This window comes from Brachycentrus maculatus, unplaced genomic scaffold (assembly GCF_059751285.1).
Source record: "Brachycentrus maculatus isolate JH-2025_06_01 unplaced genomic scaffold, ASM5975128v1 h1tg000119l, whole genome shotgun sequence".
Lineage (NCBI taxonomy): Eukaryota > Metazoa > Arthropoda > Insecta > Trichoptera > Brachycentridae > Brachycentrus > Brachycentrus maculatus.
This window is the reverse complement of record NW_028280872.1, coordinates 207,716-279,804: the sequence shown is the minus strand read 5'-3', so window position 1 is coordinate 279,804 and position 72,089 is coordinate 207,716. Positions and strand designations below refer to the sequence as shown.

General features: G+C 33.4%; 2 protein-coding genes across 2 annotated transcripts; one reads left to right on the top strand and one right to left on the bottom strand.

Annotated features, from left to right (window-relative positions):
* The first annotated feature begins 19,347 nt into the window (after positions 1-19,347).
* On the top strand, positions 19,348-44,938 carry Cog1 (conserved oligomeric Golgi complex subunit 1). The gene is made up of 13 exons (XM_088259695.1): positions 19,348-19,599; positions 19,680-19,847; positions 19,931-20,076; positions 21,386-21,540; positions 22,481-22,715; positions 23,920-24,052; positions 25,819-25,991; positions 26,270-26,575; positions 27,734-27,995; positions 30,734-31,082; positions 31,720-32,160; positions 33,576-33,773; positions 44,636-44,938. Exons 1-13 carry the CDS (start codon positions 19,463-19,465, stop codon positions 44,813-44,815), a joined length of 2,883 nt encoding a protein of 960 aa, XP_088115821.1. The 5' UTR covers positions 19,348-19,462; the 3' UTR covers positions 44,816-44,938.
* A 2,426-nt stretch (positions 44,939-47,364) lies between these two features.
* On the bottom strand, positions 47,365-67,555 carry LOC148309610 (uncharacterized). The gene is made up of 4 exons (XM_088259738.1): positions 67,491-67,555; positions 62,580-62,853; positions 48,714-48,767; positions 47,365-47,849 (listed from the first exon to the last, which is right to left on the bottom strand). The coding sequence occupies exons 1-4, from the start codon at positions 67,500-67,502 to the stop codon at positions 47,509-47,511; spliced, it is 681 nt and encodes a 226-aa protein (XP_088115864.1). The 5' UTR covers positions 67,503-67,555; the 3' UTR covers positions 47,365-47,508.
* Between the last annotated feature and the right edge of the window lie 4,534 nt (positions 67,556-72,089).

Genomic DNA, 72,089 nt, shown 5'->3' with positions numbered 1-72,089 from the left:
AATATTACCCTGGACTGGTACCTGAAGCGGAAGGCTGATCACCTTTCCTTCATGTGTAAACGATCAAGATAACACTGCGTTTATATGACGCGGTGCCCTATGCACCATCGGGTGCGGATAAGGGTTTAAAAAAAAAGAAGCACTCAAAAAAATTATCACAAATATGAAAATACAAACTGAACCGACACATGTACATATGTATGTCCATGTTCTTGGTTTGTAAATGTAACATATGAAATATTTTTTCAATGTATTTGAATTTCGCACAGTAAATATTGGTACATTGTCAGTTGCACGTGTTACTAGTTGAATTGAATATAAAATACAAAGAAATATATTGTTTTCGGTATGTCTCTGATGCTTATATTGGAGAAGGTTGTCTTAAAACACGAATGGAACATTGCGAACGTGACTTTCGCTAGATTCACAAACGGGAAAATTGAGTATGAACCATGCATATCATGTAAATCTATGTATGTATGTATTATGTTGATACTTTTGTTTTAGGTATGTTTTGAGAATTGAATACTTATATGTATATAATTTAAAGATCTTTTGAAATATAAATTATAATCGCGTTTACAATGTTTTGCAAACCATTAATTTATTAACAACATTTTGGGTGTGAAATACTTTTGAGTTAAAAACTTAGGATTATATCCAATTATAGGAGTTATTTCATATTATTTTTTGACATCTCAACATAGATGAAGAAGAATATGGAAATCTAAAATATAAGCGTTTCTGCTCAGTAAAAAAGCTTTTTCATTTCACTAATAGATGTATCTTGTGAACATTCTAGTGATTCTTGTACAATGTTTCGAAAACATCCAAGAATATGAGAAATGTGGTTGTAATCATGGGTAGAATTGGTGAATGTTACACAAGTGTAAAGTGAGCACTTGCACCAAACTATGGCGGTCGTAAGCCCTGTAAATGCCCAGACTTCAATATTCTTCTTCATCTAAGTTTGATATAGTATGAAGATAATAGAGCGGCTGTCTGATGCGGTGATCTATGAACCATTGTATGGGGATAGGAAGTAATAATATTCTTAGATTTAAAAAAAAATTACCCTTAAAATATTTTTTCTCCCGAGTCTCTCCATGTCAGAAAATAAGAAATGTCACCGTTGACGCTTATACTACTCACTTTAGGGAATAAAAAGTCACGACTGTCCACCGAAGCTTTTTCGTATAATTATGGGGTAGCGCTGGCGCTGTGAGGAGGGGAGAATAAAACAAACTTCAATCTACGACAAATAGACCAGATTTATATAGATTGAAGAACACTTTATAGAATGAAGAACAAACGACAGCTCATCATGTATAAAGATGTGTTTCTATATAAATTATACTGAAAGCGTCGGTTCTTAATTAAAGTAATATTTGTAATGTACGTAGTTGTGAAATGACACTCAAAAATAGGTTATTTGAACTCCATTATTCTCGTAAATACGCCCACATGTTCTTTTCCAGTCGGCAACTTTGGATTTATTTTTATATATATTTTTTATATCGATAACTATTGAACTATTTATATTCCTAACTATTTTTTATATATGAAACATTGGTTTGTTAACTATATATATATATATATATATATATATATATATATATATATATATATATATATATATATATATATATATATATATATATATATATATATATATATATATATATATGTATATATATATATATATATATATATACATATATATATATATATATATATATATTATATATATATATATATATATATATATATATATATATATTTATATATATATATATATATATATATATATATAAATATATATATTTATATATATATATATATATATATATATATATATATATATATATATATATATATATATACATATAAACACATAAATAAAATGTCCATTAATTTAAAAAAAAAATTGTATATTTATTCATTTTATAGATACGTAGATTTTTTTTACTACATATATGTAATACGGCTTTTTAGGCATGCCCTGTGTTGAGTATTTAAAATCATATTTTTTAAAGAACGCAGAGACCCATCAAGCCAAGCCACCTTAAGCGTCTTGTCGGTGGAGTTCTTTTAACATACGTTTTTTTATTGTTTTTATATATTTTAACATAATATGCACACAAAAAAGAAAGAAAAATTAAAAAGTTAAGTGAAAAAACTATTTTACAATTTTCACAGTATTAACTCTTGATCATTTACCCGTTCCTTTATTTTGCCTTTGTTCCATACTTTATTTTGCCCTCATACCTCCAGATATATTCAGCACGTTTTTTTTCCAGGATTAATAATTAGACTTTAGTTTTTTTTGTTGTTTTAGCTGTTTTTGACGATTAGACTACGTGGTATTGACGGCTTTGTAAATGTTTTTGCCGACTATACAAAAAAATCATTTAAATTGTAGACGACTAACTTTATAAAGTTTTACGGAAAGAAAAAAAAAACATTTATCAATCAGTTTTATTTCTGAAATGTATTTTTTCTACTTTTGGGAAATCCGCAATCGAAAAAGTAGAAGTAGGAAGGGGGTGGAAATGGTGAGAGGAAAGGACACTTCTTAAGGGAAATAAAAAGCAGTCTCCAGTCACTACACTTGGAGCTTCGGATACTCCTTGAGGGAGGTTTTTTAAGTAGTTCCAGTACCTACTTGAGGGTTGGTCTTTCTATGATTGTTGGTTGATACAGCCACCACAAAATAATATATTATTTGAGAACTGTTTTCCATATCAGTAGTTACACTTTAAAGCAATATTTTTTTTACATTTTAATAAAAAAAAATTTATAACTGGAACTTTGATTTTGTATTTTTTTAAATAATAATTTTACAAAACGATATTTTTTATTTTATATTGAAAGTTTTCATAACTTCGTAGTTTGAAAACGATTTCATGCATCTAGTAGTTTACTACATACAAAAATAATCAATTCTAAAACCAGTGGTTAAAAAACTTCATCTACTTGTTCAACAACAAAAATATTAAAAATTGAATTTACAGAAAATGTTTTGACTATTATTATTTTATCTTGTAATAAATAAACTAACTAAAACCTTAATAAAGGTATATTTGTTTAAAATATTTTAATCCAGCGGATCTACCCACTCATGTACATTTTTTTTATACACAATCTGTGAATAAAATGGAAACAATTTTTACTATTGATTTATTTAAAATTTTCATAACTTACTTGTGATTGTTATTTTATTCATAAATTTAAAAAAGAGCTTTTGATTTCTTGATATAATTTGAATGATATTGAAATAAAGAGTAAGAAGTTGTTTAGTCAATTGTTTAAAAGTTATAATACATATGTTTTAAATTATATTTTTGATAATTAAATGTGATTTTTGAAAGCAATATCCATTGTTTTTTTTTTCAAATATAGTTCATAAATGATAGCCTTCTTTTGCGAATAACATATGTGCTCCCCAGTCAACCGACATCAATAACCTAAGTGGGCAGATATCGTGTGGTCACACTCGAAATTCTACTTATGCGTCAGTAGCAAGTACCTACCCTATTGGTTGAAATTGTTGGTAGTGAGAGTAAGGAGTCGGTAGTGTACAAGGGACAGTTGACATAAAGCGTATAAAACTACCCTAAAAGACGGTGCCGGAATGTATTTACAATAAAACACTTCCTTTTAGTATTTGTTACCTCTCAAGAAGTCCACATTACTTCGAGTGTAAGAAAAGGGACATTTGGAAGAGAATAATTTGTGTCAATTTTTATGTTGTTGGTCAAAATGGAATTGCTGACCAGCAATATTTTTTTCTTTAATATTTTTCGCAGATACTTTGTGGCACATTTCAAAAACTTTATAAAAATAAAACAACTTTGTTTTTAACCACTTATTTATTGGTACATTTTTTTCTCCAACCGGTTTCGAGAAGATCCTTGTCATCATCAAGGTTAAACATGTACAAGTTTATTATTTATAGAGCAGTAAGTTTGGCAATGTACTCTTATGGTATCTTCTTCTTCCTGGCTCCATCTCAACTTATCTTCTTTGTAGACTGTAGGGGTCAGCTCTTTTCGACCTCAGGTTGTAGATCCTTCTATCATGAACAATATCACCTAAGCCTTGCTTTTGAATCATGTTATCTTTCTGCAGCACCCATGAATTTTTTGATCTTTCTCTAGATGCCTTTCGAAGAAGATCCATGGCAATTACCCGTTTCTCAATATATATAGGCTTTCTGCGTCCTATGTGCCTATACTATCTCCATTTCATTTCCTCTACCTTACTATTGATGTCGTTTCGCATAATTTTCGATATATTCCGCATCATTCATACAGTGTGTGTATGATTATGATGATATAATGATAATGGTACGTATATTTCGAACACTATAAATACAATGGTGCGGAATACATTAAAAATGATGTGCAATGCATTTAAAAAAATAGTTGTTTCACCAAGTGAAATTAAAATTGAAATCACAGATTTATTTTTAAATCTAGAAAACATATAATAAGTAAGTATAAATGAATTTAAGTTGAACAAATGGTTATCAAACAGTAGATTTTAATTTGATTGGTAATAAAAAAGACACATAAAGGGGTTCATATACGAGTACAATGGAATTTAACTGGAGCCAGTATAACCCGCAGCTTGTCTTATTAATGTCAATATTTGATTTGACATGATTATAATAAATTAACAGTATCAAATAGCAATGTGTATATATATATATATATATATATATATATATATATATATATATATATATATATATATATATATATATATATATATATATATATATATATATATATATATATATATACATATCGCTCACTCTTTTCAAGAACGTCATAAATCAAAAATCGTCGATTTTCAGTTGCGCATGTTTTCGGAATGGCCAGAAAATGTGCTATATCCCAGCAAAAGTGGCATATTTTTAGCATGATATTTACCCGCTACAGGGCAGAAAGTGTTGTTTTTGCATTTTGAAGAAAAGGTATTTTTTAAATTATTTTTTTAAATATACTAAATATTTTTCAAATGGAGAAAAAACCTTCAGGTTTTACCTAAAAATATGTGTTGTACAGTAACAAGTTCAATAAGTGGCTTGATATTTATTTTTAATACATTGTGTTATATTTTTTAACTTTAAAAACGTTCTCCTGAAAAATCAAGTATTTTGATTTATGACGTTCTTGAAAGGAGTGAGCGATATGCCCAAAGACCTCTAGATTTATTTTCTTTACAGTTTCTTCTTAGCCTTGCATTCATACCTTATATCACCAATGGAAAATCTATCATATATAGTTTTGCCGCACGTACATATGTATGATACGCTTACATATTGTTTTGTTATACTAGTCCCTATTTTCCCAGCATAAATCTTTCTCACTTACTCAAAGTGTTATACATATATATATATATATATATATATATATATATATATATATATATATATATATATATATATATATATATATATATATATATATATTTGTCCCCTTAGTCTATGCCTTCTCTATAAATCTTGATATCTTCGCATATCTGACGTCATTGACGTTGTCCAGGGTATAGCTCGAGATGGTAAATCAACTCAGCTGTATCTGAAATAACATATAAAAAACTACATAACTTATATGCAAATATTAAGTATCACACCATTTCCCCGTATGGATATGCAAAGGAGATAGATCATCTAAGACATTCGTCTTTGCAGAGATCCTTTTCTTCTTCTACATCCATTAATTTCCTAATACATGCATCCTGATTGAGTTGACTTATGACTTATCCACTGTCTTCTTCGACCTTCCTCAGTTTCTACTTCCAGTACTAAATTATTATCAACACTAAAAAAAGAGATTTTCTTTCGTATTAATTATTATTAATACGAAATCTTTCATATTAATTATTATAATCGTGGTATTTTACTGTTTAAAATTCCTTATTGTATTTTAATAAAGGTGTAATGATTTTAAAAGTACCCATCTAGGCGAAAAATTGATAAATAGTTAGAGGAAATATTTTATTTTTCAATGAATATAAAAAGGCATTTTTTAGTAATTACTCGTAAAAACTCTATTTTAGAGATTTGTCTCCAAGTAGAGTAGCAAGAAGATAATGTAGGTATGAAAATATATCACAAATACCCAGAACAATTAAAAATAAATATTTTTTGAATTCACGACATTAGTTTCTCAGTCGAGTTCTACCCAACTACAGTGAGCCTGTTAAAGTTTATAACAAAACAAGTATATTATAAAATTATTTCATGCAAAACGTATTATAATTCAAATGTTATATGTGTACCATAAAATGTATTTCCTTGTAATTTGTCATATTTAGTTTTTTTTTTAAATTGCTTACTTTAGTATTTTAATATTTAAAAAAAATAACTATATCAATCTTCTTTTGAACGTTAGGGGTTGAACGAAATCGAATTTAATACTGTGGTGATTTTATTTTCCTGTTAGGGTGTTCCGATATTATTTATTGGTTTCGAATGGGGAAATTTAGTAGAAAAATAACGAAATAAAAGTGAAGTTATTGCCGCATTAGTGTTCTTTTCTGGGGGGTTAAAGTTTTTTTAATCAGTGGGAACCTTTACAAGGAAGTTGTTTTAATATTTTGAACAATTTTGAATGAATATTGTTTGAAAATACGTTACAAATCCACACAGTAGTGAAATATTAAGATTTATTTATTGTACGTACCAGCTGTATGTTATTTGCTTAGATACCTGTTAATCGACGATAATACCAAGTTGTATTGGATCCAGAAGTCAAACAATACTAATGTTATCCTCCACTTTTTTCTATCAAAATTACAAATTGAATATAAAATAATTAAAAACGAAAAAAATGGGGAAAGAACAGTAAAAAATAAACACAATTTTGTTTGCTGATGGCAGAAGCTAACGTTCAGCGTTGGTGTTGCAAATCCTTTTTTTTAATTTTTTTTGTAGTGTTTTGTAATAATTACACACAAAACTTTAGCTCTGAGTCTGCAGCGCTAACCAAATGACCACATCTGGACTTAGTTCATTCTATTAGTCATATTATTTTTTGATATCTCATTAAAGATGAAGAAGAATATGGAAGTCTGGGCATTTACGGGGCTGACGACCGTCATAGGCTGGTTTAAGTGATCACTTTACACACGTGTAACATTCACTAATTCTACCCATTATTGACAACCACACTACCCAACTTCTTGCAAGTTCTATATAAATGAACCAATTTTGAAACATTATTCTTGAATCACTAGAACTTCTCTAGAGACATATATTGGTGAAATGAAAAGAAGCTTTTTATTTAGCGAAACTCTTATATTAGTATGTGAGGTCCGAATCCTGGATTATAATTACAAACATGAGAAACGCCAGAAAATATCATTTTCATTTTATTATTTAAGATAATTTATTTACAACATTTTGAATGTGTCAAAATACTTGTTCACAAAATCTGGATTATATCCAATTACAGGAGTTATTTTCATATTATTGTTTGTCGAAAAATGACATTAAAATAACTCCTGTAATTGCAGATAATCCAGATTTTGTGAACAAGTATTTGGACATATTATTTTTTGACATTTCATCAGAGATGAAGAATATTGAAGTCTGGGCATTTACGGGGCTGACGACCGTCATAGGCTGGTTTAAGTGATCACTTTACACACGTGTAACATTCACCAATTTTACCCATTATTGACAACCACACTACTCAAATTCGGTCGTCAGCCCCGTAAATGCCCAGACTTCCATATTCTTCATCTCTGATGAGATGTCAAAAAATAATATGAAAATAACTCCTGTATTTGGAGATAATCCAGATTTTGTGAACAAGTATTTGGACACACTCAAAATGTTGTAAGTATTTGGATACACTCAAAATGTTGCATTCTATTAGTATTCATACTCCCACCAATAATCCACAAAATATCGAACGTTTTTATATTTACATAGTTAGCCAATTTATATATTCTGTAAATTTTAATGCTGATTTTTTAAAATAATATTACTAAAAATATTTACTAAAATATAAGTAAAATTCGTGACATAACTGATTGAAGCAACACCTAAATCTGATAATAATACAATACACCCCCCATTTACGTAATAAAATGCGAAGGGGTTTCTTTAGAATTGAGTTGGGGTGGTTTGAAACGCATTATGAGTCCTTTATGGAGTTTATGATCCATTTCACATGGAATATTTTACTTTTGTACCATTCAGAATACATTCGGTAGACTTATGGTCGTAGTTAAGATGATTTCTGTATATTTTGGATATGATAAAGTCTTCATGACCGTAAAAATACTAAATAGGTAAAGAGAGGAAGTACAAAAATAAACCGGCTAATGATAATGAGGTACCTGTATTATATGGCATACATTTTCGGCATAAAGTTGGCAAAAGTTCATATGTTAACAATCAAGATAACTCTGCGTTCATATGAAACAGTGCCCTATGCACCATTAGGGTGCGGATTAGGGTTTGAAGAAGAAGAAGAAACTGGTTGGGTCAGGTGTCGAAATAACGGGATAAGTATGAGGAGATGTACGAATGCGGAAGAGGAGACGATTGTTTGCAAAGACAGAGTGACATGGCGTTCTATTCTCTCTGCCTATCCGGCGCGATGGTTAGTAAGTAGGTTATAAACATTGGTAAAACACTACATTGACTTTATGGAGCGTTATATTTACCTCAAGGGATTCGTACACATTAGCAGTACCTAGCTTAAACGAGTACGGGTATGAGCGCCCTAACCATAGTTGATGTTCTTTGCATATTTAATTTTTCTTTTCAAATTCCTTTTGTCGATTCAATTATTTGTCCTGTGTATTATTAAGTGTAAATAAAAATAGATACAGACGGCTTTTTTGACAACAATATGTGAAAATAAAATTCAAGAAGGTAGATCGATATTCGCGTTTTAAAACCTATTTTGAAAGTAAATATCTGGAGATAAAATTTTATGGAGCAATTGAGAAAATCCTTAGAAGTACTTTTCATGACTTAGGAATTGATTTTTCCACATTGGTGGGGTTCAAAATGTACTCACGATAAATAATGGAAATATATTTGCTAAGACCAAAGACTATATACCAACATACACATTAACAATATCATTTGGACCATCTCTATGGTGAAATTCTTATGATGCTCAGATCTTAGTTTTACGTTCTTCCTTGATTCACCATTCGAACCTCTATCATACATCGTTTTGCCGCACATTCGTTTGAGGGATCGCATTTCAACTGCATTCAGTCTACAGTGGTACCTCTCATAACGAGCATAATTCGTTCCAGAATCTTACTCGTTAAGGCAAACATTTTTTTTTGTTTTGACGGCGCGGGAAGTCCCGGCTTACAAGTGAATGTAGTGAAAAAGGGAGTTGCCCTTTCTCATGCGAAATGTCGCTTGTTAAATGAGCAATAAATTCACACATTTTTTAATCGTTATGCGAATTACTCGTTATGAAAGGTGCTCGTTATCAGAGGTTCCACTGTACTTCCATCCTTCTTTTGCCAACTCCATGCTTCACTTCCTTACATTAGGGCTGGAACCAGGACTCCATTGTGTACTACTAGTTTAGCTTTCTATAATGGGTTTTTATTTGATATAACTTATTTCAGTACACCGTTCACTCTGTTCCCAGCATTTATTCTGTTTATAAATATATATCAATGTTTCCATCCCTTGCAAACGTACTTCCCAAATAAGTTTTGACAGTGAATAATTTTTCCGAAATTTCGCATTACTTTAAGAAGTATGTGTGTATGGTAAAATTATAATGCCATTTCCGTATTCCACATATCATCTCTCTTGACCCCTGGCGTGGTATAATTCGTCTACAATAACATGACCGGCACTGTAACTAGGAAAATGCGAATACTTACCTACTCGTGTTAACTTTAAAAGGTCACCCTAACTTAAAAATACAACAAAAAATGTACGAAATACTTTTTGCAACCCTCTTTTTTATGTCGTAAATTTGATGTTGTTTCTTTAGGACAGAGGTAGTCTAAAAATCAAAGAGTCCTTGGTCGAAGAGTAATGACGAAAAATTTCGAATTTTCTCAAAAGTTTCTCAAAGTAAGGATATATCTAGTCATATAAAAGTATGAATACTTAATAAAAAAATTAAACCTCTCCATATTTTTAAAGTTTTGTTTTGATTCACTTTTTTCGGACCCATTTTGAAGGAATAAACATATCGCTCACTCCATTCAACGACGTCATTTATCAAAAATCGTCAATTTTCAGTTGTGCATGTTTTCGGAATGCCCAGAAAATGTACTATATCCCAGCACAAGCGGCATATTTTTAACTCAATATTTACCCGCTACACGGCAGAAAGTGTTGTTTTTCCATTTTGAAGAAAAGGCATTGCTTAATTATTTTTTTAATTTACTAAATATTTTTCAAATGGAGAAAAAACATTCAGGTTTTATCTAAAAAAAATATGTTGCACAGTAAAAAGTTCAACGAGTGGCTTGATATTTATTTTTAATACATTGTTTTATATTTTTAAACATTAAAAACGATCTCCTGAAAAATCAAGTTTTTTTGAAATATGACGTTGTTGAAGGGAGTGAGCGATATGCGAACAATGGTAACATGTAGAGCGACATATTTTTATTTATTCGTACGATATGGTGCATCAGGCACTGTATCACATCGACGCAATGTCATCTTGATCACAATATCTTGAGTGTGTTAAAATCTTAATTGATAAATTCTGAGTTTGTTTTTACTTACGAGTTATTTATAATGATGAAATATGGATCATAAATTTGGGTATCTCCAATGAGGAGTTATTTTATAACATCTCAACAAGGAACACGAAGAAAAATAAGTATATCTAAGTATTTTACAAGCCTTATGATCTGCATAGGCTGGTTAACTGATCACTTCACTCACGTATAACATTCACTAAATAAAATGGTCTCTACTAAACAAAAGTTTTATCAAACTAACCATAGATGAACCCAAACATGAAAATTATGATATTTGTACGAGTTACAAAAATGTGTAGTGTGGTTGTCAATCATGGATGAATGTTACACTTGTGTAAAGTGATCACTTCACCACCCTATGACAGGGCATAAGCCCTGTAAAACTCCCTGACTTCCATATTCTTCTTCTTCATCTATTTTAAGATGTCAAAATGATAATGAATATAAAGTGTATCGTGTTACAGTATCAAGTCAAATACATATTTTTTTATTCACGAGTTCCACAATTTTCAGTAATTTTATCGTGAATAATGGGTGAATGTTACACTTGTGTAAAGTGATCTCTTAACCAGCCTACGATAGGTCATACTACCTGTAAAATACCCATACTTCCACATTCTTCTGCATCTATGCTGAGAAGTCAAAATGTAAATGAATAAAAAATTACCGAGTGATATTGCCATGTCACAAAAAATTTAAAAAATCGAACCCCGCGTTTTGGTAAGCCTTCGAGCGAATCTCCGCGAAATAAACGGCCGTAATTTAAAATAAAAGATTTCAAATTCTTCCCGCGTTTTTTTACGTTACAATGACGTTTAAAAATTGAATTTGGTACCCCCACTTTTCCGCTGGCAACACAGCGGCAACTTCCGGAGCGGTATTTTTAAATGGCGCGTGTAAGAACAGAAATGCGATATTATTGCATTTCCTGTGAAAAAAAGTTTTAAGTCGATTTGTGTAACTTCAGGCGATTCCCGCCCTTATTACCTTTCCGCACAAGGCACAAAGGGATGCGTTCGGCATTGCCCACATTATTTTAATAATTGAAATTCATGAGGGCGATCGCGACGTACTATTTTTAACATAAAGGGAGATCCGTGATATATTATTTATTTATTTTACCCTCATAAAGAACGATTGGTTTTAATAATGACATGAAGTTTTTATTAAGCGTAAAAAATGGATATTTATTGTAGCCAACTGATGCAATCAGTATTCCTACTCGAATTACATTAATATGACAGTATTATTATACAAAGAAATGACAAAATAGTAATGATGAAGTTATACCTTTTGCCATTTCAAGAAAGATGAAGAAGAATATGAAAGTCTGGGCATTTTTTAAATTTAATTTTATTAACATAAATTGTATACATTTAAATTAATCACAATTTTATATATTCAGAGCATTTTTTTGGCGGAGTCCCACCAAGCCACCTTGTGTGTCTTGTCGGTGGAGTTCTTTTTAATACATTTTTATTGTTTTTTTTGTTTGTTTTAATATACACACAAAAAAGAGAGAAAAATTAAGAATATAAACATTTTACAATTTTCATAAAATTAACTCTTGATCATTTACCTATTCCTTTATTTTGTCTTTGTTCCATACAGGGCTTTGTTTACAGGGCTAACGACTATTATAGGCTTGGTTAAGTGATAACTTTACACACGTGTAACATTCACCAATTATACCTTTGATTGACAACCACAAACCTCCATTTTTTTAAAACTTCTAGATATATTGATCAAACTCGCAACACATTATGCGCGTTCACAATATCCATCTATGGTGGGATGATGAAAGCTTTTATTTAGCAGAGACTCTTTCCATTCGTAAGGTCCGAATCCTGGATTATATTCATTTAGTTGAGGAACGCTGAAAAACATGATTTTCAATTTGTGCTTTTCAAACATGATTTCCACAGTGCGTGATGTGATCACTTAACCCTAAGCCTTCCATGTTCTTCCTCATCTATGTTGAGATGTCAAAAAATAATGTAAAAAAAATGACTCCTAATTGGAGATAATCCAGATTCGTAAATGAGTATTTGGACATATTACAAAATGTTGTAAATTAAGTTGCCTCTTTATAGTGTGTCCTCGGCACGGGAAAACTCAATGAGGGCACATTATTGTAGTATGAATTATGTGTATCATGAAATATAAAAAAATATAAAAATTTTAACTTCACACATAGCAGATTTTTTAACTTATCACTTTATTTATTTTCGTAACAAATTTTTTACAAATAAAATGACCTTTAATTTTACATTTTAGTTGGTAACCATCGCTATTTCTTTAAATCGACTGTGAAACGTGTTTCGATGTATTCAGCATCATTATCGAACACTGCAATTATAATAATGTTGAATGCATGAAAACACATGGCACAATACGTTTTAAGGAATAGTGGTATTTACTAAGAAAATTTTAAAATAAAGGGATAGGTATTATCACAATGTTACTGCCGAATCAATAAAACAAAATAATAATCTCTTGGCTCCGAAATATACATAAATATTGGACCTGATATCGCTCACTCCTTTCAAGAACGTCATAAATAAAAAATCCTCAATTTTCAGGTGTGCATGTTTTCGGAATGCCCAAAAAATGTACTTTATCCTAGCAAAAGAGGCATATTTTTAACTTTATATTTACCCCCTACAGGGCAGAGAGTGTTGTTTTTGTATTTCGAAGAAAAGGTATTGTTTAATTATTTTTTTTTAATATGCTAAATATTTTTCAAATGAAAAAAAAACCTTCAGGTTTTAACTAAAAGATCTGTTGCACGTTAAAAAGTTCACTAAGTGGCTTGATATTTATTTTTAATACATTGTATTATATTTTCAAACTTTAAAAACGTTCTCTTGAAAAATCAAGTTTTTTGATTTATGACGTTTTGAAAGGAGTGAGCGATATGATACGTACATAAGAATATTCTTTTCAGAACTTCCAAGACAGTTCTTTGAATCTTTCCTGAGTTTTCTCACTAGCGGAATGGCATTAAAAAAATATTTTTGAAACGGAATCATAGAAAAGAATCGATACGTTCATAGTATCGTTAGTCGTTAGGTAGCTGCCCCGTACGGAAGATGGAAGGGGTCGCGGGGTCACGACGCCAAACGCACTGAGTGTCGGCGTCGCGACGTTCGATTGGTCACCCCTCACCTTGGCCACGCCCACTTTAACCTCTGACGACCTTGCGCATTACATTGGAAATTAATTTCAGAAGTAAATACCTAATACAACAAGGTATCTATATACTAAAGAGTATATCGACGGCGATGTGTAAATACATCCTATCTGACAATTAGCGTATACTACAGGCGTCTAATTTTTTCATTGCGTTGATAATTGAATTACAAGGGTATTTTTTTCGTTTTTATGGTAAATAAGAAAAGTTTAACATTACTTACATATATTATTTTATTAAAATTAAACACTTGAATATACCACTTCATCGAGTTTTATTTTTAGACTAGTTTCGAAAACGACAGATGTTTTCATGTTCTGCTAAAAATTAAAACTAAGTTTTAATTTGTACCAGAAGATGAAAACATCTGTCGTTTTCGAAACTAGTCTAAAAATAAAACTCGATAAAGTGGTATATTCAAGTCTTTAATTCTAATAAAATAATCATGTCATTCCACAAAGATAATGCCGAATCAATAAATTATCTTAGCATATTTTTGTTTATCTGTTGTTCGCATACGATGTGGAATAATGCTCAATATTTTGAGTGGGTCTGAATTTTTGTTTAAAATTCTGGATTTTCTTGCTTATTAGTTATTTATATCATGTTTTTTTTTATTCGTTTCTCAACATCAATACTACTACTATGATCACGCCGTTTTCCTGTAGAGGTAGGCAAATTGGATGGAACGCCACAATTTTCTGTTCTGACATTCCATTGGTGAAAAATATACATGTGGACATGTGGAACGAATGATTACAAAAGAACAGTAAAACAAATGTATGAGGCTAATGTATGTAGTTAGAAATTGGAGCAGAGGTTAATTGAGGAAAATTTGGTATGATCAAGTATTTCATATACTTGAAAGTGGTCAGTGGTCAAGTAAAGAGTCGAAATGATCGGTTGGTATGTATGAGGAGATGCGTTAATGTGGTAGAGGCGAAGATTGTTTGAAAATACAGAGCGGTATGGCGATGGTTAGTTAGTTATTTAGTTTATAACAGTTCATAAAATTACAATAGTTAAAGAGCGACGATTGAGTCTATGTAACAGTAATACTTGAGCAAAGAGAGATTTTTGTTTGGAATCTGGCAGTATTTGGGTATTGTTATGCGCTGATATTCATGGCTGCCACCTTTCCCCCTGTTGGTAATTGCTATGTGCATCTCAGGGGGAAGCAAATGGATGCTTGATGACACTATATGACATCTGTGATCTTCCACTCAACTGGGCGACCGAAGGTGTTCTTCACCATTCTTCCACCGAGCGCGAAAGTGCGAAATACAGGGTTGGCACTTTGTATATAAATCAAATCAATAAGTATAATAATAATAAATAATAAAACCCTTATCCGCACCCCAATGGTGCATAGGGCACTGCGTCATATAAACGCAGTGTTATCTTGATCGTTTACACATGAAGGAAAGGTGATCAGCCCTCCGCTTCAGGTACCAGTCCAGGGTAATATTGAATAAATATGACAGTGAAAAAATCAATAAGTATAGTATAATAAAATCATAACTTTATATTTTTCCATTTTTATTTTATTTTACCAGTGAAAAAAACTTGGCCACTGGTTAAATAAAATTAAGTTGTAATTTTTTTTTTATAAAATACAGTCTCAACAAGAAATTTCCGTACTAAGCTTAAATTTAACAAATCATTTTACTGTACGCATAAAGTATTGTGAATTATTAAGTTCAATCATTATTATTTTTATAGTTCTCTAGGAATTATAAGGTTTTGTCATTTTTTATGTATGACAACTTATTATATCTTGATTATATCCTACCCAAGAAATACATTTACGTTTCTCACAAAATTATTTAAAATTTAATATTAAAATTGGTTTTATTTTTCGTTGGTAACCACTATACTATTTAGAGCTGCCCAAGACAGGGACACATACTCGACATGGCACATAAAGAAGAATAAATGACGTCTCCGGGTTTGAATCCCGGGGAGGGGGGAAGAAAAAAATATAAGTGAGTTTTTTTCTCTGAAATATTTTCTTAATATTACTCAGGATTTGTACCGAAGCGTTGGATTGATCACCTTGTCTTTGTATAATTAGCGATTAAGATACTTAACTAAATTAATAAGATAAAATAATATTAAATGTAATATTAACTAACTAAAAAAAACAATATAAGATATTTACGAATATTTATAATAAGAGGCTGAACCTTTCTTCACAATCGATTTGAATTTTCAATTTTTTTTCCGTTCATAAATTGATAGATACCGTTGGGACAGCCCTGTCCACCATTCAGGGGAATGATACGAGAGTGACAAGTGGTGTGAGACATCCATTTAACTCTTCATATCTAGTGCTGCCGCCATTACCGCTCAAGAGGAAGCATCATCATTATCGTCCTAACCTGACACTGCCTGCTCACAACTCAGAATTCTCACTTCTAGACTTACAAGTGAAATAAATATCACTCACCTTCCAACATCACATTTGATCGCTTTGGTGAAAAAAAGTACTTAGTCCATTTTTAAGAGGGAAACTCAGTGTGAGTGCGTGAGTTGGGTTGTGGTCCAGTGGTTAGTGTCGCAGACAAATTCAGAGTTTTTGGGTTCGTTGTCCACTCTATTACACATTGGTTTATATTCTTTAATAGCCGAGCATCGAGAAATGTAAAATTGATAAAAATAGGTGCCATATTAACAACGATCACTCCGCTTCCCTGGTGGGGTAGGCTAAATAGAACGCCACACCAATCTGTCTTTGCAAACAGTATTCGCCTCTTCTACATTCGTGCGTCTCCTCATACATACTGCCAATTATTCCAACTCCTGACCTGACTACTTTCAAGACTTTAAAAACATTGATCTCAATTTATTTTCGGTCTTTTTGTGCTTCTATAACTAACTACATTCATCTCACAAATTATGTTAATTTTCCTTATTACCCTGTACTAGTATCTAAAGCAAAAGGCTGATCACTTTTCCTTCATATGTTGCAAAAGGCTGATCTAGATAACACTGCGTTTAACTAATGCAGTGCTCTATGCACCATCGAGTGCGGGTGAGGGTTTGAAGAAGATATAAAAACATCATAATTATGTATGTAGGAAGTTAATCTGTAATACATATTCCAAAATATCCATAAAATAACTCACAGCACAGAATTTCAGAAAAATCATTTATTATTTATGAAATGTGGTGGACGTTTTGGTATTTTTGATCAAACAAAAACAATCCATTGTAATATTTTTTATATTGATGGAAACGTATACCTTCCTGCATTGAGATCAAAAGACGTCCGTAATATTATTTGAATAGACGTACAAAAAATGCCCTATCCATAAATCGCTTCAACCCGTCAAAAATCAAATCAATATCGATATGCAAATACAGCGAGCCCCCAAATTAAAACAGCCTCGGTTACGAATACCCGTCACGCGGCACCCCGCTGCGACAATAAGAGAGCTAATTCTCAATTCGGGATGACTTCATTTCCAAAAGTGCCCATCAAACCACATGTTCGTAAAACGCCAGATTTCCGAACGAATACTAATAATTGACCTTTCCCTTCCATTAATCATTTATCTTCCAGGCCGCAGGCATTTTGTGAGGGCTTATTCATATTTTATTTGGAAAAAATCAATACAACTGACTAAATTAATTATTGTTATTTTTCTACAATATTTTATTTATTTATTTGACATTAACTATGTTAAATATCATGATGATTTAAATATAAATATCGCCCATTCCTTTCAACAACGTCATATATAAAAAAAAAATTGTTTTTTCAGGAGATCGATTTTAATGTTTAAAAATATAATATACCTAATGTATTAAAAATAAATATCAAGCCACTTATTGAACTTTTTACTGTGCAACAGATCATTTTAGGTAAAACATGATTTTTTTCTCCATTTGAAAAATATTTTAATATATTTAAAAAAAATAATTATACAATACCTTTTCTTCAAAATGCAAAAACAAAACTTTCTGCCCTGTAGCAGGTAAATATAAAGTTAAATATATGCTGCTTTTGCTGTGATATAGTACATTTTCTGGGCATTCCGAAAACATGCACAACAGAAAATTTACGATTTTTGATATATCCCGTTGTTTAATATATTTAAAAAAAAAACAAGTACCTAGACCACTTTTTGCAAACGCAATTACCTAAAATTATTCTGTAATCCTATATGGTAAGTACTTGCCTACCTAATGTGTGAAGGTATTTAGATTTCGAGTTTCCTAAACATTAGGGTGTTAGGTAAAAAAAAATTACAAATAGATAAAAAAAATATATGAAAACATAGCCAGGCGCTTGTTTGTAAATATATTTTTTTAAACAAAGATTTTTTACGATTTTTTATCCTTTTTTTTGCCCATAACATACATGAATATTATTCTTATGATTAATTAAAGATTACGAAATCGAGATTATTTTTGCCAAAACAGTTGAAAATGATGCGGGGTGCATCGAAACACGCGTCACAATAGATTTTAAGAAGTAGTGGTACATATTAACTAAGTAAAACTTGAATGAAAAAATCTCTTTTATTACCTTTATTTTATTTCGAAAAAGAATTGTTTAACGTGTTTAAGTGTGGTCTTTCGATAAAAAAAAAAACAAAAGAATCCATTATTTCTTACGAGTGATAATAACCCTTTTCCAATTTCGGAATTAAAAAGTCCAAAAACGGAAAATGCTAACTCAATAAGTCCGTGTATTGAATTTTTCGTAGGTAAGATTATTATCTATATCAATTAAAAAAATTAATAATCCTAATCTATTTTTTTTTTGTCAATTTTGTTAATAAATTCTGTTCTCTAATTATTTGTGATAGCTTATGTTACCTAATTTTTAATATATGTAAAAAAATGTGTTTTTATAGGTTGATTAAACCTATAGTCTCCGTGGTGTAGCGGTTAGAGCGATTGGCTACGGGGAATGTCCCGGGTTTGATTAAGGATCGAAGTACAGATTACTTATTGTTTACTCTAATATATATTTAATATCATCCTGGGCTGGTACCCGAAGCGGAAGACTTATCACCCTGTAATTAGATCAAGACAACTCAGCATCGATACAATGCAGTGCCCTATGCACTAGCAGCATAGGGTGCGGGTAAGAGTTGGAAGAAGGCTTTAGAACGCTAAACGTTAGGTATTATATTCCAAACTTTTTTTTCGTAAGCCATAAAAAATTAAGTTATACATCAAAAGATCATTTTATATAGAATATATTATGTATGTATTAAAAAAAATCGCATCTCTTTATGTTTATATGTTGACTGCCATCTATTGATATTAATTATTAGCTCAAACTACTTATTTATTTGAAACATTCACTACCTTAGAAAAAAGTAAAATCATTTTCCCAAAATGCCGATAGATGACTCTATTCAATCTGGTAGTACTTAATAAATTTAGACTCGTAACAACCATAAAATTTTTAAGAAGAAGAAAAATGTTCAGCCGACACATCGTTGACTGTCAAAATAGTTGAAATTGAAACGTCAGAAGAAATCTCGGGTGTTGTTGATAAATGTGTATAATATATACGTTAACAAAATGCCGGCTAAAGATTTATTAAGCATCGATCCAAATGTTCTTTTTGAAGAACACACCATCAGTGAGATAGACGACACCCAGAAAAAACTTCTCCATGAAATCGAAAGGAAAAGGGAAGAGTTAAGAGTTATGGTCGGGTTAGTAATTTTCGTATTGTCTCTTTATATTTAATATATTTTGAATTATTGACTAGTTATTTGTTGTTAACGATTTACAGGGAAAGATACAGGGATCTAATAGAAGCCGCAGACACGATCGGTGACATGAAGTCCACTGCCCAAAATTGCATAAAACACATCGAAAACATGACGTTGACATGCCGGAACTTACACGACACCCATTTAATCGGATTTAAGACACATTTCACACCGGCAAATCTAGAAAAGTAATATTATATTTAATTTACTGAATCTTTGTAATTATTTATCTTTTTTTTCGGGGGGATATTCACATTATTGTATTTTTCAGGCCTATTGTAAGCCGACAAGTTTATGGAATAGCGATTCAAATGAAAATTCTTATGGCAATTCCTGAACAGATTTGGAGTAATATTGATGTTGAAGATTTTCTCACTGCCACTCAATTATATCTGTTTGCGAGACACATTTACACAGGTAAGTTATAGGTAGCTCTAGGTAGGTAGGCAAGTAGGACCATTTGTACGAGGTCAACTGCGATGCTATGGTTAAGAATGCGTGTTTACAACTAGCCAATAGACAAGCCAATTTGTAGCGTGAATAATAAGGGGAACATATCGCTCACTCCTTTCAAGAACGTCATAAATCAAAAATCGTCAATTTTCAGTTATGCATGTTTTCGGAATGCCCAAAAAATGTACTGTATCCCAGCAAAAGAGGCATATTTTTAACTTAATATTTACCCGCTACAGGGCAGAAAGTGTTGTTTTTGCATTTTGAAGAAAAGGTATTGATTAATTATTTTTTTTAAATAAACTAATCCTTTTTCAAATGGAGAAAAAACCTTCAGGTTTAACCTAAAAAAACCTGTAGCACAGTAAAAAGTTCAATAAGTGGCTTGATATTTATTTTTAATAAATCGTAATATATTTTTATACTTTAAAAACGTTCTCCTGAAAAATCAGGTTTTTTGATTTATGACGTTCTTGAAAGGAGTGAGCGATATATGTATGGAATGTTGGAAAGCATTATAATTCAATTGATTGGTATGAAAACATTGTGCTGTCTCGAAATGTCTTATTGTGAGGATAACATCGGCTTGGTTGAAAATACCATTGTGTAAATTCCGCATTTACTTATGATTTACGATGTTAACCACACTATGGACAGGTGTTTTTTACGCCTGTGGACCGCTGGCGACGGGAATTGATAATTAAGTATGGACATATAGTTAAGACCTTAACAAAGAGATTGGTACATAATATTCATAAAAAAACATTAAATATGTAATTTCTTCATTTCTGACTTTGAAATGAGGCTGGTGCAAAAGGTAAAAATACCGTTCCCATCCTTAACCCTTTCCGGTGCCCCAAAATTCAAAAAAAAATCTAGGTAGACAGTTACATTCCAATTGGAAAAAATATTTTGTCCTCTCTGCTCCACATACTGTTGTAATAGATACGAGTGACAAAAATGTAAGCTTGGAATTCAAATACATAATACTAATGATGAAAAAAATGTCGAATAACATCCGACATGGGACCTAAGAGCAAAAAATCGATGTCTAATGAGATTCGACATTGGACCAGTAAGGGCTAAGCATCAGTCGACCGTACGGGTAGAAATACCTTTCCCGTCCTTAGTGTGCTAATTTTTTTTACTAAAACGGCTTTAGTCTGCCTATTGGTACTATGCAACAGTTCATCTATAATCATGCTTATTCCAGACTTGGTAAGCTTACATTTTTGGCCACTTTAAATTCTTATAAAATATTAAATATTTTTAGGATTACAGTTAGAAATTGGTGGATTGAGCAACAATAAAAATATAGCATCTCTTTTACCTGTCGTCCACCGACAGTGGAACTCGTTGAGCAATTTCAACAACTTCCTGGTGGATACTTGTCAAAAACAACTAGGAAAATTTGATTTAAAGGCTGAGGTAGGTACTAAAATCTCATATTCTGAAACTAATTTGATACGTCGTTTACGGGAAACGCCTAAAAGCTTCTTTTGCATACTGTTTGTAGAGAGCGGGAGACGCTTATAAGCATTCATTCTTTTTTTTAATCAATGTTTTACTTAGTAAATACCACTATTTCTTAAAATCTACTGTGACACGCATATACGGTGTTTGAAAATGATGTGAAATGCACCGAAACACGTGTCACAGTAGATTTTAAGAAATAGTGGTATTTACTAAATAAAACATTAATTAAAAATGGATAGATTTTACCACAAAGTGACTGCCAAATCAATTAATTAAAGCATTCATTCTATTTGCTTAATTTTGGTAGAGCACGATAGATACCAAAAAACATTGTATGTACATTTCGGAATTGGGTTTGCAGTTACTTGTGATTAGTATACTGAGGGTCGGGCGGCAGACTGTCCTTCAAAAAACTTCCTGGAAAAAACGCCTGACAACAATGTGATATTACCAGCTCTTCAAGTGGTTTTATACAAGTTTTTATTCTTTTAAAAATAATCAACATGTCCACAAAGTTAATGCCGAATCAATAAATAATATGCATATTTAATTTCTGTATTATATTCATCATTTGACTGCATTATTTGTAACATGCATATTGATGAAAATGATTTTATTCTCAATATTATTAATATTTAAAGCGTTTACTTCATGGTTAGTCATTTTTACTTTTATGTTATTTTACAAAAATGTTAGTAATATTAGTATATAACCACTCACAGAGATTTTTATGTATACTGGTTTCGAGAAGTACCCATCTCTTCGTCAGGACAATCACTACCACACCATGGCACTATTCACATGCTTACAGCTACACAGAATTGCAAAATCACATGCGATTTTGGTCAACTTAAGGACTAATTTATTTTCATCATGTCTTTCTACTTTTCAGGTGGCTGCCTCTTGCTTGGCCAGTCTGTTGCTGCTTGACAATAAGAAGAATCTGATTGATTTGATGAACACGTTTATTACTTTATATAGCACCAACGGTCTCGCTACAATCCTTACTTCGGACGTTGAGAGTAACCTGGGCCAGGGAAATGTAAAGAACGATATTAAGAATCGAATCACCACAAGTATCAAGATTATCCTCAGGACTGTTGTATTAATTCACAACTGCTTTGTAGGTATGTCAAACAAATATTACTATTATTTAGAACATATTGTACAGGGTGACACAAGATTAATCATTTTATTGGAAGATATTTTATTTATTGTTTCGGCATTAACTTGTGGTAATACATGTTACAATGATTAAGAAAACACTTGTTTTTATACAACTTGAGTTTTATTAAAGACTACTTGTTTCGGACTAAACTTATTATTCAGACCTGACGATGGAAGTTTAGCTTCCGAAACTAGGAGTCTTTAATAAAACTCAAGTGGTATAAAAACAAGTGTTTTCTTTATCATAATCAGCATTCTATCGGAAGATGTTACAATTTTGGCAAATGGCGTCATACGTCAATCATATTAGACATTTGTGAACTAGACAGCTGCAGTGTACAAACAGATTGATCACAACGGATTAAACGGGCACAAATGTGTATCAACACTGGCAGTAGCCACTTGACGGATATCATCCAACTTAACAGGAAAAAATGTAAAGGTCCAAATAAAGATTTTCATTACTAAAAATATATTATTTTTATTTAGTTAAAAAGTTGTTTAAAAACAAAATTGGATGATTAATTATGCGCCACCCTAAATCTGTTTGTATATGGCAGCTGTCTAGTTCACAAACATCAAACATCATTGATATATCGCTCACTCCTTTCAACAACGTCATATATCAAAAAACTTGATTTTTGTGGTTTTTAATGTTTGAGAATATAACGAAATGTTTTAAAAATAAATATCAAGCCACTTATTGAACTTTTTACTGTGCAACAGATCTTTTTAGGTAAAACCTGAAGGTTTTTTCTCCATTTGAAAAATATTTAATATATTTTAAAAAAAATTAAACATTACCTTTTCTTCAAAATCCAAAAACAACATTTTCTGCCCTGTAGCGGGTAAATATTTAGTTGAAAATATGCCGCTTTTGCTGGGATATAGTACAGTTTCTGGGCATTCTGAAAACATGCTCAACTGAAAATTGACGATTTTTGATATATGACGTTGTTGAAAGAAGTGAGCGATATGTCGCCATTTGCAAAAATGATTAATCTTCCCATAGGGTGATTAATTTGGTGCCACCCTGTATAAGTATTATTTAAAGCAATGGAGAGAAGGATGCTAAACAAGGATGAAAAACAGGGATTAAATTTTATTCTAGTAGACCAAATCTGTTTATACATGTGTTTAATTTATATTTTATTATGCTTGCAGAAAATGGAAATGGACTCATTTTACAAAAGTTGACTTCTCTATTTGATAAAAACTCTCCGCCCCTCATTAATTTAGTGAAGTTTCACGATCCACTCGGATTAAAACTTCTCCCACCCATTGTGGCTGAATTTAGGTAAGTTTTTTTACCTGATCAAAACAAGAAATACTTCAATTTCATACTATTTCTGTGAGCCTAAGCGGCTTATTATTAAAAATGGGTGTCAAATTGTAGTAGAGTGGGTCCGAACCAAGAAACTCTGGCTCGAGAGTCCGTGACACTAACCACGGGACCACTACTGGATAGTTAATACTTACCATAGTGCTGAGATTTTTTCTTATACATATCGTAGTCATACAGGAAAAAGTGACAAAGGCATTTTTTACAAAAACGTGATCATTGACTATTTGATATCTTACTAGCTTAATATTGCCCTTGAAAAAATCCCAAAGCATTTTAAACTTGGAAGTATAATATATTGACTTGTTAAAAATGACTAACTGCATTAACATTTATTTTCTTGCCAAGCAAAAGTGACTTAAATGGCCCTCCTGAACATTTAACATTTTGTTAGTTGGTCACTTTCTCTTGTACGGCTACGATATGTTAAAATTGCTGAAGTTTATTTTTTGCAAAAAAGGTCAATTTCAGCAACAAATGACACCTCCTTCGCCATTCCGGTCTATTTTACGAAACCCTATTCAGCTCCTCATATGTTGATCAGCCAATGTACTCGTATAAGTCGCAAAGATATTCGCGGCGTGGCCGTCCTCTGGCATTTGTTCCCTCTATAGTTAGGTGCAGGAAACCCTCCTGTCTCAACATGTGACCGATCCATGTGTCACGTCTCTTGGAGATAGTCGCGAGTAGGTGGCTTCTTTCTTTGATTATTCGTAGTACCTCATTGTTCGAAATGTGGTCTCTCCAGGATATCCCTAGCACTCTTCTATAGGTCCACATCTCCAACGCATTCAGCCTATTCTTATTTCTTTCAGATAAGAATATGCGTTTCGCTTTCTCTCGCTGCTCGCTGATAGTGATGGTTTTATTAGTGTATTATTTATTCCAATTGACTCCTTACTAATGTTTAATACAGGAGTTTAAGTGTATTTATACTATCGAAGTCTTTAATAGTCCTTTTTACGAAACCAAGCATTCTCATACATTTGTTGGTTATTTTGTTTAAGTGCGATAGATAGCTGAGTTTGGCGTCGAAGGTTATATGTACTTAGATCTTTTATTTCTAATACCGATTCTTGTTTTACTTTGTATATAGAGTAATCAAAAAGTAGTGGTTTTGTATTTTTATAATGTTTCATAATTTGGCATTTTTGCGAGTTTAGATAGAGTTCATTTTTATAACACTAATCTGGAAATCTTTTAAGTAAATGTAAATGTCGTTTATGTGACGAATTGTTTTGAAAATCTATTTTATTGTATTTAATCTATTGTATGATTTTATAAGTGTATTATTAATTGTTATAGTATTTATTTTTGTTAATATTGTTAAAGGCATTAGCCGTAAATAAAATAAAATAACACCATGTCTCGCAGACATTAAGTAACACACTCCATACATACATTTTGACATCAAAACGTATGTATGGATACCTGATAGTTATCGGATATCTGTTTCATCTCTAATTATAAGAAAAGCTTCTTTTCATCTCACCAATAGATGTCTGTAGTGAAGTTCTAGTGATTCAAGAACAATGTTACTGAATTGGTTCATATATATATAGAACTTCCAAGAATTTGAGTATGTATTGTGGTTGTCGATAATGGGTAAAATTTGTGAATGTTACACGTGTGTAAAGTGATCATCCTATGACGGTCGTCAGCCCCGTAAATGCCCAGACTTATAATTATAAGACTTTGATATTTTTTATATTTGATCTCAGGTTGTCAGCTCCGCCTCAACTTCACCAAGTCAATCAGAAAGATGTATCTAACTGCGTCTACAAGTGGTTGGAGTGGGTTAAGACCTTTACAGCACAGAAAGTGGAGTCCTTATTGAAGTATGTCAATACCGCTAAGACATTTCACACAATTCGTCAGGAATCTATGAATATTGGTAAATAAAAACTTTGTGATAAATCTATACACCCATCTCGATGTTATGTCGCTAAGGTCTGGGCACTGTTCACTGCCTGTGCATTTCTATAAGCCATCTCGACACGGTTTTCTTAATTTCATCGATAATGCTTATCTACGCCTTGCATTCCTTCCTTATTTCACCATTCCACAAATATCTCTTTAAAAAAAAAAAAATATGAAGAGATGTTACTGTTTCATGTTTAAATGGTTTTGTTGAATGTTTTAATTGATTTGTCTCTGTTCTGATGTTTTCAGAAGTGCCAGCCCATTGGCCGTCGATTTGCAGTTCACTTTCCATATTCAACCTGAGCTCAGACATCTGGTCTTCGTATTTCCAACCCCTGGTCGATAAGAGGTTGAAAGAAATAATCAAGAGCAAATGGAACGAAATCTCCGAAGAGCTCACACAGAGTTTCCTCCAGCTGTTGGATACTGTTTGCAAACCGGGGTGCAGGGAGAAAGAGTCCAACCTAAACTGGTTTGCGTGGAGCGATTTGATCGGGCAAACCTCCATCAATTCCGGAGATGATATTATAAATTCTATCAGTACCCTCATGAAAGGTTTGTCTCCTCGATCTTATATATATATATATATATATATATATATTTTGTTTGATATCTCAACCCAGATGAAAAAGAATATGGAAACACTCTCCTTATCATTCATCATTTTACTTTTTGTAATACCACTTTTATAAGAGTATTATATTACCATACCATAAAGTTGTCAATGATTTTAATATACAAAATATAAAGGTGGAGACTGACCGGAGCAATTCGTCGTAACATAACGTTGTAACATCGCTCGCGGCGAGCATCACCGAGCATCCGAAACTATGAATGGAGCGCTCTACTGACTGCCTGAATGCTCGCATCGTAATGTGTTACGTTACGACGAAATGCTTCAGTCAGTCTCCACCTTAAGAATATGGAAGTCTGGGTATTTACTGGGCTTACGACCATCATAGGCTCTTTTATGTGATACTTTACCAAGTGACATTCACCAATTCTACCCATGATTAACAGCTGCACTTTTCAATTTTCGGAGCCCCTAGATATATTGATCAAACTTGTGACACAATTCATGTGAGTTCACTACCGACATCTATGTTTGAATAGGGAAAGCTTTTATTAAGCAAAGACTTCTTTTATTGTCGCAAGCGGTCTGCAGGTGTATGAAACATTATTTATTGATTTGGCGTTAATTTGTAGAACTCCATTTTAATTTATGTATTAATTTAAAATAAACGCTTGCATGATGCGTTATTGATAAACTAATCATTTTTAATTACAATTATAAATATAAATTCTTAAAAATAATATTACCAACAATTGTATTTAGCTTTAAAACATTAATTCTCTAAAAAATTGCCATGCCAATAAATTCTTCCTTTCCCAGAAAATAAATACAAGGGTACGTACCTACATCCCCCATTATCTACTGTTGTCTCCCATAAATTATTGCTGCACATGTTAAAACTGTCCCTTAGAATTGTATAGCTACATAAAGACCGTCAGTCCATTTGATCTTCACATTTGTTTGATAATGCCATAACTAGGCGAAACAATTGTCGCAATATTATTTTTTTATGTGTTTTTGTTAATAAAATACAACTAAGTGGACGCAAAAAATCTGTGTTTGATTTAAAATTAATACAAAAAAATAAAAATAAAACATTTGCCGAAATTTATTAATAGTTCAATTGTACATTTTTTCAGGTATGAATCTGCAAGATCAAGGACTCACTCCTAATCTAGAGAAACTCTGCGATGACTTCAACAAGAATCTGGGCACAATGTTGGACGATTTTGAAGTTTATCTCTACCCCCCACTGGAGGAATCAAAACCCCATTCTATGCTCGATAGTGAAGGCTTTTCGCGGAATCGTTCTGAAATTAAAAATGAAACAGATCTTCAGTATTCAAATAGACAGGAGATTGAAGATTTTTTGGCGCAATATTCTATGAACAACATTGTCATGTGTGTATTATTATTATTATTACAACCATATCCGCTCCCTATGTATAGTATCTATGTCCACCTCCATAGTGTAATGGTCAGCGCGCTCGGCTACCGTTCTAGAGGTCCCGGGTTCGATTCCCAGAGGGGGGTCTAATAAATAAAAGTGATTATTTCACTGTAATATTTATTTAATATTACTCTGGACTGGTACCTGAAGCGAAAGGCTAATCACCTTTCCTTCGTGTGTTAACGATCAAGATAACATTGCGTTTATATAATACAGTGCCCTATGCACCATTAGGGTGCAGATAAGGGTTCAAATGAAAATGAATGTGTAGTATATGGAGTTCACAAACTGTCCGCCAGCTCCCTTGCTTCCTCCTAAGTCAGGTCCGCGTACCGAAGTTCAGACGAGAACTGCCGACGAATCGTAAGCGGCGGTCGTCCTGGGCGGCGCGAACCTGATACCTTGTAAAAGAGGCAAGCTTGATGGCGGCTCTCGGGAGGCATGCGTAGTACATAGCTAAGCCAACTAAATGGAAGAGTGTATTGTAGTTATCGATTAAAAGTACAGCTTGTTGCATAGCAATCTATGTAAATAAAAATGTGAATGTGTTAACTAACTAAGTAACTATTACGCCGCTCCCCCACAGGGGTAGACAGAGAGAATAGAACGCCACACAAATCTGTCTTTGCAAAAAATCTTGCACATTTTCATGCATCTGGTCATACAAACTCGCCGATTATTCCGATTTCTGACCTGATCACTTTCAAGTATTTGAAATAGTTGATCATGCCAATTTTTCCTCGGTCTTCTTCTGCTTCTATTACTAACCACATTTGCCTCATAAGTTTGTATCACTATTCTTTCTTCACTCTTAATAATTCTCGAATCATTTGAGTAATGTTGCTAAAAATTATCAGATTTAATGTAATTTATTTGATAGAAAAGTAATTTTTTGACATACCATTTTATTTTAGAAAAAATACTCATTAAAAAAAACTCTTATTTGTATAGTGGGTTTATAAAAAAAAACATTTACCATACTACGCAGTTAACATGTTAAACACCATGGGGGGCACCAATGACCTCAAGCAGGAGCTGTATTCTAAATGCTTAATCTATGGAATCCATCGTCGAATCAAAAAATTAAATAAAGTAAATACATTATATTATTGAAATACGGAATTTCAAATTTGACAAATTTTAGTTTCTTCTTCTTCCTCTTTTTGTAGATCCTAGGTATCTGTTTGTGCCTCTGTATGTAGCTCTTGGGATGTTGACTCCCAGCTGTCTTTCCATCTTTTCGGAGGTCTGCCTGGGGGTCTGTGTCCTTCAGGGTTGCCTTGGAGGGCGATACGTGGAAGTCTGTCTTCTGACATTCTGTTTATATAGGGTCCGCCATCTAAAGTTTTTTTTTTCAACTAGTGCTTATTTCGTGAATGGTAACACTTAGCTCATGTCTGATTTGACAGATAATTAGTTTTATCCTTCCGCTGAGCGAATATGGTTGTGTATACGCTTGAACAACGCTGGGAAATATTGCGACATTACTTTGAAAATCATGGTAATGTTGCAGAATGTGTGCGAAAATTGCGTACGGTTTTTGGAAGAAGAGAAGCACCGTCAGCTCCGTATGTTCGTTATCTTGTGAAAAAAGTGAAAGAAACTGGCATCCTCATCGATAAACCAAAGCGTGAAAAGCCAAAAACAGTGCGTACACCCGAGAATATCGATGTTGTGGCAGAAAGTGTGCGTGAAGCGCCATCAACATCAATTCACCGTCGTTCTCAACAATTGAACATTTCGGAGACATCATTGAGACGAATTTTGCATAAAGACCTTGGTATGACGCCATACAAAGTCCAATTGGTTCAGGAGTTGAAGCCAACTGACCATCCAATGCGTTTTCGCTTCGCTGAGTGGGCCTGCGATCGACTTACAGAAGATGCCGATTTTGCCAAAAAAATCATCTTTTCGGATGAAGCTCATTTTGATCTTGGCGGGTATGTAAACAAGCAAAATTGTCGTATTTGGGGCACAGAAAACCCGCACGCATACATTGAAAAGCCGGTACACCCAAAACGAGTCACTGTTTGGTGCGGATTTTGGTCCAGAGGCATAATTGGGCCATTTTTCTTTGAAAATGAGCAAGGAGTGGCCGTTACAGTCAATGGCGATCGTTATCGGGCCATGTTGAACGGATTTTTGTTCACAAAAATTGAAGAGGAGGATATTGGCAACATTTGGTTTCAACAGGACGGCGCTACGTGCCACACAGCCGAAGCTACACTCGATGTTTTGCGCCCTGTTTTTGAAAAAAAAAAGTTATTTGGCGGACCCTTTATGTTCCTTCCAGTATCGCCTTCGTTGTCATCCCCACCTCACGATATCCTCCGTCTAAAAAAAAAAAATTTAGTATTGGCGTTTAATGTGTTAATAATTGCATTGCATTATACCGCGGCGTTTTGTGAAAAAATCCATCTTTGACAAATCTTGTCAAATTTTGAGAAATCTCAAATCATTTGAGAATTGTTGCTAAAGGAGTGTCAGATTTAACACACTTTATTTGATAAAAAAAAATTTGACAATCTTTTTCCTTTCAGAAAAAAATATTCAACATTTATTTTTTTTTTAAATCACCTTATTTGAATAGTGGGTTTATAAAATGAGTATTTACTTTACCCACAGTTAATACATAATAAAATATACCATTTGAAATATTTTGATTTTGTCAATTGACATTTTTTTTCAGTTTCATACAGAAAATCCACGACGATTGCATATCGAATAAAGAAACCGACGCTAAGAAGAAAACTGCTGCAATTTTACTGGCGAGATTTCTCTCAGCCCTGCCGCAGTTGGTTCCGAACATCCACATATGCTTTATTCCGTCACAAAAGCAATTCAACATGCTCGGGAATGCGGCCGCCGTGAATAGAAACATCACTATGTTTTGGAACAAGTTTTGCGAACTTCTAGAGATTCAATCGATCAAGTCTTGGGAGATATGGATTAAAATATCGATGAAGAAAGTGGATGAATTGTTGTTGGAAATGCCAACAGAATTTACTGTTTCTGCCAATATGGATTATTTGCTAGTTGTGAGTATAATTTATAGCAAAAATATTGCATCTCTTTTCAGTCATCTTCGTTATATTATTAACGCACTTAGGACGGGAAAGGTATTTCTACCGTTTGGTTGATTGATGCTTGAGGACGGGAAGGGTATTTTTACCTTCTGTGCCGGCCTCATTTCAGTCAGAAAACAAGGAATTATTTAATAATTTCATTAATTAATTTGGCAGTCACTTTAGTGATAAAATCTATCCATTTTTTAGGAATGTTTTACATAGTAGATACAACTATTTTTTAAAATCTACTGTTACACGTGTATCGATGCATTCCGCATAATTTTCAAACACCGTATACGGTGTTTGAAAATTATGCGGAATGCATCGAAACACGTGTCACAGTAGATTTTAAGAAATAGTGGTACATATTTTACATTGCACAACCCTGGAGAAATGCCTATCATAAAGTCGAAATTGTATCTGACGCTTTTATAAATTGTGACATCAGATTTGATGGATCCGGTATTTCTCGCTAGAGTACCGAAAGCCGATATATCGGATTTTGGTAACCAAAGGGTTAATTAATTATTTTCATTTGACTTGATATTTTTGCAGTTACCATGTTGAACTACTACATAATATGCTTTATACTGCAATTTTTTTGCAGCAATGGGATTCCATCACCATTGAAGAGAAAGACGATCAAGACAATCCCGTGACTTCCACCATAAAAATCCCGGCTGGGCCTTCGATAAGACTTCAACAGTTTTTGTATTCAGCCAGCCGAATACTAGACGAGATCATTCCGCACACGCTGACGAAGAAAACGCACAATATGTTTGTGGACGGGGTCGCCGAGCGTGTGCTCCATTACTTCTTGAAAATCACCAAAGCCCAATGGGACCAGATCAATCAGAAGTGTGCCCTGCAAATTTTGATGGACGTTCGGCACTTGACTTTGCTCCTGGTGAGAAGGGAAAATAAGACGGCGCTGTCAGACAGTCAGGAAATTTGCAACCAGATGAAAAAGAAGATTGATCCGTTCGATTATGATGTCTTTTATCCGAGACTGCAAATAAACGCAAAACGATCCGTCCAAAGAGTGCAAGTAAGTTTTAGATGTATATATTTTTTTCCTAGGTCTGTTTTTAAGAGGGATTAGCTTCCTGCGATGTTGATTCCTAGCTGTTAATCCATCTCTTTGGTGGTCTGCCTGGGAGACCGCCAAAGAGATAGATTGGCAGTATATCTTGGGATCGGCCGTGCCATGGAGAGTCTAGATGGTTCCATTCTCCTCTCGTATGAACACCATTGTCTTCTTCGTTGTCTTCCCCACCTGACTACGTCTTGGACCTCGCATATGTATTTCTTATTCTATCTCGTTGACTCTTGCCAGATATGCTCCTTAGAATCTTCATTTCTGACTCTCTTAGGCGTTTTTTTTTTTATTACAGCAGTGTCTGCTCTGTATTCAATTCCATATATCATGATTGGTCGCAAACAAGTTTTATATTTTTGATTTTTTTTTACATGCCACTCCACACTTAATTTTAATAATCTCAGCAATTTTCGCGTGTCTGCAGCCGCTCTAAACAGTGACTTAGTGCTACAGTGGAACCATTATCTTAACACTTTTTCTTTTCTTTCTTACTACGATATGGCCTTAGGATATCTTCATGGTTCTAAAGGATATACTATGAATGTGATAGGTAGGTTAGAATAAAACACATGCATGATGTTTATATTTAAAGTGCTTTTATTGACTTATAAAAATTAGCACTATGTTTGATAAAAAAAAAAACAAATCTAAAGATAAAGGTAGACAAGAACTTGGTAAAAAATTAAAACCGATGTGTTTTATTGAAACATTTTTTTACAATAATGTGGTTGAGTTGGAGCTACACAACAACATTTATTGGACATATTACAAAAATCCTTTTGGCGATCAATGTGTTGATGATCAAAGTGGCCAATTAGATGGTGCCAAGGACCCAAGGACCAACATGCACTAGGGATTGTAGAACAAACATGTATAAACAACAAAGAAACATGTCGCTCACTCCTTTTAAGAACGTCATAAATAAAAAATTGACAATTTTCAGTTGAGCATGTTTTCTGAATGCCCAGAAAACGTACTATATCCCAGCAAAAGAGGGATATTTTTAACTTAATATTTACCCGCTACAGGGCAGAAAGTGTTGTTTTTTCATTTTGAAGAAAAGGTATTGTTTGATTATTTTTTTTTTATTTACTAAATATTTTTCAAATGGAGAAAAAACGTTCAGGTTTTACCTAAAAAGATCCGTTGCACAGTGAAAAGTTCAATAAGTGGCGTGATATTTATTTTTAATACATTTTATTATATTTTTAAACTTTAAAAACGTTCTCCTGAAAAATCAAGTTTTTTGATTTATGACGTTCTTGAAAGGAGTGAGCGATGTATAAAAAACAAACAAGAAAAAATATTTGAGAATTTTATAACAATATTTTATCTTAATTTAATATTAATTTGAATAATTCCAGACTTTGTTAGGTAGTCTCGTACCCAACCACGATCAATTGAACTCTATAATTGGCTTGAAACCTCTCCTGTCTGGAGGGACTGCCGATAAGGACCCAAATGCTTTCATCCTGACTGGACAGAGCAGTGCGACGGTATCGTGGTTTCCACTGCTTCCCGTCACCGCGCCGCTCAACGCAAGAAAGCAAGCCGAGAAACAGGTAATTTAATAATATGGCTAAGTTTCGAGAACTACAGGTGTTCTCATCAACAGGTGATAATACAAACATAGTACAGTAAAGTGGAGACTGATCGGAGCTGTTTCGGCCAAAATTTGTGTATTTTACAGAATAATTATGTATTAAAAATAGTATTAATAAAGTACGCGAGAAGAACAAAGAGACGCAGTTCAGTAAGTTTTAAATGTTACAAATACTGTCCCCACCCCAAGCAACGCCTTTAAAATAGTATTTAAGGGGTGGCGGACAAATATTGGTGTGCTCAGATTAAATAATATTCGAAACGTGTATACGCCGCGCTCGCTCTGTTTTTATATTGGTGTCTCTTTGTTCTTCTCGCCCCTTGTGTTTTGTAATTTTTGATATATTTGTGACCCTATGTTCTTTAAACTTTGTGATTTTTCAATAAATAAATGATTATCTTCATTTGCGCGTTTTCGTCTTCCTAATGACAAGTGTTCCGGTACCGTTAGCAGTAACAAATTGGTCCTTCGAGCCGGATCTGGAACACTATGGAAGCCAATCGAACTACTTCAGTGACCACCAGCATATGTTGGAGTACGTGGTCCATGAAGGCGCGAATGGAGTATTCTGCGGGTAAAGCGAGGATAGCGAGGCAAAGAGCAAGACTCGCAAAAGAAAGGGCGGATGTTGAAAATGCACGAGTGGCGGCAGAAGAAAAGGCATTGGAAGCGGAAGAACTTCACTGTCAACTTTTGATGAAAGTGTCATCAAGAACATCTGAACGATCCGCCCTATATCAAATTTCACAACGGGCGGATCAGTGCAGCTCAGGTCAGTCCCCGCCGCAGTCTGTGCAGACTTCGCCGCTGACATCTGTGAACCATCTACTGCTGCCGTCTGAGTACCCGCTGCTGCCAGCGAGTGGGCAGCAACTTAGGGCGCCACCTATGGGGCGGGAACCTGTCCCGCTGCCTTCGCCGCCGCTAGGGCGGCAACCTGTGCTGTCACCGAGTGGACAGCAACTTGTGGCACCACCAATGGGGCGGAAAACAGTTCCGCTGCCTTCGCCGCCGCTAGGGCGGCAACCTGTGCTGTCACCGAGTTGTCAGCAACTTGTGGTGCCACCAATGGAGCGGGAACCTGTCCCGCTGCCTTCGCCGCCGCTAGGGCGGCAACCTGTGCTGTCACCGAGTGGGCAGCAACTTGTGGCGCCACAAATGGAGCGGGAACTTGTCCCGCTGCCTTCGCCGCCGCTAGGGCGGCAACCTGTGCTGTCTGAATACTATGTGCTGCCAGCAAGTGGGCAGCAACTTGTGCCGCCTGATCTGGGGCGGAAATTTATAATGCCGCCCTCCTGGCCGCAACCTGTATTGCCGTCCTTGGGACCGCAATGTGTTAAGCTGACCTCGGGGCCGCCCTCGAGGAAGAAATGTGTAATGCCGTCATCTGGGCCGCAAAGTGTAATGCCCCCATCGGGGGCGCAATGTGTGATTCAGCCCTCGGGGGAGCAATGTTTAATGCCGCCCTCGGGGGATCAATGTGTAATGCCGCCACCGCTGGGGCGGAAATTTATAATGCCGCCCGCCTGGCCGCAACCTGTATTGCCGTCCTTGGGGCCGCAATGTGTTAAGCTGACCTCGGGGCCGCATTTTGTAATGTCGCCCTCGGGGGAGCAATGTGTAATGCCGCCCTCCTGGCCGCAACCTGTATTGCCGTCCTTGGGACCGCAATGTGTAATGCCGACCTCGGAGCCGCATGTTGTAATGCCGCCCTCGGGGGATAAATGTGTAAGGCCGCCCATGGAGCCGCAACCTTTGCTGCCACTGAATGGGCAGAAAAATGTGCCGCCGCCTTCGCCTCCGTTTGGGGAGGAAACTGTGCCGCCACCGCTGGGGCGGAGATTTATAATGCCGCCGATGGAGCGACAAGCTGTGCCGCTGCCGTCATCCGGGCAGCCACTAGAAGCGCTGACTGTGTTTACTCTTGTAAAATTTGATCGACTATGTAAAGTCACTTTAGGAATGTTGCATTTGTTAATCAGTATAAAATTTGTTTTAAAATCATATTATAGAATTACAAAACTGTGCGAAATATCGATGACTGTAAATAATATCGATCAGTTACTCAGCGCGACCATTATCCTCATTTGAAATATGAGAGAGAATACCTACTTGAGTAGGTAAAAACTCCACTCGCAAAGTATTATACCAATAAATACCTTCATAAATTTCGTTAAACTAAAAGCAAAGTTTGTTTATACTGAACTATATTTCAATAATATTTTAAAATAATATAGAGATAAGAAAAAAGGTCTAAATTTAAGAGTGTGATGACGATTTATGTTGACTTAAAACAAATAACAGATCCCTTAAAGCAAGGGTGGCCAACTCGCGGCCCGCGGTCATGTAAGACGAATGTATTTTTTGTATGATCGGGTTCATCAGAATGTATTTTAAATCGTGTTTGGGTTATCAAGACCAATCAAGTTTTTGTAATTACATAAAATGCATATATAACGGTGAAACGAAACTCAAGTCTCACACTGAGTAGCCATTGATAAAATTGGTTTTGTTTAAAAATAGAATTGGTAATATTGTTTGATTATGTGTCTTTATTAATAATTTTGATTGGTAAATTTGATAACAATGTTTATACTTTACACATATTTTTTGTTGGTTCAATGTGTACTTTCATTTCACATCTGGCCATCAACTTGGGTTGACGAGGCCTGCATTTAGTTAAATGGGCGAAATGGGTTTCGTTTGTTATTCTATGAATCGTGGAGATAACGTGTCATGTGACACGTGGCGCGTCAAATAACACTGGACCTATAATTCAAGTGAAGTATGTTTTCTTTAGCCCTAAAAAGGGCGACGTCAGCCATGAAAACGTCAGAATTGGCGACGAAATTTAAAACGTCTCGATATATCCATCAGTATTAGTATAATTTATGACTTTTGTTTATCCACATATTTAGCTCTAGAAACAGGAGATATATTTTTTTTTTACAAGTATTCGGAGAAGAGAGCCTCCCTGAAGTTGATTTATCGTGTATACGGACCCTTATTTGTGAAGGAAGGCATTATTTAAAAAAAAAAATTGTTAATGATAATGTGATTTCTATTTTTTGTGTTATCTGTCACCTACATATTTTGAAATGTTTATTGATGACACTCGAGTGAATTTCAGTAAGGGAACCGTTTGGTGAAACCGATTGGTTTCACGGAGGGGAGTGTTTCGGCCAAAATTTGTGCATTTTACAGAATAATTATGTATTAAAAATAGTATTAATAAATGTACGCGAGAAGAACAAAGAGACGCAGTTCAGTAAGTTTTAAATGTTACAAATACTGTCCCCACCCCAAGCAACGCCTTTAAAATAGTATTTAAGGGGTGGCGGACAAATATTGGAGTGCTCAGATTAAATAAGATTCGAAACGTGTATACGCCGCGCTCGCTCTGTTTTTATATTGGTGTCTCTTAGTTCTTCTCGCCCCTTGAGTTTTGTAATTTTCGATGTATTGGTGTAATTTTGTCATTTTTACACTTATAATTTTGTAATTTTAATAAATAAATGATTATCTTCATTTGCGCGTTTCCGTCTTCCCAATGAAAAGTGTTCCGGTACCGTTGGCAGTAACAAATTGGTCCTTCGAGCCGGATCTGGAACACTATGGAAGCCAATCAAACTACTTCAGTGACCACCAGCATATGTTGGAGTACGTGGTCTATGAAGGCGCGAATGGAGTATTCTGCGGGTAAAGTGAGGATAGCCAGGCAGAGAGCAAGACTCGCAAAAGAAAGGGCGGATGTTGAAAATGCACGAGTGGCGGCAGAAGAAAAGGCATTGGAAGCGGAAGAACTTCACTGTCAACTTTTGATGAAAGTGTCATCAAGAACATCTGAACGATCCGCCCTATATCAAATTTCACAACGGGCGGATCAGTGCAGCTCAGGTCAGTCCCCGCCGCAGTCTGTGCAGACTTCGCCGCTGACATCTGTGAACCATCTACTGCTGCCGTCTGAGTACCCGCTGCTGCCAGCGAGTGGGCAGCAACTTAGGGCGCCACCTATGGGGCGGGAACCTGTCCCGCTGCCTTCGCCGCCGCTAGGGCGGCAACCTGTGCTGTCACCGAGTGGACAGCAACTTGTGGCACCACCAATGGGGCGGAAAACAGTTCCGCTGCCTTCGCCGCCGCTAGGGCGGCAACCTGTGCTGTCACCGAGTGGACAGCAACTTGTGGTGCCACCAATGGAGCGGGAACCTGTCCCGCTGCCTTCGCCGCCGCTAGGGCGGCAACCTGTGCTGTCACCGAGTGGGCAGCAACTTGTGGCGCCACAAATGGAGCGGGAACTTGTCCCGCTGCCTTCGCCGCCGCTAGGGCGGCAACCTGTGCTGTCTGAATACTATGTGCTGCCAGCAAGTGGGCAGCAACTTGTGCCGCCTGATCTGGGGCGGAAATTTATAATGCCGCCCTCCTGGCCGCAACCTGTATTGCCGTCCTTGGGACCGCAATGTGTTAAGCTGACCTCGGGGCCGCCCTCGAGGAAGAAATGTGTAATGCCGTCATCTGGGCCGCAAAGTGTAATGCCCCCATCGGGGGCGCAATGTGTGATTCAGCCCTCGGGGGAGCAATGTTTAATGCCGCCCTCGGGGGATCAATGTGTAATGCCGCCACCGCTGGGGCGGAAATTTATAATGCCGCCCGCCTGGCCGCAACCTGTATTGCCGTCCTTGGGGCCGCAATGTGTTAAGCTGACCTCGGGGCCGCATTTTGTAATGTCGCCCTCGGGGGAGCAATGTGTAATGCCGCCCTCCTGGCCGCAACCTGTATTGCCGTCCTTGGGACCGCAATGTGTAATGCCGACCTCGGAGCCGCATGTTGTAATGCCGCCCTCGGGGAATAAATGTGTAAGGCCGCCCATGGAGCCACAACCTTTGCTGCCACTGAATGGGCAGAAAAATGTGCCGCCGCCTTCGCCTCCGTTTGGGGAGGAAACTGTGCCGCCACCGCTGGGGCGGAGATATATAATGCCGCCGATGGAGCGACAAGCTGTGCCGCTGCCGTCATCCGGGCAGCCACTAGAAGCGCTGATTGTGTTTACTCTTGTAAAATTTGGTCGACTAAGTAAAGTCACTTTAATAATGTTGCATTTGTTAATCGGTATAAAATTTGTTTTAAAGTCATATTATAGAATTACAAAACTGTGCGAAATATCGATGACTGTAAATGATATCGATCATTTACTCAGCGTGACCATTATCCTCATTCGAAATATGGGAAAAGATACTTATGTGGGTAAAAACTCCACTCGATACCAGTAAATACCTTCATAAATTTCGTTAAACTAAAAGCAAAGTTTGTTTATACTGAACTATATTTCAATAATATTTTAAAATAATATAGAGATAAGAAAAAAGGTCTAAATTTAAGAGTGTGATGACGATTTATGTTGACTTAAAACAAATAACAGATCCCTTAAAGCAAGGGTGGCCAACTCGCGGCCCGCGGTCATGTAAGACGAATGTATTTTTTGTATGATCGGGTTCATCGGAATGTATTTTAAATCGTGTTTGGGTTATCAAGACCAATCAAGTTTTTGTAATTACATAAAATGCATATATAACGGTGAAACGAAACTCAAGTCTCACACTGAGTAGCCATTGATAAAATTGGTTTTGTTTAAAAATAGAATTGGTAATATTGTTTGATTATGTGTCTTTATTAATAATTTTGATTGGTAAATTTGATAACAATGTTTATACTTTACACATATTTTTTGTTGGTTCAATGTGTACTTTCATTTCACATCTGGCCATCAACTTGGGTTGACGAGGCCTGCATTTAGTTAAATGGGCGAAATGGGTTTCGTTTGTTATTCTATGAATCGTGGAGATAACGTGTCATGTGACACGTGGCGCGTCAAATAACACTGGACCTATAATTCAAGTGAAGTATGTTTTCTTTAGCCCTAAAAAGGGCGACGTCAGCCATGAAAACGTCAGAATTGGCGACGAAATTTAAAACGTCTCGATATATCCATCAGTATTAGTATAATTTATGACTTTTGTTTATCCACATATTTAGCTCTAGAAACAGGAGATATATTTTTTGACAAGTATTCAGAGAAAAGAGCCTCCCTGAAGTTGATTTATCGTGTATACGGACCCTTATTTGTGAAGGAAGGCATTATTTTAAAATTTTTGTTATTGATAATGTGATTTCTATTTTTTGTGTTATCTGTCACCTACATATTTTGAAATGTTTATTGATAACACTCGAGTGAATTTCAGTAAGGGAACCGTTTGGTGAAACCGATTGGTTTCACGGAGGGGAGTGTTTCGGCCAAAATTTGTGTATTTTACAGAATAATTATGTATTAAAAATAGTATTAATAAATGTACGCGAGAAGAACAAAGAGACGCTGTTCAGTAAGTTTTAAATGTTACATATACTGTCCCCACCCCGTGCAACGCCTTTAAAATAGTATTTAAGGGGTGGCGGACAAATATTTGTGTGCTCAGATTAAATAATATTCGAAACGTGTATACGCCGCGCTCGCTCTGTTTTTATATTGGTGTCTCTTTGTTCTTCTCGCCCCTTGTGTTTTGTAATTTTTGATATATTTGTGACCCTATGTTCTTTAAACTTTGTGATTTTTCAATAAATAAATGATTATCTTCATTTGCGCGTTTTCGTCTTCCCAATGACAAGTGTTCCGGTACCGTTAGCAGTAACAGGAGCATTTCGTCGTAACGTAACACATTACGATGCGAGCATTCAGGCAGTCAGTATACCGAGCTGAGCGCTCCATCCATAGTTTCGGATGCTCTGTGATGCTCGCCGCGAGCGATGTTACGACGTTATGTTACGACGAAATGCTCCGGCCAGTCTCCACCTGTAGACTAATGTGTAAAGGCAACTAGCCATTACTCAAGTTGTGGCTGTTTGGCGTAACACGGCTTAAAGAATTCTTATAACTAGCCTCTATCATATACAATCACAGATTTTGCTCTATCTCTTTCTTTTACCGAAATGTTCATTATCCAAATAGCCGCAAAATTGTATTAATTTGATACATGTGTTGGCAAAAAGCATCATTTAAGCTAACTATAAACTCGTTTATCTGAAAACTACAGTTTTTAACTCGCGGTAATTTGCCTTTGCACATTAGTACAGTCCCGATAATCCGAACTAATAAGTCCCGATAAACCTGAATAACCGTGATAACGCGGTTGGAAGCAAAAGAACTGGTCTCTTGTGTTATAATAGTGGCGTATAGTATGTAGATATCTGTTCTCAGAACAGACTTCTCTTCTTTATCTATGTAATAATACAATAATATACTAATACAGTTCACGGCTAACAGTTATTACCAGGGCTTTTTTTCCATGTAATGCGCTGGAACGGCGTTCTGGCACATTTTTTCACGGATAATTTTATTTTCAATTTTCAAAATCAATTAGACGAAACAATGTTTGCACTTATGTCATCTGTCAGTCGCCAGTCCAAACAATTTTTTAACTAACATTTTAGCCCAAGTTTTAAAATTGTTTTGCTGTACGTAATGTGCTGTCAAACCTAAGAATTTAATAAAAAAGTGTACTGTATTTTGACTTGATTTGTCAACTTGCACTTATTTTCACCCCTTTAAGCATTCATTCCTGATGAAATGCCAAATATTTTTGTCAGAAAAAACTAATTATTTCATTTCAGGGTATGTTCAAAATTTATTTTTTTCATTGATACATACATATTTTTTTTACTATATGTATTACGGCTCTTTAGGCATATCCTGTGTTAAGGCAAAATACATGTTAATACAATTTATTTTTTTATTATTGTATGTTTTTTTTAATTATTAGATTATATACATTACAATAGAAACAATAACAATTTATGGCATAAAGGTTTTACAATAAAATAATTACACCTGGACTTTTATTAATTCACTTTCTACCTTATCCCTTCCAATGAGAAGCAACCCTCGACGGACACTGTTCTAAAAGACATGATCACTACTGGAATTCTTAATGGTTACGGGCAGCAAATTAAATTCATATCTTTGGCGCAAGGAATGAAAAGTATTTTGCGCAAAACTTGTTTTAACGGATGGGCCAACATAGTTTATATTTAATGCTGCCCGGGGGATCAAATATTTCATTGAGTTCTTACCTTATCCATTTTATTCCAGAAGTGAATGAATGTTTCTTTAATGAACAGTTGCCGTATGTCTAGGACCATACGCGTGTTCAGATTATAGGGACTCTACTGTATATTTCACTGTCACCTGTTTATGAGAACATTTGTAGTTTTCTAGAGTTAGTCATGTTTCCCTTTTTAAACTCAAAAGTGGTTGCTTGCAAATGTTTTATATTTAAATCATCATATTATTTCCACAAAGTTAATGCAAATTTTATAAATAATGCATTTCATTTCACTCTCTCTGAAAAATAGAAAGCATTATGTAAAATGTGTTTGTTTAATTTAATGTTATACTTTTATGTATAACGATTTCTATTTTACATTTCAGTATTGTAAAGAAGCTGCCTTCAGTATTCTTTGAAGGGTATTTATTTAATAATGTATTATTGTGTTCAATGAGTGTTTTTATTTTATTGTCATTAAAAAAGTTTTTAATTAAATCACTATAATTATTGCATTGATCTGTCAGTGAGTGAGTTCTTGTAAAATAAACTGCATCTGAGGAGTTTTTTTATTAACTTTTTTTTTTACAATATTGTAACAAAGAATTTACTAACATTGTTGATGAAAATGTATTTGCAGACTGAACCAGTAACTGAGACAAACATGTTTCTTTTTATTTCTATTAATATTTAAACTAAAATACTTTTTATTTAATCGTGAATCTATTTTAAATAAATTTACAGCCCTCGAATGAATGCAATATTGTTTTCCATTTCCTTATTTAATAATACATTTTTTCAAACCCTTATCCGCACCCCGATGGTGCATAGGGCACTGCATCATATAAACACAGTGTTATCCTGATCGTTAACACATGAAAGAAAGGTGATCAGCCCTCCACTTCAGGTACCAGTGCAGGGTAATATTGAATAAATATTAGAGTGAAAAAATCACTTAAATTTATTTGACCCCCCCCCCAGGAATCGAACCCGGGACCTCCAGAACGGTAGCCGAGCGTGCTGACCATTACACTACGGAGGTGGACAATTAATATTTTATAGTAATAATAATAAATTTGGATAATTTAATAGCAGCATTTTCGTAAAATATTACCTAAAGGGCGCTTCACTGTTTTATATTGATCATTACTTTTAACAGGGCAAGGTTATTAGTCCTGCGCCTCAAATACCAGTGCAGGGTTGTATTAATTAAATATTTTGAAAAATATTTTTTATTAATTCATTCAGCAATCACTTTTTGGTTAAATCTATTCATTTTACCTGGTAAACTCCACTACTTCTTAAGTGATACGTGTTTCGATGCATTCCGCATCATTTTCAAACACCGTGAATGTATACGGTGTTTGAAAAAGATGCTGAATGCATCGAAATACATGTCACAATAGGTTTTCAGAAATAGTGGTACTTACTAAGTAAAACTTTAATTAAAAATTGATAGGTTTTACCACAAAGTGACTGCCGAATCAATGAATGAAATATTTTTATTTTTAAAATTAGCAAAAATACTACAAATTCATAATATTTCTGGAAGCCTACGCGACTAATTATTAGAAATAGGTATCAAATTGTGGTAAAATAGGTTGGAACCCAGAAACTCTAACTCAAGAGTCCATGACACTAACCACGGGACTACAACTTAAATTAATAATATGTATTCACTTAGCTTTATGCAATTTAACTACTGTTTGATGCACTTTACAAGTCACTAATGCATTTTTTAAAAATTTATAGCTGTGTGGTTTGCAAATTTTGATTAAAAATTACGCATCTCTAATGTGCAGTATAATATTTTTCTATGTTAATAACCCAAATTTTTTTTCTCGGTTTACTTGGCATGATCGAGTATATCAAATACTTGAGAGTGGTCAGGTCAGGAGTCGGAATAATCGGCGGGTATATATGAGCGGATGCATGAATGTGGAAGAGGCGAAGTTTGTTTGCAAAGACAGATTGGTATGGCATTCTCTGCCCACATCCGCGAGAAGTGGCGTGATGGTTGTTTAGTTATGGTATACTTTTAAACAATTCAGACCTATTGAAATACATAACTGGGAGATTGAATTTTTATGATGTTTGAGTACTTTGTTGAATTTCGAAATAAATTATGTTAGTAAAATGTAAATTTCAGTAAGTACTTTACCAAATACTATCAGTTATTTTTTAATATTAATTTTAATAAGAATACAGAAGTTGTTACGACCAGAATTAATATACAGGATGAATTTTATATTGCAGGTTGATGTTTTTTTCTTTATTTTTTTTAAGTACCCCTCCAAAATCAAACCCAGAACCAATACATGGTAGCCAAATACCTTTACTATTATACTATGCTGTCCACCTCCGTAGTGTAATGGTCAGCACGCTCGGCTACTGTACTGGAGGTCCCGGGTTCAATTCCCAGGGGGGGGTCAAATAAATATAAGTGATTTTTTTCACCCTTATATTTATTCAATATCATCCTGGACTGGTACCTGAAGTGGAGGGTTGATCACCTTTCCTTCATGTGTTAATAATGATCAAGATAATACTGCGTTTATATGTCGCAGTGCCCTATGCACCATCGGGTGCGGATGAGGGTTTAAGGAAGATGCAGGACGGCAGTGGACGCATATTGAATTATTGCCAATCAAAAATGCTTTCCGTTATTTTAGCATAAAAACATAACGACTTGTGTATATTTATAAAATAATTTTTCTTGCTTTTTTTTCAGCGAAAGAAGCAAACATCCGGTACTCTGGTTCAGAGTAAAAGCGCCACATCCCTTTCTGACAACCTGACTTCGTCGCCGTCCACTTCCGGTTACAGCGCCTCCAACACTTCAAATATCGTTAGATCTGGAGCTGCAGCTTTCTTCGGTTCGATGGCGTCTGATTGGTTTGGGGGAACCTAGATTTGATTGTTTTTTAAACGTAAAGTGTATATTACATATTCGTACATTCTGATTATGTAAAAAAATATATATATTTATTTGTATATAATTAATTTAGCAATAAAAATTTTAATAAATAATAAATACAAGAATACTATATATGTGGAGGTTCTCATTTAAAAGTTACATTTTCAATGTTGCAGAAAAGTCCTTAAAATGTTCGGTTTACTGTCGAATCCTATTGAAATCTTAATTAAAGTTCCAACAAAACGTGACCAATCCTGTGTTAAACCAATATGACGTCATTAAATTGCACCAAAACGTAACAATTTTACAAGCCAGAATTCCAGATTACTTAAAATTATTTACGATGGAAATGTAACGTTTTGGTAAGGACCTCCACATATAATATTCCTCATTTATTTTTACCTCTCTCTGTCTATATATTTATTTATTTTTGATTTATGTGTATATAATTCTTTTTTTTTCAAAGGAATAACCCACAAAGCCTCTCCTTTAAGAGGTTTGTCTGCAGTTAGGATAGTAAGGATAGGGAAGGTAAATGTGAAAAAAAAAAACAAAAACACCTAGACCAATTGAATATAAATCTTTTTTGAATTTATATTTACACTAGGCGGGAATCGAACCCGCGACACCAGTTTCGTAGTCCAACGTCTACCCAGCTACGCCACGGCGCCTGTCAATGTCAAGTGTATGTATTATACATAAGACAAATGTAAAACGATATTGAGACAATAATTTGTATAGATTACGCTATATAATTTTTTTTTATCCCTTATCCGCACCCCAATGGTGCATAGGGCACTGCATCATATAAACGCAGTGTTATCTTGATCGTTAACACACAAAGGAAAGGTGATCAGCCCTCCACTTCAGGTACCAGTCCAGGGTAATATTAAATAAATATTAGAGTGAAAAAATCACTTTTATTTATTAGACCGCCCCACAGTGCGTTATATTGGCAATCTAGCGGAACTTTATTTTTTTTTTGATGGCTTATATTTTGAAAAAAATATTTTATTCCAATAGCAAAAAAACCATTTTACAAAACTGTCTAATTATTAGGTACCAGTCCAGGGTAATATTGAATAAATATTAGAGTGATAAAATCACTTATATTTATTAGACCCACCTCTGGGAATCGAACCCGGGACCTCCAGAACGGTAGCCGCTGACCATTACACTACAGAGGCGGACGTATATCGATATCGATATAAATTAGCCAATTATTATTATAATTACTATGCAGATTGGGAGGACGATATCTTTACTAAATTTTATCTCCTTGTGTATTGACTTCTTAATCCTGCATTCATAGTTTATTTCAATAGGTCCTTTTTAAATCATTTTCAGGTTTCACTGTACGTCTTTCATGAGATTTCTACATGAAATACCTTTTTTCTCTATAATTTGACAACAATTTGGGAAAAATAGAATTATCAATATGATATGTAATAAAATAATAATAGAAAATTATGCATGTACAGATAAGATATACATTCCGCTGATATAAATACTATCACTTAAAATAATCTACGTATTTTGTATGTAGTTGCCTAATTATTTCCAATGAATAAACAATATCAACTCCGTTAAGGATGACATCTGGTTTGAATCATGAGTCGATAATTGAACCATAAGCCAATTGCGAAAATGAATTTAATGAAGAATGTGCGACAAAACGATGTATGATAGATGTGCGAATAGTGAAATAAGGAAGGAATGCAAAGCTGAGATAAGCATTATCGATAAAATTAAGAAAGGTGTGTTGAGATGGTTTGGACATGTGGAACGAATGAGCGAGGAAAGAGCGGTAAAACAAATTTATGAGGCGAATGTTAGCGGGAAAAGAAGCAGAGGAAGACCGAGAAAAACATGGAGCGATCAGGTATGCCAAATACTTGAAGGTGGTCAGGTTAGGAGTCGTAACAATCGGCGGGTATGTATGAGGAGATGCATGAACGTGGAAGAGGCGAAGAATGTTTGCAAGGACAGAGTGGTGTGGCACACTATTCTCTCTGCCTACCCCTGCGGAGAAGCGGGGTGATGGTTAGTTAGTTAGTTAGTTTAATTTCATCATGAGTACTCAGCTCAAAACAATTAAAATTTGAGATATTTATGTATCCTAATCATCAGAAAGCAAACTATCGCTAATCTCAAATGGGCTATGTCATCTGAGTAGGCTTCCATACAAAAGATGGAATTGGAGAGTCCTTAAATACAAATTTTATTCTCTTCTAACCCTTATCTACACCCAATGGTGCATAGGGCACTGCATCATATTGACACAGTGTTATCTTGATTGTTACTTACATGAAGGCAAAGGGATCACTGCTGCTCTTTAAGGATGGCAGTCCAAGATAATATGAAATAAATCTCCCCCCTGGGAATCAAACCCAGAACCTCCAGCACGGTAGCTAAACACGCTACCCGTTACGCCACGGACGCGGACAAAATTGTATTGTAGGACTCGAAAAATCACAGATATTTATTTTGATAAGCATACTTTGTTAGCAAAATCATGTAAGTGAAATAGGAGTAATAAAACATTTTTTATAACTTAATTTTTTATGTGGCTTTAAACGCATTTCACATTAGTTTCATAATTTACATCTTAACATATTTAAATACTTATAAAAAAACAATATTTTTGGTATAGTAATGTCAACACTGATCACCAAATTCACTCAAACTTATTCGTGTTTTGCTGAAACTGCTGCCGACTTCGTTGACGCTGAAGCCGCTGACCTTCCCGCACTTCTTCCGTACCCTCCGAAGTTGTCATAGTCATCGTAGTTGTCGTATCCGTTGTAGGCGTTTCCTTTGTAACCTCCATAGCCACCTTTGTAGCCTCCGTAGCCTCCCTTGTAACCACCGTAGCCTCCGTAGCCGCCCCCGTAGCCTCCGCCTCCCCCGTATCCTCCCCCGTAACCTCCCAGACCCCCGTAACCTGGCCTGTCGTAGTAACCTGGCCTTCCTCCGTAGGGTCGGTTGTATCCGCCATAGCCGCCAGGCCTGTAACCTCCGCCATATCCTACAAATAAATAATAAAAAAATCGTTATTCTCAAGACTCATTTAAGTCAATTAGCGATTACACAACAGGAGCATTTTAGTATCTGCGATGATATTACAAACATACATATTATCGTATATATATACTGGCAAAAAACGTTAACTTGAGAGTATGAAATTTTTACTTTATTTTGCATATTATAATGTTTTCAACGTTCTATAAACTGGTAAATTACACTAAGTTGTTTGAAATGTCATATTTTTGTGGTTTTAAAAGTAAATTCAGCTTTAAGTTTTATAGTGGGTTTTTTATGAAGGCTAAAAGCTTTAAAGAACAGGGATTATTCATACAGGGATTTTATAGTTAACGTTTTTTGCCAGTATAACCACGATATATCCTTTTCTGTGTGTGGGGCTGCCATAGAGACCTTAAACTCTATCATCTGGGGAAAAATGACAACTTTCATCTTTCTTTTGCCAACTCCACACTGCACTTCCATACATAAGAGTTTAAAATAACTTTGCATGAGAATTGGGTAGAAAAGTCAGATGTGGCCTATTCATGGGAACCTCTCTACGTGTGACTTAATGATGAGAAAATTAAGAGATCTCAACACAAGAAGGACTGTCACTTGCTTCGCCAATGTTAATACTTCCGTTATACATCTTAAGTTCTCAGCATTTTCTTCCTATTTCGATACATATTTTTAAACTTTTTATTATCTTATCACGAATGCTACCACTTCTCTCAACTAGTCCCAATGACTCTTCACAGATTTGAGTCACAACATTACCCTAAAATGATTGTGAATATGTTAATAATTTTTGCTGGTGAACTAGTGATAATGTTAGATTCTACTGAATTTAGGATACTTATGTGTTTACCTGGTCGGTAATAACCACCATAGCCTGGTCTGTCATATGGATAGTAACCATAACCTGGAAAATGAATAATCCAATTATTCAAAATAACCATGAAATACGATAAATCCAACAATTCAAAATTGTAATACATGCATCCTCGTTACACTCTGGTGCCAATTTATGTTCAATTAGTTATGTGAAGAATACTTAAACACAAGTAGTTTATTGATATCTTAGCATAGATGAAGAATACTATGGAAGTCTGTTCTTAAAACAGTTTGCGGGAAATGCTTAAAGCCTCTTATACATACAGTTGGTAGAGAGCGGGAGACGCTTATATAAACATTGACACTTTTGAGCCTTCTATTTGCTTACTTTTGGTAGGGCACGAGAGAAGCCAAAAAAACATTGTACAGATCGGAATTGGGTTTTCGGTTACTTGCGGTTAGTATACTGAGGGTCGGGCGGCAGACTGTCCTAGTATAATTAGGGTCTGTGTTCATGAAATAACCGCCCAACAACAAAGTGATCATCTTATATGTATGTCTCATTCACCATTCTACCTGTGATTGTCAACCACACTACTTATATTTTGGGAGTTGTATTTATCCTTTGATTGGCACTCAAAATCTCGGCACCATCTATGATTGAGTTAAGTAAGTTTTATTTAGCAGACACCTTCATGAAATGTATGTACGATTCTTCCTGAATTATTTTACATGCAAGGATACACTTTGAAAACACTCGTAAATTTTTATTGAAGTAATAATTTTACCACTTATTTTATTCACAATATTGTGAAAGTGTCCCAATATTTTTCACAAATCTGGGTTTTCCCACTAGGAATCAATTATATATTGATAACTCAACATATATAGATGATGTGTAGATATCAATATATCTGTTGTCTTCATCTTTGTCGAAATATCAATTTATTTATAACTTCTAAGTGGACAAACCCAGAATTGCGAGCAAAGATTTCAATTCACCCGAAATATTGTATTATTTTTTAATCATTAACTGTTTCACCGCTCTCACTACATCATCAAACTTATTGAGGATTCACAAGATAGTGATTGCATATAAAAACTAAGCGAATTAAAATATCAAGAGGCATTAATAACTACCACTGGGTCGATCCTGAACGGCATATCTATATAGACAAATAAATGTACTTAAATTTAACTTAACACTAATGCTGGGATTCCAAATGAGATTTTTATCTCATTTGGAATCTTTATCTCAGCATGATTACATATTAATACTCATTTATTTCCCAGAGAATGTTTTATTTTAACTTAATAGAGAGTTTACAACATTTTGAGTGTGTCCAAATACTTGTTCACAAAATCTGGATTATCTCCAATTACAGGAGTTATTTTCATATTATTTCATAATGTTGTAAATAAATTATCTGGTCAAATTATAAGCTTAATAATAAAAATGAAAATGGTATTTTCTGGCGTTTCTCATGTGTGTGATTATAATCCAGGATTCGGATCTCACATACTAATATAAGAGTTTCTGCTTAATAAAAAGCTTCTTTACATCTCACCAATAGATGTCTCTAGTGAAGTTCTAGTGATTCATGAACAAGGTTTCTAAATTGGTTCATATATACAGAACTTCCAAGAATTTGAGTAGTGTGGTTGTCAATAATGGGTAGAATTGGTGAATGTTACACGTGTGTAAAGTGATCACTTAAACCAGCCTATGACGGTCGTAAGCCCCGTAAATGCCCAGACTTCCATATTCTTCTTCATCTTTGATGAGATGTCAAAAAATAATAATAGAGAGTTCACACATTCGTGGAAGCCTGGGCGTAACAGACATTAATAGGAAGGAAAGATAATTGAGATGGTACGGGCATATAGGACGCAGAGAACCCGAGCATGTAGTTAACCAGGCAATATAAATGGATCTTCCTTGAAAGTTATCTAGAGGAATACCAAGGAATTCACGGGTGATGCAGAAAGATAACATGATTCGTAGGCATGGTCTGGGTGACGTTGTCCAGGACAGAAGGACCTATAATCTGAGGACGAGGAGAGCTGACCTCAGCAGTCTAGAAGGACAATAAACTGGGATGTAGCCAGGAAGAAGAAGAATGTTTCATTTTAACTATTAATATATTGTATTTGGTTTATGACTGTTATACCCTTTTTCTGAACAGTTAATATGAAATCGTTAAGATTGTAGAAGTAATACATGGTCTGATGATGGCAAATTATCATTCGTTATACATACATATGAACATTATTCATAATGATTACTTTAGAGACGATATGGGTAGACCATGACATAATATTATCTTTAAACCCTTATCTGCACTGCATCATATAAACACAGTTTTTCTCCGTTAAGATATGAAGGAAAGGTGATCAGCCCTCCGCCTTAGGTACCAGTTCAGGGTAATATTAAATAAATATTAGAGATAAAAAAATCACTTATATTTATTTGACCGCCCCTGGAAATCGAACCCGGGACCTCCAGTACGGTAGCCGAGCGTGCTGATCATAACACTACGGAGGCAGACAAAAAAATTAATTCTGTAAATCTTTGAACTAATATTGAAATCAAAAAATTAATTATGTCCAAAATTATTACATTTAAAATGTTTTTTGCTTGAAAAAGTATGTATGAAAAAACTAACAATTTTCATTTTGTGTATTTGCACCCAAATATTTTTCTAACTGTATTACACTGTTCTATTAAGTTATATGTAATTCAAGTACGATGAACGAAATGATTATTTCAAATTGATAATTTTCCTTGTTTTGTTATTACTATTGAAAGTTAAAATTTGTTTTTTTTTACAGGCATTTTAAAACGGTGCTGTTAATCTCGATATATTTCTTTTTATCGCAATCCACACATATGATAATAAATTAACTGATTAACATGATTTTTTTAAATGTACATGTTTATATTTGACCGAGATTGAAAAACTTTTTCGAGGCATAATGTAATCATACTATAAATCTATCAAATGTTGAAAAATACTGTATCTTGATGGCTAATTTGATATATCATGCCTTTATGGAGATAGTGAGTGTTTTTTACTAGAATTTTCACTCATAAATTATATGAAATTACAGTAACTCCTAACTAAAAGAGTATATCCATTCACAAGTAGGAATTAGCTAAAGTAAAAAATGAAGCCTAAGTAGGGCCATGATAAGAGGTGTTTCATAAGCCTTAGCTAGATTTCAGAGTCACTTGAAAGTTTGGTCATTCAAAAAGCTCATTTAATATGACTATAATTTATCTACATATTGACCTGTGTTCATCTTATCAAATGTTTATGTATAATACAAAACAAAAATGTAAAGCGGTTTTTAGACAATATTTTGTAAAAATCATGCTATATAAATATTATTACTATCGTTAATTGTTTGTATGTAGGTTTTTCACTTTATAAAATATTTACTTTATTAAGACTGAACCAGGATTGATTGCATCGATTTGAGCAGTACCCTATGCACCATTGGGTGAGGATAAAGGTCAGGAATAGTATAAGTATCTAGATAAATAAAGCAAGAAATTTAAATCCATGTTATACAGTACTGTTTTTGTTTTAAAATGTATCACATTTTTTAATAGATTATGATAGAAATAAGTGTAATACATATATTTTTACTGCAAAAAATATTATTGTGTTATGTTGAGTCACAATGAAATAATATATAACGCAATTCATCAAATTGGACTTACCTATGCATTATAATTTAATTTTGATTTTATCTAATAAATATTTGTTTTCATATCAGGATAACTAATATATTGGTTAATCCCTTGATTAAAGATAACACTGTCATTCTATGTAATGCTAATCCTTTATAAGTTCTTCACAAATGAGTAGAAAACATAATTATTTTATGTTGCAACTGCGCTTATAATAATAGGATTAAATGTTTGTTATTGATGACTAGAAATGGGGACATGCCGCATGTTTTTGTGTAACAATTTGCACTTTGTTTCCTCGTGACTTTATTTATTATTTTACAATTAAATCAAGACTGTCGTTTACAAATACTACAATAAAATGCAGACACTGGAACTTTTTATAACCCCCAGTGATTATAAACAATTCAGGCAACAAACAAAAATACAAACGAAAAAAGTCTGGCTTTTTTAGTAAAATTTTGCATCTTGAAATATAAAAGACAATGTTGGACCATTACGCTTTATCTCAATTATCAACATAAGGGCAAATGAGATGTCCGAGTTACAAATATGAGCGATTGAAAATCATTATATGTTTTGAGATGAATAGTTATGTTGTACAAATACTAAAACAATTTCATTTGGTAGGTAAATGTGGTGTGAATTTCAACATGAAATTAATATATATATATTTTAAATTAATAAATCATTAACTTTGTTTTTAACCACTTTAATTGTTAGTACTATTTCAAAGTACTATTGTCAAGTTAACGGAATATCATTATAAATAAATTAATCAGTTACTTAAAAAGCTTCTTAAAATGTGTTTTCCTGACACTTTATTGCACATTTTACAAACTTTATACAGTAAAAATAAAGTTTTTAGCCTCTTTTTTATTATTATTTAGCAATTTTGTTTGGTAGATACATGGGGCGTAATCATTAACATAACTTTATAATTATATATAGTTTTTAACCACTTTATTATTATGTCAGTTTTGACAAGTATCTTGTCTTCTTCAGGGATAAATACATACCTGAAGAAGACAAGGTGCTTGTCGAAACCAATTGGAATAATAGTACCAACAAATAAAAATGGTAGAAAACAATGTTTTTTATTTATTTTATAAAGTTTACATTAAAAATGTGCAATGAAGTATCAGCAAAAAACATTTTGATTAAGAAAAAAAAATTATCGTTTAAGTTACAGAATTATTTATTTATTATGATATTCTGCTATAACTATTATTGGATTGAATTCAACACTTGATACACAAATACATGTTCCCTCCGATAACGCGGTACCTGCCTCAACGTTATATGAGGGTTTACTGTAATCTTAGGTAATTAATTAATAAATATAATTACACTTGATGTGGTTTTGTGCGTTGTTAGTAAAAGTTAAAAGATGATTTCACTAAGTTAATATTATTAACAATGACCACAGCTACCAAAAATATCATATTTATGGTAAAGTTACCTGGTCTATCGTAATAATAATTGTATTTGTAATATCCTGGTCTGTAATAATCCGGCCCATATAGAACACCTGAAATGATAAGTTATGTATAAACTTATTTCATTCAACGAACTATTTTGAGACTAATATTTTAAATAATGCCAACGACATAATTGTAAGAATATTTATATATAAACTTCTGTAATGTACATATGTATATATATATATATATATATATATATATATATATATATATATATATATATATATATATATATATATATATATATATATATATATATATATATATATATATATATATATATATATATATATATATATATATATATATATATATATATATATATATATATATATATATATATATATATATATATATATATATATATATATATATATATATATATATATATATATATATATATATATATATATATATATATATATATATATATATATATATATATATATATATATATATATATATATATATATATTTATACATATATGTATATATATATATATATATATATATATATATATATATATATATATATATATATATATATATATATATATATATATATATATATATATATATATATATATATATATATATATATATATATATATATGAATATAAAAATGAAGATATAAAAAACGGGTGTTCAACCAAAAGCCACTTATGGAGTTGAGGCAAGAGCAGATATGTACTTCTCGAATTCGAACTTCTGAGATGAAAACTCTCCGATCTATAACCGGAAGTACGTAGCGAGAACGCGTAAGAAACACTGATATCCGGACCATATTTAAGACATATGATATCGTGAGGTGGGGACGACAGCAAAGGCAATACTGGAATGAGCATGAAAACCGAATATCAGAAGACAGACTTCCACATATCGTCCATTAAGGAAACCTTGCAGGACGTAGACCCCTAGGCAGACCACCGAAAATATGATAGCTGGCAGTCAACATCCCAAGAGCAACAGGCGGCGGCACAGACAGATCCTCAGAATCTATATAAGATGAAGAAGAGGTAGAAGAAGTATATTTAACGTTGAAGTTTCTCTTCCAACTTTCTCGTGAAAACAATGATTCTCTGCATGTTTTATTATTATTATTATTTTTTTTAATATTGGTATTACAAAATTATAATGACTAGTAGCAAAATCCACAGTAACAGTGACAAGGATATTTGAAAAATTGATAACGATGATAAAATTAATGAATCAAATTCTGATAAGGTAAAGTAGTTTGGCATGTAAAACATTACACAAAAATCATTTATACGGTTTGTAAAGAATTTCCGAAGATAACAATTTTTCAAGATTAGACTGTATTTTTAGGCAATCTAGGTTACAAATAATATGACACGTATTATATGTACATATATTTTACCAACTATACTCGGATATTCGTTACTATGGTTCAGTCTGGTTAAATGAAAAAGAAAAAGTATTTTATATAAAGCAAATATTTGTTTAGTATCACAATGCTTGTAAAGCATTTAAAATATATGATTTGGAGCTCACATGCTAATATAAGAGTTTCTGCTTGATAAAAAGCTTCTTTACATCTCACCAATAGATTTCTCTAGTGAAGTTTTAGTGATTCAAGAACAAGATTTCTAAATTGGTTCATATATATAGAACATCCAAGAATTTGAGTAGTGTGGTTGTCAATAATGGGTAGAATTGGTGAGTGTTACACGTGTGTAAAGTAATCACTTAAACCAGCCTATGACGGTCGTCAGCCCCGTAAATACCCAGACTTCCATATTCTTCTTCATCTTTGATGAGATGTCAAAAAAAATAAAATATATGAAATTGAGAAAACAACAACGCAATCGAAAACATTAAAATCTAAGTGAAAGCAGCTGTCAAGAAGCACGCTGTCCGCTACGAGCAGTATCAGTCACGTTCAACAGATGGCGATGACATTGAAGTAAATAAAGTATTTAAAAAAAAACACTTTTTTATCTATTACACACAGGTAAAAAATGTACACCTGTTCTTATTTATTTATTTATTTTAAACTTCATGTACAGAAAATAAAAAGTACATTGGCGGGCTTATTGCTAAAAAGCAATATCTTCCAACCGACCAAAGACGGACTAGTGATATTGATCAAAACGTTTGATACCATATATAGCCGTTTGCAATCAGTGGGCAGATAGTACTTGAACATTTAAAAAAAACATAAATTACAAATTGACATTTAAAAAGAAACATAAATTAACAAAAGACGATAATAAGGAGGGCAAAGGAAGAAGGGAGTTAAGTTTAGTTTAGTTTTGTTCTTATGTACGTGTTTTTATAAACAAGCGAGTATTTAAATGCATCGTTATGTTAAAATTACTTTATTTTCTTTGAATTTCTATTAATGTAGATGGGAGGATCACTCGCCAAAAACTAATAGAATTAATCCCAAACTTAAGTTATAATTTCAATTAAATTATAATGAAAAATATATCTTGCAATGTTCTGCCGGAAAGATCTAGAAATGCCTGTTTTATTGTTTCTACTTAAGCAACACGCCCGATAAAAATGCATTCTACGAAATCATATTATCTGTTAACATGAATAATCTTAATCCCCAAATCAGTCACCGTATCCCCCATAAATCAAATTGGTGTTCGTACATTGTTTGACAGACATTTAATAGATTAGCTTATCGGATTCTAGAAAAATGTAAAAGGAAATTACCTGTAGTAGCCGTCATTATACGTTATAAGCATTGTACAAATTTATCTTTCATTAAATTATTTTTACGATTAAACAAACATACGAAACGGAGCTTCTGCGCTAAGATTCCATAAATAAGTTATCGCTTTAACTGAGTAGCGTAGATAACCTTGACGTTACTTCTATTCGGTATTTTATTTTCAGTATCTTTGACTGCCTTAACAGGTTTCCAAATACTGAATCGACAAAAATTGTTCAAACGCCAAATAATAAATTATTTAACCACGTTACGAGAGTATCATATTCCAGAATAATTAAAAAAAATATATTATGGCACAAAACACACTTTAAATGTCACAGTTGTGATAAATGTCTTATGTTTTGTATTAATTTTTAAATCAAACACATATTTTTTGAGTCTACTAAGTTGTATTTTATTAAAAAACACATAAAAATTAGTATTGTGACAATTGTTTCGCCTAGTTATGGCATTTTCAAACGAATATCTAATTTTTTTTTTATTATTACTACACACTGGATTTTTATAACGGATAATACATATATCAATATGTCAAATACTTGAGATGATGAAAATGATAGGTGCTTTGCTCAAGTTGAGACACTTATAATATATATTGCAACAAATGGTTGACTGTTTTTTTTTCGGTTACATGGTTACAGATGACAATTGTACCTTTTTTTTCGGTCAATATTTCTTACCAGCTTTTATTTTTTATGTTGAATTGTATACTCGTAAATTAGAACCACACGAAAACAACGTTTCAAAATTGGTTCATATATATAGAACTTCCAAGAATTTGAGTAGTGTGGTTGTCAATAATGGGTAGAATTGGTAAATGTTACACGTGTATAAAGCGATCACTTAAACGAGCCTATGACGGTCGTCAGCCCCGTGAATGCCCAGACGTCCATATTCTCCTTCATCTGTGATGAGATGTCAAAAGATAATATGAAAAATAACTCCTATATTGGAGATAATCCAGATTTGTGATCAAGTATTTGGAGACACTTAAAATGCTTGAGATAATTTTATATTGCATAAGATAATTTTTAAAGTTACTGGATTACTAATTATTATAATTATTATTATTTAAGGAGACAAAGAATTTATTTCCAATGACGTTGTAAATATTTCTCTAAGCTTTCATCATATAAATAACTATGATTGCATTCCATGAATAATTTTGATACGCACTTTGGTCTTCATTATCATTATTGCCTCACTTTGTATGTATTATCAAAGATTGTTATAATCCCCCTTATCAATGATAAATCAGAATTCCAACTAATGTCGAGACGTCAGTAAAATACATTTTTTGAATTACGTACAAAGTTTATTTATAAATTTCTCATGGTACATGCATTATCTTAAGGCCCAGTATCCGTTAAGTCGCAGCTTAATTTTCTCTAAATCTAGGTAAATTTTTCGTAATTTATTTTTTTTTTCAAACACCGTTTAAGCATTGAAGGATTAAGTTTTTCTCCAGAACAATTATATGGTTTTGAAAAGAAAAGAGTTTTTGAAAAATAAGGTCTTGAAAAAAATGTATAAAAATATATATTTATATACTTTTACAATATATTCTAAGTCCGCCTCCGTTGTGTAATGGTAAGCGTGTTTAGCTACCGTGCTGGAGGTCCCGAGTTCGATTCCCAGGGGGTTGGAAATAAATTTTAGTAATTTAACACGATAATATTTATTTACTATTACCCTGGACTGGTCCCTGACACGCAGGAGTGATCACGTTGCCTTCATGTAAGTAACAATCAAAATAAAACCGCGTCAATACGATGCAGTGCCCTATGCACCATTGAATGTGGGTAAGGGTTATAAGACAGTACATATATTCTAAAAAAACAAACAAAGTCTCAAATATCACAATATACATTCTTTAAAAAATCGGGCGTGAAAAGACATATTTATGACCTCTCCGATTTTGTGCGGTGGAATGAATGCGACTTGCTGGGCCTAAATGACGTTTCATCAATTTGACAAAAACTTAATAAAACACAAATTCCTTACAGGTATACGATTGTGTCTGTTTTTATGCGGATCTTTTTTATGCGATTTTTAAATCCCTTATTTTTGTATGTAGTTCAAGTCTTTTTATAAGCGAATTCGCATTAAAAAAATCTACAATTTAGACTAGTGCGAGTTACAACAGCCAAAGTGTGATAGTTACACTGGCACAAAGTTAAGCTCAAATCTTACATCGTATTCAAAAGATGCTTTATTGGAAAAAAAGAACAGAAAAAGTACCTCTAATTTGGATTGAAGGTTTATCTCAAAAACGATTTCCCAAATGTGGATTTTAAAAAAAAGCTCTTCTGTTTTTATTTTCATGATTTTTTAAATATTTTTTTTTAATGCTATTTTTGGTATATTCTATCATTTTGATTTGAAGTTATGCGGTTTTTAAAAATAATGGAACCCATCCCCTAGTTTTGTATGTAATGTTATTTAATGTAACTGCAGGCAGTTGGTAGAATTCCATATTGAATTGTTGGATAATATATCCAAAATAAAACGAGGTGTGTTGGATTGAATTCTACATTTATTTACGTATATGTTAATACGTTACGCGTTTCGTCTTCTTAGGACCTTATCAAACACTGACTAAAAATACTTATATAATAATATATAAGGACATTTTATTGTTGGTATATAAGGACATTTTGTAAATATTTTTAGTCAGTGTTTGATAATGTAAGAAGAGAAACGCGTCACGTATTAACATAAACATAAATAAATGTAGAATTCAATCCAACAAACCTCGTTTTATTTTGGATATATTACCCAACAATGTACTTTATATATATATATATATATATATATATATATATATATATATATATATATATATATATATATATATATATATATATATATATATATATATATATATATATATATATATATATATATATATATATATATATATATATATATATTTTTTTTTTTTTAAGTCTTTTTTATGCGACTCTCCGTGGAACGTATCCATCGCATAAAAAGAGACCCAAGTGTATACATTTTTTAAATAATGTAACTATTTAATTACCAATACATTATTTTCACGGTAAGCTGTCTGGAAAAGTTAATGCCGTAAAATCTGGCCTTCCGTCTTTTCGGGAAGTGGCCATTATATCGCGGATTTTTACGGTTTATTGAAATACGTTTACAACGCTCTATCAAAATGAGAACGGACGTTGAAGGTCGTAGAACTCGCGGTCGTCCAAATTTGGCTTGGATGACTCGTATTTATGTCTCCCATGGACCATTATATCGTTCAAGATCATTTTGTATTACAGTTGATTTATTTTTTTGGACTATTGTGTTTTTTATACACTTTTCAAGTATTCTCCACGCCACCGTTAAAGTTTGTATCATGTACCATGCGATACGATTCACAGGAGCTGTTGTATGCTGCGACAAGCATCGATGAACAATGTTTTATACCATTTTTTTACATCTCAATGTAGATGAAGAAGAACATTAAAGTCTGGGCATTAAAGACGCTTACTACCGTCTTAGGCTGGTTTAAGTGTTCACTTTACAAACGTGTAAGATTCACCAATTCTACCCATGATTGACAACCACACTACTCAAATTCTTGGAACTACTATAAATATGAGTATATTATTCAAACTCGAAAAAAAGTTCTTGAATTCGCTAGAATTTCACTAGAGACATCTACGGAGAGACGAAGGAAGCTTTTTATTGAGCGGAAACTCTTTAATTTGTATGTGAGGTCCGAATCCTGAAGTAAGAATTCTGAGGTAAGAAACGCTAGAAAATATGCTTTTTAATTTTATTATTCTAGCTTATAGTTTGAACGGTTAATTTATTTATAACATTTTGAGTGTGTCCAAATACTGTTCTCGAATCTAGATTATCTCCAATTAGGAGTTATTTTTAGATTAGTCAAATTATAAGCTAAAATAAAATTTAAAATGATGTTTGAAACGTTTCTCAAGTTTGTGAATATAATCCAGGATTCGGACCTCACATATAAATAAAATATTCTCTTATTATTTTTTGACATATTATTTTTTCACATATTATTTTTTGACACCTCATCAAAGATGAAGAAGAATATGGAAGTCTGGGCATTTACGGGGGGGCTGACGAAAAAAAAAAGAAAATAACTTCTGTAATTGGAGATAATCCAGATTTTGGGAAAAGTATTTGGACACACTCAAAATGTTGTAAACAAAATATTCTCTATCTAATAAAAGCCTTCCGCATTGGGATGGTGGGCCATAGATGGTTATAGTGAACTCGCGCATACAGTGTTACGAGTTTGATCAATATAATAGAAGAGCCAAGGATTTGGTAGTGTGGTTATCTATCATGGGTAGAATTTTTTGTTCTTCATCTATGTTAAGTTGTCTATAAAAACCGTTATTCAATTTACTGATGTAAACACGACTAGTTTTAAGGACTATAGATGTTCTCATCATCAGGTCATACTATCCGTTATATTTTCACCTATCATACACATTGTAATACAGGTATTTTTTCAACGTCTTTCAACATACTATGACGTATGTCTTGAGCTTATCAATTTTTATATATACGTAATTATGTCATCTGTTTGCAATGTGAACGAAAATGAGATAAAAACAAAAATAAATATATTGTTATTGTGTTATCATGATCAATCCGCGTGTAGGACAATAAATATAATATCTATCTCCCAACACTAATCTTATTTCAAATCAAATAAAAATAATATACTTTATTTTTACCCAGTGGCGTGCACAGAGTTTTTAATGAGGGTAGGCAGTAGGGTTGGGTAAGGAAAGGGATAGTAGGCACTGGTCGTTTTTTTATGTGGAACGCAAGTAATCCAGGGTAGTCACTGCTTTTTGTCTATATCGAATGCACGCCTCTGCTTATACCTAAAGGTATTTATAATTAAATTGAACTGAAGAACATCGTAGGCAATGATGTGAATCGCCGTTAGTCTGAAGGCAGAAGTATACAGCGAGGATACAATGAATATCCATTTAGTCGATTACAATCCATGAATAACGTTTTAAAGTCTTAAATTAATCCTTTCACTTCTATTAAAAAATATAAATTTATCTGATTTTAAGTTTTATTAAAATTAAACACTTGAATATACCACTTTATAGAGTTTTATTTTTATTTACGACTAATTTCGAAAACGACAGTTGTTTTCATCTTCTGGTACAAATTAAAACTGGTAAATTAATTCTGGTAGTTTTAATTTGTACCAGAAGATGAAAACAATTGTCGTTTTCGAAACTAGTCTTAAATAAAAATAAAACTCGATAAAGTGGTATATTCAAGTGTTTCATTTTAATAAAATAATCATGTCATTCCACAAAGTTAATGCCGAATCAAAAAATAATATGATTTTTAGTTTGTAATTGTGACAATTAGCTCCCATTTGGTCAGTTGAAGTGTCTTTTAGGGACAAAATAACAGCAGAGTACACGCACTCGTGAAATGTAAACATATATACATACATACATATATGTAATATATATATATATATATATATATATATATATATATATATATATATATATATATATATATATATATATATATATACATATATGTATGTATGTATATATATATATATATATATATATATATATATATATATATATATATATATATATATATATATATATATATATATATATATATATATATATATATATACATATATGTATGTATGTATATATATATATATATATATATATATATATATATATATATATATATATATATATATATATATATATATATATATATATATAAAAAACCCTTATCCGCACCCCAATGGTGCATAGGGCACCGCGTCAATATAAAAGAAGCAAGAATATAATTTGAAGTCTAGGTATTTACGAGACTTACGACCTCGATGATCGTAAGCCCTGTAAATGCCCAATCTTCCATATTCTTCTTCATCTATGTTGAGATGTCAAAAAGTAATATAAACTAATGAGACTGTTTGTGGTAAGTCATAAAATATTATGTAAATAAATCAAACTAACCTCCACCATGGCCTCCATGGCCACCATAGCCGCCTCCGCCATAGCCGCCTCCGCCGTAGCCGCCATAGCCGCCTCCGCCGTAACCGCCGTAGCCGCCATAGCCGCCACCGCCGTAGCCGCCGTAGCCTCCATGGCCCCCATAGCCGCCCCCGCCCAGGTCTAGGTCTAGCAAGCCCCCGAAGGTCCTCCCTTGGGCGCCACTCTTGGTGCTGACGTCATTAGGCCTGTCGTCAACCGCTGTTGCGACGACAGCGCAGAAGGCCACGCAAAGCACCTGGTGAAAAATGAATAGTGATACTTTTGTTTTTTTTTTAAACCCTTATCCGCACCCCAATGGCGCATAGGGCACGGCATTATATAAACACAGTGTTATCTTGATCGTTAACACACGAAGGGAAGGTGATCAGCCCTCCGCTTCAGGTATTAGTCCAGGGTAATATTGAATAAATATTAGAGTGGAAAAATTCTTTATATTTATTTGACCCCCTGGGAATCGAACCCGGACCCCCAGAACAGTAGCCCATCGTGCTGACCATTACACTACGGAGGTGGACTTTTGGTTTTTACTCTTAACTTACTCTTAAAATCAAATTAAAGGTGAGGTCATGTCTATTTTGTATATTACAAGCATTTGTTTACTTTGTGGAATGGTAATATAACACTCTTCTTATCATTCATCGTTCACTTTTTGTAATACCAAAGTAAACTATGGTATTACACAAAGTAAACGATGAATGATAAGGAGAGTGAGGTGAGATCTGTTCACACCCCTAGTATTTTACCCTCATCCAGTTTAAATCACCATATTCTCATTTTTTGTTGGGAGATGCATTTATTATTTACCTTACCTTAGAACGGGGCTACTTGAACTTTGATATATTACTTGAGCCCAGTACAAAAAAATTGATCTGTATTTGGTCTACAATAATGAACGTATCGACATGATTCATTGTTTCTCTGACAGGTGATACTTGTCACGATACGTTTATTATTGTAAACTAAATACTAATCACTCATTTCACTCTCATAAATTAAAATTATTACACCTTGTTCCATATAAAGGCCAAATTATGAATTATCTTGAAAATTTAGAAATCCAAAAAAACCTGAATTCTAATAATAATTTATTAAATAATATATTGTTTCAAAATTCTTCACCATTGCTTTCCATTTTTCCTTTGTTTTCAAACTCCGTCCCTTGACTAACCCCTTCCCCTTACTTTCCCCTCTCCTTATTTATAGAACAATTTTATATTTTATATTTAAGTTCTTATACAGACCTGAATGATGAGAGTTTAACATCTGAAACATGTAGTCTATAATAAAACTCAAGTGGTAAAAAACGAAGTGTTTTCTTTAATCATTGTAACTAAATACAGATTTATTTTTTTTTTCTACTGGGCCCAAGTAACACATCAATGTTCAAATAGTCCCGTTTTACGGTACTTATTATGTACAAGGTTTAGGGATCAATGAGTGGATTTTCTCATAAATTGATTCGGGAGTCACTTAGTGGTTAAAATCCATCCATTTTCAATTTAAGTTTTACTTGGTAAATACCACTATTTCTTAAAACTTTGTTTGAGGATGATGCGGAATGCAATCCGGAAAGTTTTTAGTAATATGGTTGTCAATCATTGGTACAATAGTATCACGTGTTTACTTAAACTAGCCCATGACTTAAAATACTCAGACTTCTATTGTTTAAAAACGTTGCAGTTTATGACTTTTCGTATGAATTATTTTGGCGGAATGCATCGAAGTACGTGTCACAATAGATTTTAAGAAATAGTGGTATTTACTAAGTTAAACATAGTAAATACCACTATTACTTAGTGAATCAATTAATGAAGCTTTTGTCAACACAAAAAAGGTGATATTAGCTTAATCTATAATTTCTTGAAAAATAAATCATTACCAGTTACTAGCGCTAGTTATTACTTTTAACAAACCTATTTAATTTCCAAATTATACACTTTTTATTTTATTACCTACATAATTTTTCATTTATTACGAAATTTGGTCCCACACAAATACTTAAATAATCAGTTATCAACATTACAGTTACTCCAAAAGAAGTTGTCAAGCCCCCACAGTATGAATGTTGGTATGCTTTTGATTACTACGCTGGTTCTCAACCAGTGGTTCCCTAAATTAAACTTATTTTTACAAAATTTTAAATCCTTTAACTCAGTGTATTAAAATTCTAAAATAAATATAAAACATAATTAAAAAAATTATAGTTATTATTGAGTCGAAGAAAACGCCACTAGGGAATAATTGCTTAAATTATACGTAGGTGCACTTGAACTAACTAACTAACTAACCGTCACGCCACTTCCCCGCAGGGGTAAACAGAGAGAATAGAACGCCACACCAATCTGCCTTTGCAATCAATCTTTACCTCTTCCACATTTATGCATCTCCTAATACAAACATGCCAATTATTCCGACTTCTGACCTGACCACTTTCAAATATTTCAAAAACTTGATAATGCCAAGTTTTATTTTGTCTTCATCAGCTTCTATTTACTATTTTACTATTATTTTACTCTTATTTTACTATTCTTTCTTCACTCATTTGACTCACATGCCCAAATCTAAATACACTTTTTTAACACACTAAGGACGGGTGTTTTTTACGCCTGCGGAGCGTTGGCGGGATTCGATAATTGTGTGCATATAGTTTAGACTTTAACAAAGAGATTGGTACATAATTTTTACATAAAAACATTTAAGAAATTCTCTTTTTTCTGTCTCTGAAATAAAGTAAAAATACCCTTCCCGTTCTTAAGCATCAATCGACCAAACTATCTTTAAATCTATCTCAAAACGTTTTGCCACACATTCATCTGATTCAGTCTACTTTCATCCCTCTTTCTCCAACTTCACTTCCGTACATTAGGGTTAAAAATCAGGACTCCATTGTGTACTCCCAGTTTGGCATTCGCTGATAGGGTTTCATTTTGTATAACTGAATTCAGACGACCATGCTTTCAATATAAATAGCAACAACAAAATGTTTGCGATAACTGCCTTATGCAATAAGACATCTAATACATATATGTAGTCACCGTAAATTGATACTGGTTTTGTGACAGAGTGTATTTAAAGTTAATTAGAATAACAAATGAGCATGTTTAACATGAGAAACGTTCTAAACCAATTGATCATTAGTGTGAAAGTGACCGCTAATAAATATAATTAATTTTTTGTTCTTGCTTTTAGCCTTGAACTAGATAATCATTGAGTATAAATCACAAATCACCCAATATATGGCATGCCTATTATTATCTTATATTTTAACGTGTTAATACATTTCACTATATTATTAAAGAACAATATTCAAATAAAAGAAAAAAGTTTTTTTTCACAGATTCTACATATTGTAGTCATACAGGAGAAAGTGACCAAGTGCATTGTTTTACAAAAACGTCATCATTGACTATTTGATATCTTACTAGCTTAATATTGCCCTGAAAAACTCCCAAAGGATTTTAAACTTGGAAGTAAAATATATTGACTTGATAAAAATGACTAACTGCATTGATGTTTATTTTATTGCCAAGCAAAAGTGACTTAAATGGCCCTCCTGAATATTTTACGTTTTGTAGTTGGTCACTTTCTCCTGTACGACTAATTGTTCCTGATGGGACACGAGTTTACAATTGGGAGTAACTACGTTATACGCATCGACTCCATTTAGAAAATTGAAGTTACGTTTGCTGTCACTCTTTTAAACAAAAATCAAAGCAAACACTTACCCAAGGAAAGTGGCATGTTACAAAACCCTATTGTTTTAAAGACCAATCCGATAAAATCAAAGTATTAATACAATAAATGTTTTATATTATACTTCTTGTACGAGTATGTGTTATAAGAGCAAAGCTCTTAATTTTAAAATATTTAACTTTGATCAAACACTGTACACGGTGCTTGCTAATAATTTCGATTGAATAAAAAAACGTGTAAAAATAGATTTTAAGGAAAAAATAATATTTTCCAAGTTAAATTTAAATTAAAAATAGGTAAATATTATGCTGCCGCAAAGTGACTGCCGAATCGATCAATGAAATGAAAAAGACATTAAAAAGTAACTCCCATAATTGGAGATGATCCAGATTTGTGAAAAAGTATTTAGACACACTCAAAATGTTGTAAAAAAAATCTCCGGTGAAATTATAAGCTACATATGATGATATACGAGTATGTATATTCCGTAGGGTGAATATTCTAGTATGTGGTAATAAATAGCTGTCCTTATCATACATTGTTTACTTTGTGTAATACCACTTTTATAAACACTTATTCGTGACTACCGGTTTCGGAAAATCATTCAAACATCAGGTCAAATAAATAAAATTATTACGATTTGACATTTATTTGAAGATATTTTTTTTAAAGAGAGAAAGATGATAAGGAGAATGTTTTATTACCATACCACAATTATTTTTTGACATCTCATCAAAGATGAAGAAGAATATGGAAGTCTGGGCATTTACGGGGCTGGCGACCGTCATAAGCTGGTTTAAGCGATCACTTTACACGCGTGTAACATTCAACAATTCTACCCATTATTGACAAACACACTATTCAAATTCTAGGAAGTTGCATATATTTATAAATATATTTATATGATCCAATATCGAAACATTCTTCTTGAATCACTAGAACTTCACTAGAGAGATCTATTGGTGAGATGCAAAGCAGCTTATTCTTCTTCATGTTTGATGAGATATAAAAAAAAAATAAAACGAAAAATAACTCCTTTAATTGGAGATAATCCAGATTTCTGTTTTTGGACACAGTCAAAATGTAGTACCATACCACAAGGTTATCAATGCTTTTAATATACAGAAGTGATGATAAATATTTAGTAATAAAGTTATATTGTAATGTGATTGCACATACCAGTCGATTCATCTTATCCAGCACAAAATATCTCGGATAACACTTCTTAACACTACGTTGCACCGCAAAACCTTATATCGTTTGATCTTCGGCTTAGCTGCTCAGTTCTTTTATAGTAGACGCGGACGCAGCTTTTAGTTTAGCAAATTACCTTCCTACCAGTGTTGGATTTGCATATACTGTGCTTTGGAGGTTCTCGATGTTTGACTTGGAAAACACCAGGGTCGACTTCAGTCATATTGACTCCGTTTTAGATCGACTTTAATTTATGCGAAATTTCGCACGTTGCATATTAATTTAATTAACCACAAACAATATATTATTCTTTTTTGATTTTACAACAAACTAATGCGCAAAAAAAGTCTAATTAGTCATACGCTACTAAGAAAAAATCGTTACACGTTTTAATATACGAGTATTTAAATTTTGTTTTATCACATTATTTAATATAAACTTAAAGCAATATTATTTTATACATTTTGTGTGTGTACAAATACTTATTCACAAATCTGGTTTATCTCCAATTATAGGAGTTATTTTTCATATTATTTTTTTATATCTCTACATAGATGAAGAAAAATATGGTAGTCTGGGCATTTACGTTGTTATTTAAGTGATCACTTTACACACGTGTAACATTTACTAACTCTACCCATGATTGACAACCACACTACTCAAATTCTTGAAACATGTAGATATAATGATCAAACTCGAAACACAGTGCTTGACTTCACTAGAATTTCACTAAATACCTACATCTATGGTGTGATGAAAGAAGCTTTTTATTTATCAGAAACTCTTTCATTTGTATGTGAGGTCCGAATCCTAGATTATAATCACATACCTACATGAGAAACGCTGGAAAATATCATTTTTCATTTTATTATTCAAGCTTATAATGTGACCAGTTCATTTATCTACAGCATTTTGAGTATGACAAAATACTTTTTCATAAATCTGGATTATTTCAAATTATAGGAGTTATTTTTTTTATATTATACAAAAAATGTTGATTGAGATAGTTTGAAAAAGATAAAAAATTTGAATGATAAAAAAAATATTGTTTGTTATATTTTTAAACAACCGAGTTTGAAAGTTAGAAAAAAATGTAAGAACAATTTTAATGCTCTAATACGGATCTATTCATTGTCATCTGTTCTCAACACAAAATTCATTCAATACATTTATGAATGGAAACAAATGAGGTACGTGATTAGTTAACTTTTAAACTGGTTTCCAAATAGCGATTCGGTAGCGGGTCATACTAACCTTAAAATTTTCTGTACATGCCTATTTTGCGAATATTTTTAATCATTCATCCTGTTATTAGTGTAGAATAAAATATGAAAAACAATTTTATTGAATTCTCTTGATCTTGGCATGAGACATGCGTCTGCATATATCTTTAATCGACTCAATCTGGAATATCCAATCATTATTTCATACATATATTTTATTATTCATGTACGAACAGATTTTATATCACACTGAAACCTCTCATAACGATCATAATTCTTTCCAGAATCTTATTCGTTAAGCAAAACATTTTTTGTTTTGACTAGCGCGAAAGTCCCGGTTCACAAGTAAATGTCGTGAAAGGGCACATGCCTTTTCTCTGTAACTCGTTATACGAAATATCGCTCGTTAAGAGAGCAACTTTTTTTTTGCTCGCTATGCGAATTACTCGTTATGTGAGGTGCTCGTTATGAGAGGTTCCACAGTAAATTGATAACCATCTTATTTGTTAATATGTATTTTATTTTTAAATAAGGTATAGTGTAGGCGTTAAGTATAAATTGTATACCAAACGTTATGAAATACTATCTTGATTATTTTGTAGAAATTTATTTTTTACATACATAAGTAATTTTGACAATTGTTTTGACTTCAAATGTAGGGATGATACTGCTTTGATTATGATCCTACAAGGTATAACTTCTTCTTCGTGGGTTACACTCTTTGTTATGATTGGTTTGTTTCTTTCATGGACAGTCTCAATTCATATATATCCTCCAGTCATCCCTTCAACTCGGCGTTTTCGCTACAACGCATGTCGGAGATAATAAGGCAAAGGTATGTTGAAAAAGTGACAAAGTCACTTTATTTTACAAAATTGCTAAGAATTTTTAAAAACTTAATTGGTTTTTCTTAGTACATATCTACAGGTCCAATAACCTGCACATATCATTAATAATTTAAACTAGATATAGGTGTATCTACCAGAGTTAGCATGCAAATAACACATATACTTAGGTCATTGTATGTATACCCACCCACGCCTAAAAACAGTAATATTACGAAATACGTGATTTATTATGTGCATGTATTAGTACTTTGTTCGGATCAATTTTGATACATACGTCTGAATGTATGTAAAGATATTGTAACATTTGACCAAGTAGAGATAACACGTTGCCCATTTTTCAGATAATTTGTCAAATATGTCGAGTGCTCACTTATGAATTGAAGACTAACTAACTAACCATCACCCCGCTTCCCCGCAGGGGTAGGCAGAGAGAATAGAACGCCACACCACTCTGTCCTTGCAAACGTTCTTCGCCTCTTCCACGTTCATGCATCTCCTCATACATACCCGCCGATCGTTTCGACTCCTAACCTGACCAATTTCAAGTATTTGGCATACTTGATCTTGCCTCACACATTCGTTCTACATGTCCAAACCATCTCAACACACCTTTCTTAATTTTATCGATAATGCTTGTCTCAGCTTTGCATTGCTTCCTTATTTCACTATTCGAACATCTATCATACGAACATCTATCATACTTCTGAGAGATCGCATTTTGACTGCATTCAGTCTACTTTCATCCTTCTTTTGCCAACTCCATGTTTCACTTCCGTACATTAGGGTGTAATTTACACCTACCCTATCAAAAAGAATCATTTAAAATACAAACTCCGGATAACACAAAGAGCAATGGAGAAAAGGATGCTAAGCATATCCCTTAGGGATCGAAAAACTAATGTTTGGATAATGGAAAATAACAAGGTAAGAGTGGCTCGATGAATCGAGGAACAAAGTTGGAACTGGGCTGGTCATGTGGCACGTATGCCTGAGGATTGATGGACGCAAAAGGTGCTTGACTGGTGGCCTATAACAAGACGTTGAAGCATGGGTAGGCGCAGACAAGATGGACCGATGACATTAGGAAAGTGGCGGGCCTGCACTGGAAGAGAGATGTGTCCAACAGAGAACTGTGGAAGTCCAAGAGGGAGGCCTTTGTTTAATGCTGGACACAAGAAGAAGGCTGAAGTAAGTATGAAAGTAAGTTGTCAAAATGTATCAAGAGAGGTACCTAAATATTAATTATCATCAGGTACCAAGATTTTAATGTATCTAGAGAGGTATCTACATATTAATTATCATCAGGTACCACGACTTTAATGCATCTAGAGAAGTACCTAAATATTAATTATCATCAGGTACCACTACTTTAATGTATCTAGAGAGGTATCTACATATTAATTATCATCAGGTACCACTACTTTAATGTATCTAGAGAGGTATTTACATATTAATTATCATCAGGTACCAAAACTTTAATGTATCTAGAGAGGTATCTACATATTAATTATCATCAGGTACCACGACTTTAATGCATCTCGAGAGGTGCCTAAATATTAATTATCATCAGGTACCAAGACTTTAATGCATCTAGAGAGGTGCCTAAATATTGATTATCATCAGGCACCACTACTTTAATGTATCTAGAGAGGTATCTACATATTAATTATCATCAGGTACCAAGACTTTAATGTATCTTGAGAGGTGCCTAAATATTAATTATCATCAGGTACCACTACTTTAATGTATCTAGAGAGGTATTTACATATTAATTATTATCAGGTACCAAAACTTTAATGTATCTAGAGAGGTATCTACATATTAATTATCATCAGGTACCACGACTTTAATGCATCTCGAGAGGTGCCTAAATATTAATTATCATCAGGTACCAAGACTTTAATGCATCTAGAGAGGTGCCTAAATATTGATTATCATCAGGCACCACTACTTTAATGTATCTAGAGAGGTATCTACATATTAATTATCATCAGGTACCAAGACGTTAATGTATCTAGAGAAGTACCTAAATATTAATTATTTTTTGACATCTCATCAAAGATGGAGAAGAATGGAAGTCTGGGCCTTTACGGGGCTGACGACCGTCATAGGTTGGTTTAAGTGATCACTTTACACATGTGTAACATTCACCAATTCTAATCATTATTGACAACCACACTACTCAAATTCTTGGAAGTTCTATATATATGAACCAATTTTGAAACATTGCTCTTGAATCACTAGAACTTCACTAGAGACATCTATTGGTGAGATGAAAATAAGCTTTTTATTGAGCAGAAACTCTTATATTCGTATGTGAGGTCCGAATCCTGGATTATAATCACACACATGTCAGAAAATATTTTTTTTTATTTTTCTTATTTAAACTTATAATTTGACCAGATAATTTATTAACTAGTATTTGGACACACTCAAAATGTTGTAAATATTAATTTTCATCTGGTACTTTAATTAATAAGGTAGACTTTAATTAATATAATATAAGATAATTT

Coding starts and splice junctions, on each gene's coding strand:
- LOC148309610 (XM_088259738.1), bottom strand. Junction 48,768..62,579: donor CCATGGAGGCCATGGTGGAG/GTTAGTTTGATT, acceptor TTCATTTTCCAG/GTTATGGTTACTATCCATAT. Junction 47,850..48,713: donor TGGTGGTTATTACCGACCAG/GTAAACACATAA, acceptor ATTTATTTGTAG/GATATGGCGGAGGTTACAGG.
- Cog1 (XM_088259695.1), top strand. CDS start 19,463: ATGCCGGCTAAAGATTTATTAAGCATCGATCCAAATGTTCTTTTTGAA. Junction 27,996..30,733: donor TCTATGAACAACATTGTCAT/GTGTGTATTATT, acceptor ATTTTTTTTCAG/TTTCATACAGAAAATCCACG. Junction 31,083..31,719: donor ATATGGATTATTTGCTAGTT/GTGAGTATAATT, acceptor ATTTTTTTGCAG/CAATGGGATTCCATCACCAT.